At 48.5% G+C, this 70,849-nt stretch overlaps 2 protein-coding genes across 3 annotated transcripts; both read left to right on the top strand.

Annotated features, from left to right (window-relative positions):
• The first annotated feature begins 1,691 nt into the window (after positions 1-1,691).
• Sft2d1 (SFT2 domain containing 1) lies at positions 1,692-21,270 on the top strand. 2 transcript variants are annotated; one of them, XR_013091575.2, is made up of 8 exons: positions 1,692-1,842; positions 10,823-10,909; positions 11,756-11,838; positions 12,782-12,863; positions 14,630-14,665; positions 15,236-15,311; positions 16,768-16,826; positions 18,435-18,450. XR_013091575.2 is itself a non-coding variant. In XM_076858045.2 (8 exons), the coding sequence occupies exons 1-8, from the start codon at positions 1,780-1,782 to the stop codon at positions 20,769-20,771; spliced, it is 480 nt and encodes a 159-aa protein (XP_076714160.1). In that variant the 5' UTR covers positions 1,692-1,779; the 3' UTR covers positions 20,772-21,270. The 2 variants fall into 2 exon arrangements, 1 of the variants encoding a protein (XP_076714160.1); XM_076858045.2 differs by lacking the exon at positions 15,236-15,311 and adding an exon at positions 20,732-21,270 and having other exon boundaries at positions 18,435-18,464.
• A 5,907-nt stretch (positions 21,271-27,177) lies between these two features.
• On the top strand, positions 27,178-28,713 carry Prr18 (proline rich 18). The gene has a single exon (XM_076859375.2). The coding sequence runs from the start codon at positions 27,178-27,180 to the stop codon at positions 28,075-28,077; it is 900 nt and encodes a 299-aa protein (XP_076715490.2). The 3' UTR covers positions 28,078-28,713.
• The last annotated feature ends 42,136 nt before the right edge of the window (positions 28,714-70,849 follow it).

Raw genomic sequence — 70,849 nt, forward strand, 5'->3', positions numbered from 1 at the left:
CATTTAATCCTCATAAAACCGGAAAGGTAGGAAATATGTTGATTTTCACATATCAGAAAAATGAAACAAATTTAGGTTGCCCTGTCCTTAACCCTGCTGTTACAAAAGGGTAGAGTAAGGATTCTAACCCTCAGTTTAATGCCAAAGCCCATTCGTTTTGTTTGTTTTAGCTATACATGACAGTAGAGTATATTTTGACATATATACATGGAGTATAGCTTATTATAATTAGAAGCCCATTCTTGTGGTTACACATGATGTGCCGTTTCACTGGTCATGTATTCACATATGAACATAGGAAAGTTATGACCGATTCATTCTACCATAAACCTTTACGTCATCTCTATAAGGGTCTTGTCTCAGCAAACTTATGGGGTGTTTTTAAGGAAACTATATGCTTTTATATAGGGTGTAAAAGTAAAAAAAAAAAAAAAAAATCCCACAACATCCTTAAAGCTTCAATAATACTTGGGTATAAAAGTTTTTACCCAAGTAGATTGACCATATGATGTTGCCCTTTTTAGTTTCAACTATTTTAGTTGATCATTGGCAATTTCATGTTTCAACCTCATATAATTCTTGGAAAAACACTTTCATTACTTTATTTCATCATTTTCATAAGGGAAACTAGAATCTTTAAAGTACTTATTCATGTATTCTATGCTTCCTTTTTCTTCTTTATTTATCTTGGTGGTACTGGGGATTGAACCCAGGGACACTGGACCACTTAGCTCCATCCAGAGACTTTTATTTTTTTAAATTTTGAGTCTGGGCCTTGCTAAGTTGCTGAGTAGGCATTGAGCTTTCAGGAGAACTTCAAGTTTCTCCTGCCTCAACCTCCTAAATCATAGATATTACAAGCACATACCATTGCCTGCGACTATACTTTCTTAAATAGACGTATAGAGGTTTATTCTCCAAATTACCACCCACTTCCTGATCTTTTAAGAGATAAAAAGATAAACTTCACACTTTACTATAAATAGGACAAATATTTTGTCCCCGGGCTGTTTTGTCACAGGAAGTATAGGACCCCATTCTCTAGGGGTCTTCTGGCTGTTTTTATCAGATACAATCTCTCCTGGAGGCAACAGGATCAACACGAACGTCTTTCGGGGACCCCCTTTTAAGGATCCGATTTCAGCCAAGGGGAAAGTGGGTGAGAAGTTAAACGAGGCTTTTTCAGCCATGTTAACAAATCGACAAGCAATCGGAGGAGCAGAACCTATCGGTGACGGTGGGGAGGTCGATGGAAAGGTCCAACCCTCCCTGGACCTCTGAGATCTTTCTCGGCAAGGTGGAGGGAGGAGGGAGGGAGGGAATGCCACCTCCCCATCCGCTAGGGTCGTCGCCAGGCCGGACGGAGGGCGGCGGACGGTCGCTGCGGGGCCGCAGTGCCACTGCAGCCCGGAGGGCGGGCGGCCTCGCGGAGACCAGCACGGCTCTCGCGGGCGGGGGGAACAGCCGCCTGCTGCGACGTCCCGACAGTGCGAAACCTGCCAGAATCCTGCAGCGCCGGCGTCGGCCTCCGGACCAGCGGGCCGCGCAGCAGCACGGACCTGACCCCCGAAGACTCGTGCCGCTGCTGGGTGCACCCAGCCCTAGCGCGCGGGGTGGGCGGGGCGCCGACGCGCGTGAGCGCACAGCTAGCTACGGTGGCCTCACGGGCGCGCCGGAAGCGCCAAGCCGGACTTCCGGTCGGCGCGACGGTGGAGGGGACTCGGTTCCGAGTTTCCGGGTGGGCGCGAGCGGCAGGCTCTGCGGCCCGCAGACTGGGCCATGGAGAAGTTGCGGCGCGTCCTGAGCGGCCAGGACGATGAGGAGCAGGGCCTGACCGCGCAGGTAGCAAGCGCGCCCGGCCGCGGCGAGGAGGGAGAGGGGGGCGTGGGGCGGCCGTGCTGGCCGGGGCCGCCGGGGCCCGCGCGCTCTGCGCTCCGCGGTCCGGGCCTGCCGGGCTCGGGAGCCTGGAGGAGGACGGGTCCGGACGAGCGGAGTCGTCTGCCGCGGCCTGAGGTCTAGCGAAGGCCTCTTAAAGGACGAGCGGCCCTGTGTCTGCACGGTCCCCGGGAGGCTGGGCGAGCCTGGTAAGCGGCTTCCCCGAGTTGAGAGGTGCGGTGGGGCTGCGCGGAAGCGCTCGGGCGGGCGCGGCCTCGGCCCCGCGAGCGGAACTCCGAGGCCGGCTGCCGCTGGGGCCTTATGCTGTTTGTTCCACACTAGAGGGTGGCCATAGAGAGCCATGCGTGGCCACTTACATTGAAGCTAATTAAAATTTAATAAAATTTATAATTTAGCTCCGTAGTCGCACTGCCCTATATTGAACCTGTATTTCAAGCGTTCATTAGGCACGTGTGGACACTGTATGGGCAGTGCATGTTTACCACATTTCCACTCCAGGAAGGTCTGTTGCACAGTGCTGCTGAGAACCTTGGGGACATGAAATTGATATTGTCCTTTCTCTTGAGGCTACTATCTGGAGTTGAGCAAGATGTGTAGAGATTTGTGTTGAAGAATGTTGTTCATTCAGCAAATCTTCAGGTTCCCAGCTTTGCTTGGCACTGTTCAAGATGCTAGTTAGCAGTGACCACAAAGGCCTTTCCCACACGTTTTAATTGGGGAACATTTAATAAACAAATGCATAATGCATCAGGCAGCACTAAGCGCTGAAGAAATAATCAGCAGGTCCAGGAGTGAGGGATTGCATATTGTATCGGGTCCTGGAGGAGGCTTCCCTGTGGGGGTGGCATGTGAGTGTAGAGCTGCAGGCCTCTGGGAGAGTTATGGAGAAGGGTCCCAGAGAACCTTGTGTGTTCCTCAGATTCTAGGCTAAGATAGGGTGACTGGAGCAGAGGGAAAGAGACAGGCATAGGAGGTAACGGCAGGAATGGGATTGCCAAACTTGTTGTGTCTCCTACACTGTAGAAAACATTTAGCTTTATTAAGTGTGGGATGGATGGCTTTTGGCAGAGTGACAAAGTACCCAGTGGATTTAAAGGATATTTCTCGTTGCTCTATGGAGAACTGACTGTAGAATATAGGTGGAAACCCAGAGGCTGGTCAGGAGACTAATGTAGGAAGTAGTCCCAGTAAGAGATGGCTCACTGGGTTGCTTGAATTCATAATAGAAATGACAGTGGTGAAAATGGGCAGACTCTGTAAACGTGTTGAGTGTAGAGTTACAATATTTAGATTGAATGTGAGAGCAAGAGGAGTCAAGGCTGCCTCTGTGGTTTTGAATTGAGTGACTGGAAAGATGGAGGCAACTTTAACTGGGATGTGGAAGGTGCAGATTCAGGGAAGAAAATCACTTCAGCATAGATGCTGTCTGAAGTGCCAGGAAACGTGAAGTGGAGGTGACAGGAAATCAGTTGAAGGTAAATTTCTGGAGTCATAAGGAGGAAATAAGAGAGATGAACTTGCAAAAGGGTTGGGTGTAAGAAAAAAGTTGAGTCTAAGATTTGAGACATCTCTGGATATCTCTGGTGTGTAAGGTTAGGAGGGTGAGCAGGCGACAACAGGTGAGGAAGGAGAACCAACCTAGAGAGACATCCTAGGAAGGGAGGGAAGAGAGGGTTTCATATGCTACAATGGATCCCTTAAGAGCTGAGATTATCAATCGAGGTCATTGGTTGTGGTGGTTATCTATGGCTCTGGAGGGAAGAAAGAAAGAGATGATGACTATAGTATTTCAGTGATTTTGCTGTAAGGCAAAGAAGTAGATAGTGGTGGGATGATAAAGTAGGGTCATCTTTTTTTGCAGTGCTGGATATAGAACCCAGGGTCTGTTAGACAAATGTTGTTAGACTGCTTACCTATATCCCTAGCCCCAACATTTTATTTAATTTATTTTTTTGGTACTGGTGATTGAACCCAGGGATACCTAACCACTGAGCCCCACCCCTTATTATTTTTTATTTTGAGACAAAGTCTCACTTAAGTTCTGAGGCTAGTTTTGAACTTGCAATCCTCCTCCCCAGCCTCCCAACATTTTATTTTTAAAGCTGGAAAATACTGGATGTTTCTGCAGACTTGCATATGATCCAGGAAAGGAGAAAAATATGATTCAGGCAACACAGTACCTTTGCAGGGTGCCTCCTGGGTGTGCGGCAGTGATTGGGAAGCTGTAGGATTGGATGGGCAGTGGGAAGAGAATTGTGCAAGCTGCTGGAAGCAGATGCAGATGCAGATGCAGACGTGGTAGGTGGAGCAGGTGAGTTCTTCAGTGATTCCTGAGCTGTTCTCACTGAAATAGGAAATAAGGTTCCCAGCCATGAGTCTGGAGGAGGTGGGTCTTAGAAGTCTAAGGAAGAGGTATAAAGTAGTGGTTCAGAAGACTGGGAGTAGTGAGTCCATAGGGAATCACAGTAGACTTGTAGTTCCTCATCCCCACCTGCTGGTAGTGGTCCTAAACTGAAAGTGAGAATTGGCAAGGTGAGCATTTTCTCTCTAGCCACATTTGCAGTGGAAGTGCAGGACAGGGTTCAGATTTGTCTGGTGAATGCACATGGGGACTGACTGGGAGACCAACAGGGCATAGGGAGTTTGGATGGAGGGAAGGTGGTAGACCCTTGGACTGTGGATGTTGGTGGGTGGCTGACTAGAGGTGCTGAAAGGAAGGAGTGATGTCCAGAAAATGGGGTACTTGAACTTGAGGTTAGAGACGACTGTGTTCATGGTGTGCTTGCTAGTAATAGATATGAGATTTGGTGGTAGAAGAATAAGCTCATTGTGTCACCAGGACTGGGGTTCCAAGGAGGTTCCCTAAAAGGAAGTGGACCTCTTCTTAGGCTGTGAGGATCCTTAATATTGTTGCAGTAAAGAATTTAAGTTTGGGACAAAGTGAGGCACAGGTTGATTTTATTGAGAAAAAGAAAACAGCGCCCACCCAGAGGAAGGTGCTGGCTGCAGTTTAGCAAGGCACATTTATGCACATAATATCTATAGTGCAGAGATGTGACTTAAGAGGGCATGTTAGTCCTCATTTGTGTTGGTGACTGGACATGTTGACCATTACCCACTAAGGGCCACTTTCTGTTCTTCTTTGTTTTTGGTGGAAATTGTGAATCATTTCTCCACCAGGGTTCAATGTTCTGCTTTGTGAGCTTAAACAGTACTATGTTGGTGTGACACCAAGAGTTTACTGGAGAGTGTGACATAGATGAAGTAATTAGACCCTAAAAATACAAATCATGAGAATTTGTTGAACAGAGGCATTCTCTGACCTGATTTTCTTTTAGGTCCAGGTGAGGAAAGAAGTTATTTATGGATTTGTGGCTAAGGTCTTATAATTGACTTAATAGTGCTGTTTGTGATCGAAGTTTGGGAAAATGACCTTTAAATCTGGACTTTTAATCCATGTGAAAGTAGGCTTTGAATCATGGCCCACTCTTGTTTTGTCCTACATGTCTGCTTTTTACCTATCCTTATGTCTTGTTGGGGACGTGATGTAAGAGCCCTGGGATGGGGGTGGCCCTCTGCCAGCCGAGAAGCTGGGTGAGGCAGTGGGTGTTGGGAGGTGTTCAGAAGCCTGGGCTGTTTTATCCTGCTGAGGTGGCTTGAGTCCTTGGGAGATGCCAAGTAGCCAGAGTTCTGGGCCTTCCTTATGAGATATCTGGAAGAATTCAAGAAGGGAGAGGCCTGTAAGTCCAGTCTTAAGAGGATCCCATTGTGTGTCCTCACAGTAGAACACCATTGAAGTAAATCCAGACTGTCCCATGGCCTCTCAGAGCTGCCCTGCCTGGCTTCCACCTCCTCCTTTGTGTCCCCAGGGCTCACCGTGTTCCAGCATGTGCCCTCAGGCCAAGCCTCTTTTCTGGCAGTGGCATTTCTTTTCTCTGAAGTGCCCCAGCCTGGCTCTTTTCAAGATTGTATTCCTTGCTCCTGTGTCTTCAGAGAGGCCCTTCCTGGTTGCAGTACTCATTACCCCTGTGCTTCCTCTGTATAACCTGCCTCCTTCTGTCACTACCTTTGATTTGTTGTTGGCTTTTTGTCATTGAACGTAAGGTCTTGTCTGTCCTGTCTACTGTTGTACATCTAGAGCCTATCAAGTACTTGCTACGCAGTATCTGTTCTCAAGACTTGCGGGCCAGACAGGTGAGTGCTGAGAGGTTGGACTTGAACAGCTGCTGGGAGAAGAGCATCTGTTGTTAGTCACATAGGAAGGATCTCACAAGGGAATGTGCTCCACAGGTCTTTTATTCACCCCAACTTTAATAAGTTGCAAGGTATCTCAGTCTCTTCTGGTTGTTCTAACAAGATACTTTAGCTAGGTGGCTTATAGACAATAAAAGTTTATTTCTCACAGTTCTGGAGGCCAGAAGTCTAATACAAAGGTACCAGTAATCCTGTGTTTGGTGAGAGCTGCTTTCTGATTTGTAGATATACTTTCTTGCCGTGTCTTCCTGGTTGAAAGGGGCCAGGGAAGCTCTCTGGGTCTCTGTTCCCATGACCTTATCACCTCTCAAAGATTCTACCTCCTTCCTTTATCACCTTGGTGTTTAGGGTTTTAACACATGGATTTTGGAGGAACACGGGAACTCACAAGTTTTGAGACAAGTCGCTTGTGGATCGACTGTGTTTACAAGTGGAAGTAATTTGTCTTAATGTTTCACTTAAAAGTTCATCACATGGAAGATGGTAATAAGAAAAAAACAACCTATTGTACAAATTAAGCTCTCTTTCCTTTTATCACAGGGTTGGAAGTATAACATCTGCTCTCATATTGTGGAATATGTATTTGGTCTTCCTCCTGCTTCTTGGCATACAACTCCTAAAATCCTTGGAATCTCTGATGCAATAGTGTTTTTCTGTATGCCAGTGAATCGGCCTACAGGTAGCTTCAGGATGGGAGCTGATCCCCTGAAAGACCAAGGCAGGATTAGAGGATTTGGAACTATTAGTCTTGTCCTCCAGCCATCCAGGAGAGTTGAAGGTTGTCAATCACCAGTGGCCAGAGATGTAATCTACCTATGCAGTGAAGGACAGGGCTCTGAACACAGAGAGGCTCCCAGAGGGTGTAAGCCCCAGTTGACCCTGGAGGCTCCGTGCCCCTTACCTCGCCCAGTGCCTTTCTCTCCCCTGAATCCTATATGACATCCTTCATAATGAACCAGCGAAGGTAAGCAAGTGTCTCCCTGAGTTCCAAGAGCTGCTTTAGAGGAATCATGGAACCTGAGGAGGGGGTTTTAGGCAGTCGGTCAGAAGTGCAAGGAAAACAAACAATTGGCATCTGAGAAGCATTCTTGGGGACTGGTCTTTGGGTCTGCATTGCACCCAGGTGGTGGGTGAGTTCCTGCTAGGTCCATGTGCAGTGGATTGCCTGCCTGGTGTGAGCAGGCAAGGCTGAGTTTGAGTTGGTGTGCCCTCTGTATCTTCAGAATTCCCTTTCCTGTTGAACTTGCTGTTCTTGTGGATCTTGCGGAGGTGGTTAGGGGAGAGGAAAGAAGGTGAAGACAGGATCAGGAAGAAGCTCTTCCCTTCTGGGGAGAGGAAGCTGAGACTGCAGAGGGAGGGGACACAGGAACACTGGACATTTGAAGGCAGTGCCTTAGGATGAGCTGTAGAGCCTGGCCCCCAGGCAAGTGTTGAGGGTCTGGTGCTGCTGAAGTGGAGATGAGACCACATAGGTCTAGGCGCTAGTGCCCTTGCCCAGCACTTAGAACAAATAGCAGCACTCAGTATCCATTCTTTAAACCAGTAGGTGAGTGTGCAGAGGGCCGAGGGTGACATCAGGAGAGATTTTGTATGTTTAAGATAGAAAAGGCTTAAGCATGTTTAAAAGTAGATGGTCATGGTCTTAGGATGGTATACTAGAGAAAAACCCCATTAATGTTAATTTTGGAGAGTGTCTGAAGGACTGGGTCCTAAAACAGGTGGGCAGGACCACCAGAGCTAATAGGAGAAGACCTGACCTGGGAACCAGAGCAACATGTAATTTCCACTGAAAAAGGTGAAGTCCAAGGACCTGATAAGGGCTCCCCCAAGGCTGAGGAGCAGCCCAAGTGGTAGCTATTGAGTCAACTTGCTGCTGGGAGAAGTTTTATCATTAAGCTACATACTGGATTTTGGCAGTGCAGTAGGAAGGGATTTCAGGTAGGAAGTGAGCCCTGGGAGTGGGAAGTGTGAGGAGTTGGGGAGGGTGGCGGAGGCCAATATAGGTTAGGGAAACAAAAAGACCAGGCTGTTCACATGGATACATCACAAGGATCAGAACAGGACTGAATGAGATAAGAAGAGCAGAGGTGACCAATTAAGAGGGTGAGGGCGGCTCTTGAGCTTGTGAGCTTGAGTAACTAGTGGGCAGTACTATTTGGAATGGCCTTAAGGAGAGGACCCCAAGGAGGTGTGGTGTGGAGCCCATTCCAAAGGGGTCTTAGACACTTCTGCTCATTTGCTTTCTGATCTTTTTTTTTTTCTTTTGACATCATTATTTTGAAAAAGGATAGGTAGGAATACTGGGTTTGGTGTAGGAATTGAAAGCCACAGCATATTACCTTTCTTCCATGGCAGTAGCTGGGAACCAACCCCAGACCCACTAGCACCCCCAGCCATGTAGTGGCTTAGCTCTGCTGTTGCTGGCTACAAATTAGCATCCTTAGTATGTTTTCCTCTCTTGTTTCCTGACTGGTTTTCTTTTTCTTTTTTTAAGTGCAGTTTGGTTGCAGGCAGTACTTTGTTTACTGCAGCAGGAAGAAGGCCCTGAGAATGGGGAGAGGGGCCTTTACTCTTGAGACCCTTTCTCTTTGCTTCCTCTTCTGTTGGTGACAAGTAAAATAATTGGTGGCAATTGAAGGGGAGGGGGATAGCAGTTTGTATTTTTGTCCTAAGACTAAGTAATCACCAGAGTTGCTGGTTTAGTGGGATAGTTCCTCATCCCATTGTTTCCCAACAAGGTCAAAGAAGAAAATAGCACATAGATCTTATGCAAAACAAAGGAGGGGGTGGCTCTTTCTCTTACTTAGAAATGCAGAGCCAGGTTTTCTTGCATGTTGAAGCATTGTAGAATTTTCTTAAGAGTCGGGAAATCTGTGGTGGTTTTTTTTTTCCTGTACCTGGAACACAAGTCATTTGCTAATGGATTTGATTATTCTGTATTTACAAATGGAAATAATTTATCTTTATTTTCATTTTAAAGATCATCACATAAAAGATGGCAATGATAGGCAAAAGACCTATTGTACAGTTAGCCATGCCATTCCACTACTGCAGGAAAAATAAGTGGAAAAATGAACCGTTGAACATGGAAACAATGGGGTGACTTAAGTTTGCAAAGGAAAGTTAAATGAATGTTTTTTCTTTTCCACTTAAATCCTGACATCATTGTAGTTTTACGTCATTAGTAATCATGATCAGTGTACTATTTCCACTTTTTAATTGACATAAAAGTTGTGTATATTTATGGTGTGCACCATATATGTATGGTATATATGTATATATATATTATGAAATGATAGAATGAAACCATGAATGTTTCTAATTTTTTTAAAATGAAATAGTGTGCAGGCTTTAGGTTGTATTCTGTTCTAGGTAGTTAAAATGTACTTGGTATATGTTTTTTCTGATCAGAATGAAATTTAGATGTTCTCGTAGACAAGTTCATTCTTTATCTAAAACCAGGTAATTTGTTTGGCTATGACACTGCTGAAAATGTTTATGAATTAAAGCAAACTTTAAAAAAAATGTTAAAAGTGATTTGTGTGATATTGACATAGTACTTAGTTTTTGTCTGATTTTCATGCTGCATGTGGATTCTCAGCTTGACTACTGAGGTAAGGCTTTAACCAAAGGTATTGTGAACTGTTGTATATAAACTTCCTGATTTTGTTTCATTATTCTTGAAAATACATTATAAGCATGTGGTCTTATTTTTAAGTGATATAATATGTAAGTTAGAAATTTAAATTTAGGGATTTAATTCAAGACTGTTGACAGTTGTTCAAATTCATTGGAAAGATAAATTTTAATAGTGCCTTGTAGTCTAAATTCACTAGGTCATCACTGTACTGTTCAAAGTATGCTTCTGCTTCTTCCTACATAATTGGGTTAGAATTTGCATGGTATGTAGCTAGTCTTTTCATGGTGGAAGAGGTATTTAAGGCTCTCAAGAGAGCTTTTTGAGAGTGGATGTTGTCCAAAGGTACTGGTGCCTGCCCAGGTGTCCTGCTCAGGCCCTGCAGTGTCCTTTGCTGCTGCCCCCTGTAAGTCTTGCAGTCACCCACTGGGAAGGGGTTGCAGAGTGCCAGCCTGCCTTAGGCAGCCCTTCACTCTTGCCACTCATCACCAGGGCCCAGTCGGACCTCCAGCTGAAACACTGCCTTTTTTGGTACCTTCTGCTTCCCTTGAAGCCTCCCTCATTCCTCTTAAAGGATTCTGCTGAGAACAGTTCTTGTAGGAGCATCCCATCCCAGGCTTTAAGACCTGCAGAAGTTGAGGGAATGTAGGATGAACCCTGTGTGCCACACCCAGCTTCAGTTACCATCTGTTGCCTGCTTTGCCTTATCTTTCCCACTTTACATCCTCAAGTGTGTCACAACATACCTCACACATGATGTCATTTTATCCAGATCAGTATCATCTGTGGCCCTGAACAGCTAAGGGCTGTACTAACTACTACTACCAAACCTGGCAAAATTATGTTATTCCTCAGTGTCACCTGATACAGACCATGTTCATATGTCCTCCACCACCGTGGTAGTGACACTACAATGTACAAAAGAAATCAAAGGTTCAGTGTATTGTTAAGGTAAAACATTGCCATAAGTTAGAATAATCAGTTTAGTGCATGGTGATTTAAGAACATGTTCTCAATTGTCCCTTCTTCCCTTAGGTCCTGGATGCCTCGTCTCTTAGTTTCAACACCAGATTGAAATGGTTTATCATATGCTTTGTGGCTGGCATTTTCTTTTCTATCCTTGTGAGTTAAGGCTTTATATTGCTTAATTATTTTTATTTTGTATTAGATTAATATCCCATTTGATACAAATAAGCAATCTGCTTTATCTGAATTCCCGTTAAGACTGTTTTGATGGAGCATAGTCACCCAAAATAAAGGGATACAGATTAATAAAAAGATGCAGAAATCAGTAGTTCGGGGAGTTCTAAGAATTATTGAAATAATTTTAAGAAAAATCATGCCTCACATGCGAGAGGCCCAGGTTCAATCCCCAGCTCTGATAAGAAAACAAAAGAAAAGTCAACATGAGTTAAGAGAACTGGAAAGTCAAAAATTTAGATATGTTTATTACCCTTTTTTTTTTTTTTTTGGTACCGGAGATTGAACTCAGGGGCACTCAACCACTGAGCCACATCCCCAATCCTTTTTTGTATTTGATTTAGAGACATTATCTCACTGAGTTGCTTAGCACCTCACCAATGCTGAGGCTGGTTTGAACTCGCAATCCTCCTGCCTCAGACTCCTGAGCTATTGGAATTACAGGGGTGAACCACTGCGCCCGACTTTATTACCTTTTTTAACTGGCCATTTAAAATGGATGTTTACTTTAAATAGCATAAGATTTACTGAACAAATACAAAGACAGTTTTCTCCTGGCTTATTTATGTATGTTTAGGAAAATAGGCAGAGGATTCAATTTAATGTATATCATTGAAAATTAACTGTTTTTACTATGTAACTGGACTCATTTCTATTTAAACATTGTCATATAATACAGTGTTGCTACTGTATTACTGTAGTAACACTTACATTTTAAGCCTTTAAGATTATAAAATCATTTTTACCTCATTGTAATGTCTGACTCAGGGAACTGGATTGCTGTGGCTTCCTGGAGGCGTAAAGCTTTTTGCAGTGTTTTATACCCTTGGGAATCTTGCTGCATTAGCCAGGTATGGATATAATTTAGCTTCTCAAAATAGCTTGTTTGCTGTCACTTTCAAATTTGCCTTTCTCATAGCACTTTGCTAATAGGATGTTTCCATAGGTCTACACATGTTGTAAATTCAGCCAGACTTTATTCCATAAATACCTAGTGATTCCAGCCATGTGGCCAGCTACCATAATACAGAGTACTACTATGAGTAGCCAGCATTTGTAGGAGCATGTACTGTGCACCAGGGACTATTCTGAGTGCATGGTGTCAGGATAGCAGGTTTATGGGGCAGGTACCAGTATTGTATTTAGCTGGAGATGGTAGTGCAGAGTGGGCAGGTCACTTGCTCACCATTTGATCCTCATAAGTTGCCTGGGGCAGACACAGGGCTCCAGAGCCCAGGCTTGTTCTTCTCTTGTGGAGCTTGGGTTTTATGAGGGAAAAATCAAACAGTAAGCCAGAAAAAGATCTGAAGTTGTTGGTACAGGGCAGAGAACATAAAATTGGTGCCCCAGCAATGACAGGGTAGCTGTATTAGGTTGGGGTTTGAGATTTCCTAATTTATAAAAGCAGACATTTATTCCTTATAACTTCAAGGGCTAGGAAGCCCAAGAGCTAGGATTCAGTTGTCTGGTAAAGGCCACATCCTGTGGGGGGGTGAATGCCCCCTTCCCCTCCCTCACATGGTAGGAGAATGGAAAAGCAAGCCTCTGGGGACACCTTGTTGCGCCCTACTCTTGCTCCAAGGAGTGACCCAGGCCTCCTCACCTCTCATGATGCAGGCAAGTTGATGGCACAGACTGTAGTTTGTCTGCTGGAAGAATTGGCAAGTGTCCTGTAAAGTCAACGAAAAGCAAAACAGATTGAGGGAGAGAGCTAACAAGGTTTCTTTTTTTAAAAGTCTATTTTTGTTTAGCCAGACAAATGAACGTGATCTCTGTTATTTTTTTTCCAAATAGTACGTGCTTTTTAATGGGACCCGTGAAGCAGCTAAAGAAAATGTTTGAAAAAACTAGAGTACTTGCAACAGTCATTATGCTTGTAAGTAAATATTGGCAGTTTTAAAAAACATATGTTGTAGTGTTTTTCATTATTATGTCCTCAAGGCCGTGTTGTTAAAGAATTTGAATTATAGAGTGTTGTTTAAAGTTATTGGATTGAAGAAGCCTGCTTACTATTTTTGTAGCTCTGTAATTATAATTATAACAAAGACTGGAGCTGGGTATGTTTTCATTTTCCAGCCTATAGATTGTTGGATGGTCTGTGATCTTTGGAGGGTTAGGAGGAGAAGACAGGTGACTTCTGAGTCTACCTCAGGTAGAATTGGCATATTTGTCGTTTGGTTTTTGTCCCTTCCCTATTTACTAGAGGACAAATAATTCTGTCAATATGGCTTCTGTGACCACACCTTTAAGTTGCCCTTCATTGCATTGGGGATTCTGTTCCTATCAGTCATCACTCTTAAATGACATGTTCTCTTTATCTTAAACCAGGGGTGGGGGGGTATGAAAGCCACACTTAGAAAGTTTCCATCATCGTACATTTTGAATTTTACCTGAAAATGAGTGTTTTGTGTGAGATGGGTAGAGGAACCCTTCCTCTACTTCATCATCCTGCCTCTGGTACCAGCTTACCTATTCTGCTTCTCTTATAGATTTTTTTTTTTTTTTTTTACTTAAAACATTTGTGCTATTTAAAGAATTTAAACATAAGCATTAGCCAATAAGTGTTACTTTATTTTTAACTGTTAACATTAGCTTTTCAAATACAACTCATTTTTAGCTTCTTTATTCAACTTTATGCTTTTTATTATCATTTTTATAACTCTTCCAGTTGTTTTGAATTTCCTATATTAGCATTTATATCAACATATGTCTTAGCATTTAACTTTGCCTAAGTTACTAGGAAACTATCTCCTACTGTTAAGACTACAGAATGTTTTTATTCCACTAAGATTTTGCTTGGATTTGTTTTATTTACAATATTCTGGCATTTATGATTAACAGTTTTAGTAGTATACCTTAAACCAACACATGTAGTGAAGAGAATGTTAGATTGCAGCAAGTATCCCCCAAGGGACCATAGCTCTGTGTGACATATTGAGGAACAGCTCAACCTGTCTAACTCACTATTGACATGGAGATTTGTTTCTAACTCAGCCCCCTGTGCCTGCCAGCCCTATGTCAGGTGTGTCACAGAAAATCCTTCTAATATTTTGAGCAGGTGGATAGGTGCACCTCTTTAAAGAGAAGAAAACGTCTAGATGGGCCCACTGTTTAGCAGGGACCCCTAGGTTATAGGTATCAGAACTAGGGTCCCTTATAGGTCTCTAGCTTAGACCTCCAGCCTGCTTGTGAAAACATAGGGTGGCTGAAGTTGCTTTCATAAGGATGTGGAATGATAATGTAATCTTTTGTATGAAAAAAAAATATTAGGGTCACTATGTAAAATTCAGTACAATTGAACTTACTATGTACTGCCAGTTGTGCTAATGCTAACCATTGGCACTGTTATTAAATTTTAACAGGAGCATAAGAATAGCTTTTTGTCATTCTAAATATTCTTAAACCTCAAAAGTTTTTTCAGTTTAATCAAACATTTATTAGGTGCTTTACTTTGCCAAGGAGTATTGTAGTCAGGGATTTCAAGTAAAAGAATAGTCGTGGAAGATATGTGTAAAACTAGTCCGCTGTCTCATTGTTTTAGTTGTAAGGTATATTGCCTATGCAAGTGAATGCAAGGTAGTCAGTGTGTTTTTATTAGACTTTGAAGATCTCACGTTTATTACTTATCTTCCCTTCCTGTAGCTCTGCCTCATATTCACCCTGTGTGCCGCCCTTTGGGTAAGTTGCATCAGCTTGCTAGCTTTCTGCCAACTGTCCCCTCTGCACCTGAGGTGTTCTTACATCATCATCTCAAAATGACTCCCAAGTTCGGTTTCTTAGGACCTACCAAAGATCAGGTGTTCTTAAAACATGACTTGGCAACATCTAGTTGACTGGACATAAAGTAGATACTGCTGCCCGTGAGATAGATAGAGGAGGTTGTTAACAAGTGGGTCCCCTTGTGTGCACTTACACTTAGGCTGTGTTGATGCCTCTGACCACACCTGGATGGGGAGAGGCCCAGGCAGATGCCTGGGTCCTCTGCTGTACGTGGGCTGTGCTTTTCATGCTGGTACAGGAGGAAGCAGCAGTGAGCAAGTGCAGTGATGAATGACAGGTAGGCAGGCCAATAGTAGAGAGGCCTGGAGAACAGAACATTAGCAACAAGGAACAGCAGAGTGTCAGTCACTCCTGTACCACTTGTGAGTAAGCAAGCAGCTCTTCATTAGCTCTTGAAGAAATTATATTATAACAATTCATTTTATTTATTGATGTGCCTGATTCTTCATTATATTTCTTTACTTACAGTCCTTTGCCTCCTTCCCAAGAGGTTTTGAGGCAGTTCTCAAGCGGTCAAGAAAACATCACATTTTAAAAAGAAAGGGTATTGTACAATATATTTTAGAAATATTCTAGCTTGGTGCAGTGGTACACACCTGTAATCCCAATGACTCAGGAGGCCAAAGCAGGAGGATCCCATAAGTTCAAAGCCAGCCTCAGCAACTTAGCAAGGTGTTTTGCAACTCATTGACCCCTGTCTCTAAAAAATACAAAAAAGGGCTGGGGAATGTGCTCAGTGATTAAGCGCCCCTGGATTTAATCCCCGGTACAAAAAAGAAAAAAAGAAATATTCTATAAAGCCAGTCATGGTGGTACATGCCTATTATCCCAGTGTCTTGGGAGGCTGAGGTAGAAGGATCGCAAGTTCAAGGCCAGTCTGGGCAACTTAGTGAGATCTTGTCTCAAAATAAAAAGTGTTGGGAATATGGCTCAGTTGTTAAGCACCCTTGGGTTCAATGCCCAGTTACCCCCCTACCCCCACCCCACCAAAAAAATTCTGATTTTCTTTTTTTATTTTGAGCATTTAAGACTGGCTTTAGTTATATGAGATGCCTTCTAGACTTCATTTTCCAAAAATAAAAGAATATTTGTTTTTCTTTTGGTACCAGAGATTGAACCTGGGATGCTTAACCATTGAACTACATCCCCAGCCCTTTAAAAAAAAAAATTATTTTGAGATACAGGGTCTTGCTAAGTTATCTAGGGCCTTGTTAAGTTGCTGAGGTTGGCTTTGAACTTGCAATGTCTCAGCCTCTCGAGCCAGTGGGATTACAGGCATGTGCCACTGTGCCCAGCTAAGAATGTTCTTAAATAATTTTTGCACATCCCTGGGGAATACTGATTTCCTATTTTGGAATAGTATATCAGCCTGCTTGTAAAAAGATTCGCAATAAGTAAATAAAAATAAAAAATAAATATAAGGATGGAAGTGTAGCTTGGTGATCGAGCATTTGCTTAGCTTACTCAAGGCTCTGGGCTCAACCCCAGTACCACAAAAAAGTAAAAAATAAAAATAACGATAGTCAAGAAATTGTCAAAATAGATTATTTTAACGCACCCATGGAACTATTTATATTCCAGAAGATCATAGTAATATACAGTTCTCCTTCAAAAAAATCATTCAAAAGGAGCAAGGGGAATGAGTAAGTAAATTCCACAAGAAATGTGAATTTAAGTAGGATTTTAAATATTGATTCTGGAAAAGTTGACATTAATGTCAAAGACCTAACCTTTAAAAGTTTTATATTTTCAGCCTGTGCACAATTATTTTAGTGAAGTTTATTTAATGTCATATATTTTGCAGTATTTAAATTAATAGTTAAAGACACTTTTTGAAAGGAAATATACTTTATGGGTATTTAAGTTTGTTAAATCAGATTACAATTTAATAAAGAAAATAAAATGTCTACATTTTTAAAGGGGAAGAAGAATTGAACTTAATTGTACAAAGTATTTTTTAAAAATTTGAACTCACCATTTTCTGTTTTTGCTATCATTAGTGGCATAAGAAGGGACTGGCCTTACTATTCTGCATATTGCAGTTCTTATCAATGACCTGGTAAGTCTTTTATTACACTAGTTAAAAAGCTAAAGTGACTTGAAATGTTATAAACATTTTGTTTGGAACCTGTAACGCCCTAAAAATGGGGGTTAGAAGCACATGCTATGGAACCAGATCTCCTGCAAGACCAGGGGAAAGGAGGTTTGGGGTGAATCCTTTTGCTCTTGACAGCATGCTTCAGTGGTACCTTGGGAGAGCTGTGGAGTTGGTACACTGGTAGCGGGCGGGGAGTGGGAGTGTTCTCACGAAGTTACAGAGCAGTGCGTTCCATGAAAGAAAAATAAGAAATGTAGGGGATGTCACATGGATCCATCAAAAAGGCGAAATGCGGGACACGCCCAGGAGGATCAGTTTACTGGGCGTTCTGCTGCCTGTTGCTGGGTGATCAGTCACAGGAAGAATTTATTCCCGTATGGCCCCGTAAAGGCTGGAGTTTTCCTCTACATGACAGCGATTATGTTACTTGTTAAGAACTGCTTTTGAGCTGTCTCTCTTCTCCCTCTCTGAATGTTGAGGTGCCCTTCTCCTGGTCAGACTCTCCTTGCAACCCTTGTGTGTCTTGCACTGCAGCTCATCTTCCTGCAGGCAGGCAGTGCATGTTGTCTGCTTAAAGGTGTCCCTAGGCTAGCTCCTTGCCTCTTCTGTGTTGGATGGATAGAGTGCTTTTCCTGTTCTTTTAAAGCCCTGTCTTGATTGTCGTAACCCCTTCCTAGTTCAGTTGTTTCAGATCTCCTGTTTGATGTCACCCATCCTGGGATCAGTCATTGTTTTGGCCTAATTCCCATCCTTCCCTGATAGATTTAACATCAGTGAATGTTAAATATAGTTCTCTACATATTTCAAAATAACTATGCTGTTATATATAGTGTTATATTTTACTTTTTCATTAGAATCTGAAGAAATTTAATTGAATCTCTTATTTTCTCTAATATTCTACCTTTTATTATCTATACTCAATAATTGATTTATCCCCAAAGGAAAACATACTTAACATTGTTATTTTACAAGTTCCTATTTTTTAAAAAATAACTTAAGAGAATAACTTTTTTATTATAAGAAGCTCAAACTTCAGTATGCATCAGAATCACCTAGGGAGTTTTTGTTAATGTTGGTCTGGGAGCGTAGGTCAGTAGTAGAGGCTCACCCAGCTTGCTTAAGGCCCTGGGTTTGGTCTTACAGACAAAGAAAGTACAGAATGCTTGATAAAGCAATCTTGTGATTGAGGAGGTCACAGGGGGGCCTCGTGATCCACACCCCACCGCCCCCTCCCCGTACCAGGGATTGAACCCAGGGGGAACTTTGCCACTGACCTACATCCTCAGCCCTTTTTATTCTTTATTTTGAGACAGGCCTCACTAAATTGCTGAGGCTGGCCTTGAACTTGGGATCCTCCTGCCTCAGCCTTTCAAGTCAGCACATCTCCCAGCTAGTGATTTACGCCTTAACAAGCTCTCAGATGGTACTGTTGATGTTCTGAGCTCACATCTTGAGAACCATGATATAGTATTCTGCTGCCATGCTGGTCATGCTGCTAGCCATTGCCACTTGGCATAAAGGAAGCTATGATGTAGAACAAGTGTCAACATACTTGAATTTTTCTTGCAGGTATAGTCTGTCGTACATCCCATATGCAAGGTGAGTTTGTTTGAATTCTGTCTTATTCTTTCTGGTCCTTTAACTATTTTTACACAAATACATAAATTTAAATAATTTTTATATTAAAACATTGTTTAAGAACTTTTTCAGTTGTCTTTGGCTACTTTTTTGTTTAAAGAGATAAAAAGAAGGTTGTCATATAAAGAATCTCTGTTGATGCGTTCAGGCTGGAAATTTACTCCTGTCTTACCACATGAACTTTCTCAGTAAGGGAATTTTTACAAGAGATTCTGGATCCTTCTATAGCTGTTCATGTTCAGTAAGTAGGATGCAGAGACTCTGGTAAAAAATATTCTGCTTTTGAACAACATGGGAAAGTTACTAGAAAATGGTATATGATATGTAGATGTTTTTAGCAGCAGAAACATCTGTAATCTGCATGTCAAAAGATGACAGTTAATTCCTTACATTTTCCAGAGCAGTATATTAGTTTTAGTTGGGGAAGAAAAACAAAACTAATTCCAGCCTTCAACTTGATAGATTTAGAAAAAGGTTCTGGTCACCATTTGACCCAGTTATCCCTCTCCTTGGACTATACCCAAAGGACTTTAAAACAGCATACTACAGGGACACAGCCACATCAATGTTTATGGCAGCACAATTCACAATAGCTAAACTGTGGAGCCAACTTACATGCCCTTCAGTGGATGAATGGATTTAAAAAAATGTGGCATATGTACACAATGGAATTTTACTCAGCAATAAAAGAGAATAAAATCATGGCATTTGCAGGTAAATGGATGGCGTTGAAGATAATGCTAATTGAAGTTAGCCAGTCCCAAAAAACCAAATGCCAAATGTGTTCTCTGATATAAGGAGGCTGACTCATAGGGGAGTAGGGAGGGAGAGCATGGGAGGAATAGATGAATTCTAGATAGAGCAGAGGGGTGAGAGGGAAAGGGAGGGGGCAGGGGATTAGCAAGGATGGTGGAATATGATGATCATTATTATCCAAAGTACATGTATAAAAACACGAATTGAGTGTCAACATACTTTATATTCAAACAGAGATATGAAAAATTGTATACCCGTATTGTGGTATATATGTGTAATAAGAATTGTAATGCATTCTGCTGTCATTTTTTTTTTTAATCAATAAAAAAAAAAAAAAAGAAAAATGTTCTGGTGAGGCATGGCTTTGTTTCTTTGTAAAATTTGGAAACCTATGTATTTTAAAAGCCAGCAAAATTATATACCAAGTATGAACAGTGGAGGGAATTGGTAGAATTTCTATTTTTAAATTTTTATTCCACTTTAAAAAAAGAGAAAAAGCAGAAGAGACACTTACAGATGAGAAGACTGTAGAAAAGGGTCCACGTGGTAATTGTACTTCAGCAACTTGGCTAGGAGCCTCTCCATGTTTTGAGATGTACTGTCCACCCCTGCCTTGCATGAGGCTGCATAGACAGGGGACAGCTTCTGGAAAATGACCCACCCCTTCCCAAGGAGTTAGGATCCTGCACTGGAAAGTAACATGCAAGAGAAGCCTCAGATTTTATCATTGTAAATTTTAACAGTCTAGGCTGGGGCCATGGCTCAGTGGTAGAGCACTTGCCTAGCGTATGTGAGGCACTAGGTTCAATTCTCAGCATTGAATATAAATAAATAATTGTCCAATGACAACTAAAAAAGAGGTAAAAAATTTTTTTATTTTAAAAGAGAGAGAGAGAGAATTTTTAATATTTATTTTTTAGTTTTCGGCAGACACAACATCTGTATTTGTATGTGGTGCTGAGGATCTAACCTGGGCCGCACGCATGCCAGGCGAGCGCACTACCGCTTGAGCCACATCCCCAGCCCTAAAAAAGATTTTTTTTTTAAATTTAACAGTCTAGGTAAAAGGGTTTTTAAAAAATGAATAGACATTTTAAGTAGGAGTTCAAACATACGGTTATAAAAGTGTGAAAGTTTGGGAATTGTTAAGATTCAATAATAAGCATTTTGCTTTTAAAATCCAGTTTCTTTGTTTTTTTTTAAAGTTAATTCTTTTGTCAGTTTTGGTATTTATATTTATTTCTTCGAGTTAAAATCAGCATATGTGCTGGTAAAGATTTTCTAAATAACATTTCAAAAGTTAGCAAAATATTTAAGTCTCAGCTTTTGATTTTAACTGATATTCAAAACCGTGTAGTTGATCAACGTGCTGGAGCCCACCAAGCCCATTGTAGAAAGGCAACTGAAAGTTTGGCAGGGAAACCTGGAGCAGACTGATTACATTCTCTGTGCTTTCCTTCCTCTTGTCACAGGGATGCGGTACTTAAATGCTGCTCTTCTCTTCTAAGTTGAAAATCAGAAACTGCTCCTGGAAAAGCACCTTGGGATGCTGAGAGTCCCTTGCTAGTGAAGCACACTGTTCCTGGTGCAGTGGTCACTCCAGCAACAACCACAGGACAGCGTAAGCCCTTCTGCGTACTGGTCAGACCACACACTCAGTTAAGAAGCTAAATGTGCCTAGCTTTAACTTTGCTGTACCATTAACATGCTCTTCCAAAGATAAAGAGATTTTAATCATTGCCAATTTTAAATAATTTTAGCCAGTTTTTTTAATCTTTTCAAAACAACTTTTAAAATGTGAATATTTAAGGGAGAAATCTGTGCTGTGAGAGATCCTTAGCTTATTTGGCTTTTTAAAAGTGTTTATGTTTTTAAGACATCCTTTTTTTAAAAAAAAAAAACTTTAAAAATGTGAAACTTTTTACTGTAAGCTTAAAATTGCTTATTACATGTAATAAAAATAATATATGTGTATATATCTTTAAAATTTGAAATAAACCCATCCTTGGAAAAAACAATAACATCTTCTGTGTTGAATTTGTAGTATTTTAAGTGATTCAGTTCAACAGTCAACATTATATTCTTTCTTTAGAAAAATAAATACAAAAAAAAGAAAAAAATAAATAAATACAGTCTCTGTCCTGGCTGTGATGGTGGTGGCTGGGTTAGTCCTCTCAGGTGCCAGCAAGGACAGGAGGCTGCCTCCACCCTGTGGGCAGGGGTGGAAATGGGGGGTGGGAGGGGTTGGCTGCCCCAAAGTGCCTGAGGGGGCCTTCAGGGGTAGTGGTGGCCTGGCACTAACTGCTCCCCCTCAGTTGCCCATGGGTTGACCCTTGCCTGCTCAGGGGCCAACAGGAGTGGATTTACAGGGAAAGGCGTGGGCACTGTAAGCATGGTAGTGTAACTACCAAGCTGTGTGTTGAGAGCTAGGAGAAAGGCCTGCAAAGGACCATGGGAGGATTGTTCTTGTGTGGTTGGTGCAGAGAAGGGTGGGGCAGCCAGCCGTCCTACACACCATAGCACCATAGCACAGTGAAGGCGGAGGAAGCGCAGGTGTTGCCAGAGTGAAACAGTGGGTGGTCTTGGGAGTTTGGGGTGAATAGCCAGGTCAGACCCCCAAGGACTGTGGAAGTCACTGGCCAACGCCCACCTTCATTCATGCAGAAGGACATGCTATGGGGCATCATCAGGTCCAGCATCTGGCCTTGGTGCTAGGAGGAGACCCAAGACATCCTAGTTTTTACAATGCGATTGCAGAGGTACCACAGGGGTGCTGCTATGGTGCACAGTGCAGCTCACCAGCTACAGGGTGAGGCAATGACAGCCAGAGGAAGAGCCGGTGCAGAGGAGTCCAGTCCAGTATGTGTGGAGTGCAAGTAGAGGAAAGGCTGCAGGAAACCCTGTCAATGAGAAGAGTTGTTTTAAACAATTACAGATGACAGGAGTCATGAAAATAAGAGAATTTAGTTCTCAGTATACATGGGGAGAAAGCAGCCACATGGTCCCCAGGGACCTGCTTTTCCACACCATGGCCCTGCCACAGCCTTGCAAATGTGGAGCTGCGAGGCCAAGGTCTGCTAGAAATCTGTCTGTCTGTCCACTTCCACTGTGTTCTGCACTACCTTTGAGTCATTGTCTCCATCCCCATCTGCAGGCTTCAGGAACCATGTACTGGGAAGAGAGCCAATTGGGAACCCCACTGGAAAGTGTGTGTGTTTTCATTTCCTGAAAGACTTTAAAATTCAAATGGTGTGTTTGCCTTGTGCATGACCTGTCCCCACCCCTGCTTTTTCTCTTCTGCACCCACAGTGCTTCTCCTTCCTTGTAGCCAGTTCTCCTCTGGCCAACAGCATGAGCAGGAGGGATCAAACCTGGCAAGTGCACAATGTTGATGTTTTCCTGGGTCTGTGTCTGGCTGAGCTCACTCAGTTCACGTGAGAGCAAGGAGCCTTCCTGTGAAAAACTAATGTCTGGGGCTCACAACTGGAATTCACTGATAGATTTTGGGGGTTTCATGGTTCCCTCATTCCTCACATTGTGTGCAAAATTCTGTGTTCTGTGTGTAGCATTTCATTACTTTTCCTAGGTCCTCAAAGGCATCCCCAGGAGGTTAACATCTGCATGAACACCAGAGGCCCATCTCTTGAAGGCCAGCGGCAGCTGAACTCTGAATAGAGCTGGGGCAGTGGCCCTAGAGACCCTGCAGCCACTGGGAGCTGGAGGCCAAGTGTCACAAGGGCCTGGACCAGCACCAGAGTGGAGCAGAGTGAAGGGGCAGCTCCTGTTGGCCTTTACAAACTTCTTTCATCTCCTTTATCCCTAGACTGGTGTGGCCTAAGAAAACATGGACTTTGCTCTCCTCTTTCCTTTAAATGTTGATTAAACCATCAATTGAAATACAGAACTAGGAGCTGGGGCTGGGGCTCAGCAGCAGAGCACTCACCTCGTATGTGTGAGGCACTGGGTTCAATCGTCAGCACCACATATAAATTAAATAAAGTCAAGGTATTGTGTCTACCTATAACTAAAACAAAATTTTAAAAAAGAACTAGGTATGAAAATGTTTTTGAGACACTTACCTGTCCGCTGTGCCTGTGCAGAGCCTCTCGGAACTTCTTGGATTTACAGACGCTCCATTGGTGTCCCCACCAGAGGTGGACAGTGGGGTTGTCCAGAAGCAGCAACAGCCTCGCCAGCTAGTTAATCCCAGCTGATCTACACCCAGTTTAGCTTTCAGGTAAGCTAGTTAGAGAACATAAAACTAGATGCTTCTGTGGAGAGCAAGGGAGCAAGTTGAATTGCTAGTCCCTCATGGAAGAGTGTTCACTGTTTGTATTTAGAGTATGATGGAATTAATTGAAATCACCAGGGAATGGTGCTTTGAATTGCTTTTCCTATGTTAAAATTCAGATTTAATTTTGATTTGACTGAAATGAAATATAGCCTATGGGAAAAGGAGATAATTAGAAAAATAAGGTGTTGAGATATTTTTAGTTTTTCTGAGTCTGCATTTAAATGTTATGCCTTAATAAACCAAGCAGTTGAATTAATGGGGGAAATTGGTTTTTAGAATAATTGTTAATTTCTTGGTATTATGACTGTGTTTACCAGCCCTAATTTTATTCACTGGTAATTGTGTTGGTCACAGACGGAGCAGCCATCTTTTGTGTTTGCAGTGGCCCACGTGTACTGAGGATCATTTCTATGGTCCAGGCAGTGTGTCCAGTGCCTTCCATCCATGGCCTTTGTTGGCAGTGCAGGGTCATCACACCCCTTGGTCTTCCAGAGCCAGTAGTTCACACCTGTGCAAAGGCCTCTCTCTCTGACTTATATGGGCCTGAATATAATCTTTCTGGTATTATATTCTAGTGACCGAAATTTGCTCCATGAATATTAAACTCATTCTGGCAGTGTCTTAAACCTTGTAATTAAAAGTCTTTACTCTGAGAGAATAATTTCCCAATTGTGAATAATTATTGTTATTGTTATATTTGAAATGTGAAAGTAAAAGAAACTTAATTTGAAAATTAAATGACAAAAATATGCACAGATCTAAAGATAAATATTTGGTTTTGTTACCTGATCTTTCCAATCAACCAGCTTATTTGAGATAGTAAATTTAGTAACCTCTGGAGGAACACGATCACATATTTTGGAGATGGGCTCTTGTAACCAAGTGAACAGCGGTGACCTGGAGACTCAGGCTCACCTCAGAATTCTAGTTCTCCAGTTCACTTGGATACTTGTTGCCTTCCTTGTGCTCTGGACACGTTACACAAAATTCCATGTAAATTATAAGTTGACTGGACTTCTTGACACTGATCACTTTTCAGTACATCTGTCCTGAAATCAAGTTTGGTCACCTTTTCAAGTGACCAAACTTAATTTCAGGACAGATGTACTGAAAGTAACTGTCCCTGCTGTAACTGTCACTAGCTGTCCACACTGACCAAATGGAACGCATAACGGATTCTGTAACAGTCGGTGCCGAGCCTGCAGCCAGCGACACACTGTTCTCCCTCCCTGCTCTCCCTCCCTGCCTACAGGCCAACCCACTGTCCTAACCTCAGAGGGCCCAAGGTCTCAAGTAGCAGAGGTAGCTGGGCAAGGGACAAGGGCTACTGTCATTTGAATGGTGCTCAGAGTCAGGTGTTGATGACAAGACACTTGGCATGTCCTTCTCTGCCTCTCAAATGACAGGCACACGGACAGCCTCCCAGGTCCAGCTGCCATCACTGGGGCGAGCTGAGAGGACTGGGGGGAATCCCGGTTCCTGGTCCTGTCCTCGTGGGCATCAGTCCAACACATTTTGTGTCTGGCTTTTGCAGGTCAGGAATGGACTGAGTGAACCCCGCCTACCAGGTTGTGGGGGTCTCAGTCCACAACCTGACTCTGCCTTCTCGTTAGAATGCTAGTTAATCCCGCTCTGGTCTCACATTCCCGGGTGTGAGTCTCTGCCATCCCTCTAGAGCTGGGTGATGTTGGGTGGTGCCTCCCATCTGTAGGCCCCACTTTCTCAGGACAGTGCTTGCTTCATAGACTTCTGTCAGTACACATTAGCTCTTAGGATTAGGAGCCTGCCCGGCCACCCCACCTGCAGCCCTCCTGCCAGACAATCTGCTAAAATCTCTGAGGGTTAGGGACTAACCTGTAGCCCACTGAGAGAGGCAGACTCTGAATTCTGCACACCATCACTGATGCCAGCACAGCTTTTGAACAGCTGGGGTCTGCACATGATGTCCAGACATCAGCCATCGGTAGATTTTTCTCTGTAGTCCCTGCCTTTCTGGCTGTGCCCAAGAGATGGCAGCTGACCTCTTGCCCCCTAGTCTTCTCCTGGCACAAAACTGTCAGCCTGCAGCCACCTAGAAAATAATCTTAAAACCTAAACTATGACCATGTTAGCACTTGGGCACAGGGGCAGAGGCTGGCTGCTCTGAGTGGCATGGGAGTGCCCCTGTGAGCTGGAGGCCTGTCTTGGAGCTGTCTTTCCAGTCCGTGGACTGTGTGTGGTTGTGAGGTTGTTTTGGAAGTGCTGTGTGAAAGTTGTGGGGCCTAAACTCCCACCAGGCTCTGGTGAGAAATGTTTCTTCCACCTATCAAGTTTCCTTGTCTGCCCTGTGTCCACAGCCATCCAGTTCCCCAGTGCAGCCAGTGGGGGGTGGGGGGTGCCACCCTGGTATGACTGTTGGGCATATTGAGTTTACCCATGTTCACATATGCTCTGAGCTAATGTAGGTCTATAACCATCACACAACCTGGTTATGGACCCAGGTTTGCCCAGGAAAGCATGTCTGATGGAAAAGTATTTTTGGGATATGTGAACAATTGAGGTTAAGTACTGCAGGGGCTGCACCTGTGTTTGAAACTTGGATGTGGTGTTTTGTAACTGTAGAATTGTTAGTTTATTCAGCATGCACTTGAATATTGTAGGAATGTTACATCTCCACAACCAGAATTTAAGTTGATGGTAAAGATTTGTCTTACTCATACTGATTAGCTGAAGGGATAAAATACTGTCTTGCTTGCAATAATCATTCATTAAAACAACTTGATGTCTGATATTTCCTATGTCATTATATGACTGAAACTGAACTGTTCTGCCTGTTTGTAGATATCAAGTTACGCTTTTAAATCTAAAACTTTAAGGAGTGGCATTACAGTTAGTGAAACCAAAGTGACTTAGAGGCCAGGGGCGGGGCCCAGTGGCCAGGATGCCTAGACCCCGGGTTCTGTCCCCAGCACCACAAAACAAAAACAAAAACGAGAGTGACTGGCTGGAACCGTCCCTGCCGCCCCGCCCCTGTTCCAGCCAGCCCTCTTTGTGATGCCGGAATGTGGCACTGCCAGATTGACCCGCGATTTCTTTCCCACCATCTTAAAAAGGTTTTCTCTCCCACGTACGCGGGCTCCACCGACCACCTAGGAGCCATCCGCCTCCCCGGGCGCCTGCTTCCCGCTGCGGAGGACTGAGCGCGACCTCGGACCCGGGAGGGCCGCCGGGAGACGCGGGGCGCGGCCGGGCACTTTGTCTCCGGCGCTCAACAGTCGGCGGGGACTCCAGCCCGGCGCCGCGCGGGGCTCGGCGGCCCGCGTCCTCGGCCGGCGCTCCGGCCCCTCCTCCCGGCGCCTCTCGGTGGTGTGGACCGGGCGGCGCCCGCAGGGTCCAGCCCCGGGACGCTGGGTTGGGGGAGCCCCGGCCGCAGGAGGGAAGGGGTGGGAGGCGCCTTCGCTCGAGGTCCCGGGGCTTGGGCGCGGGGATGTGAGGAAGCCGGCGATGCTGCGGCTGGACGCAGGTGGGTGCGGAGGGCGTTCGGGGCCGCCTCGGCCACAGCTGCGGGGGGCGCAGGTCGCTGGACCCCGCGGGGTGCCCGGCTCCGCTCGGTGCTGAGACCCGCCCCCTCCCTCCAGGGCACCGATGATCCGCCCGCTCGGCGGCACCATGCCTTTCCCGCCGGTGCCGCCGCCCCCCGCCCCGGCCCCGCGGGTCCCCGCCGCGCGCCCGCTGCCCGGGAGGCCCTGCGCGCCGCCCTCGTCCTCGCCGCCCGCCGCCGCCGCGGGGGAGAAGAAGAGGAGGCCCCCCGAGAGGCCGGAGGTGCTCCTCTCCAGCTCCTGGCCCTCCGCCACCCTGAAGAGGCCTCCCGCCCGGCGCGGCCCCGGCCCCGGCCCCGGCAGGACGCAGCCGCCGACCCCTGCGCGCGCCCCTCTCCAGGCCTCGCCCGGCCGCGCGGGGACACCGGCCACCGGCGCCACGCCCCGGGTCGTCGGCTCCGGCACCGGCCCGGCGGGGGCCACCTTCACGGGGGCGGTGGCCGGGCCCGACGACGGCATGCGCTTTTCCTTGAGCCTCACCCCCGAGGCCATCCTGGTCATCCAGAGGCGCCACCTGGAGAAGCAGCTGTTGGCTCGGCCCCGCAGACCCTTCCCCTCGCCCTCGGCCGACCCCAGACGCCCCCTCGCCCCGGGCCCCCGGGCCAGGGCCACCGGCCTGCGGAGGGGCGGCGCCACCAGCGGTCCCGACGCTCCCCCAGCCGCCGGCCCTGGGCGCCGCACGCCGCCCCGCGCCCCGCTGCTGCCTGGCGGTCTACAGACCCCGGTGCCCGGCCCTCGACCCGCCGACCTGCGCCCGGTGCTCAAGGTATCGCTGCTCAACGAGCGGCACAAGTATGACGATGTGGAGTACGAGGAGGAGACCGAGGTGGTGGATGAGGGTCTGGTACGCAAATGCACCGAGTGGCTGCGTGGCGTGGAGTCTGCGGCTGCTGCGCGGGACCGCACAGGGCGCCTGGACACGCTGCCGCACCTGAGCACGCTGTGAGCCAGCTGAGCCTGGTGCTGCAGGATGGCCTACCGCCCACCTCCTCCTCCTGAACTCACCGCTCCACCTGGGAACACCAACCAGGTAGGCCTGCGGGGACTGGACGGCCTCCTGAGGCCGACCTCCAGCACACCTGCCCCAAGTGGACGCACTGGTGGGAAAAGCACAGCCTCATGTGACATCCACCGTCCACCTCGTGGGCACCTGTATGCCAAGTAGGCACTCGTGGGACAAACAGACAGCCCTGTCCAGCTCCCACAGCCCACCTCCTGCCCACGCCACTCACCAGCCAGAAGAGTGTTCTCTCCTGCACAATGTGGCCTCTATCTCAGAAGTCCACCCTCTGTACCTCCGGACCTCCTCCTGGCTTCTCAGCTGTCCTTGCAGCTCACCGGGGAGTAGGCAGCTGTAAAGATGCCCCAGAGCCCCACTGCCCGTGCCTTGCCTCCCTCACCCCACCCCCGCATACCCCTCCTCTTTCTGTAGGTCACCACTGTAGGTGGGTGGCCACAGAGGGTGCCTGTCATTGTGGAAGTGGGACATGGTGCTACGTTTATGATTTTGCTCTCTTCCAACGTTGGGAGCTGTAAAGCTGGGGAACAGTGCTCCAGTTTCCAGCCACAGGAGTCCTGTCAATGAGCCGTCTGGGGAAGCACTGCCCCATTGTCACCGCACAGGTGGATTGTCACAGATTTGTGCTCTGCAGGCCAGGTGTGCATCACACTGGCCCCCACACAGGCACACACACATTCATGTACACAATCACACAGTCACACACATGCAGACTCATGCATGCATGCAAAAACCAGCACTTACACACACTCCCATATACATAGGCACACACAGGCACAGGCACTCTCACAGGCACGCTCATCAGTACCTGCACAAATCACACACTTGTGCACACTCCCATAGACACACATGCACACTTGCACACATGCACACACATATATACAATCTCACACCATGCAAGTCACATTTTCACAGTCACACATATGTGTGTGCTCATGCACACACATTCAAATCATTCCCACCCAGGCACACTGCCACATACACACACTTAGTCATGCACGCCTGTTCCCTGAAGCACAGTTTGGGGAATTATTTAATAGCTGGATTGAGGCGGGAGCAGGAGTAAGATGGGCTTTTGTTAAAAATGTGGTCTTTGTTTGAAGGCTTACAAAATGTCTCCTGTGCCTCAGCCGAGAGTGGTGGCACCAGGAGGCAGGGAGGATCAGTTGATGTGGAGGGAAGCAGGAAGTCCCTGGGGGTAAGGGGGAGGTGTGTACATGTTTTGGTGTTTTTTATCACTGTGAGTAAATCAGTGACATGGTGGCTTTGTACCGCTGTAAAGAGTGAGTTTTAAAATTGTATTTATTATTTGAATTAAGGGTGAGACACTGTCTCAGTAGCCCCGCCCTTCCCCACTAACTGGATGCCGAATGCAGGACATTTCTTCCATGCTTCTGAGTGCATTGAACTCTAAGGACAAGAAGGAAACAAGGAGTCATGATCAGATAAGTTGGCTGTAGAAGAGTAATGCACTACCTCAATTTTTTACTTATTTTGTAATACTCAATAACCAGTTTAGTGTTGTTAGATTTTAATGTGTCAAGTCTAAATTATATTTTAAATTGAAGCCTTACATTTTTAGAAACTAATTTTATATTTTTCTTGTGGTGATCTTTGCTCTAATATTTATCTTAGTGTCCCTCTCTCTCTCTCTCTCTCTCTCTCTCTTTCTCTCTCTCTCTCTCTCTGTCAAGTTTGACTTCAGTGGGAGCTAGATCAGCCACCAGATGAGTTACACAAACAAAACCCCACCCACTGAGCAATTCCTCTTTTCTGGACCCCTGTCCAAAAGCAGAGAAATAGATTTTATTTTACCCAAAATAAATAGACTAATACTAAGAAAAGGGAAAAATTAGCAATACTGGCCAAAGTAAATTGGAGACACCCATGTCCCATAAATGTCTTTGTCCTCCAGGAACTTGGATGAAGGTCAACTCAGGAGGGCTTGCTGAGTGGGGGGAAGTGGGGCAGGTGGAGTCGGTAATGCCTGAGCTCAAGTGGCCCACCAGGTTGGCGGCACCAGTAGTTAACATACCCTGCTTGCTGCGCTTGCTCATGGGAACATCTGTGTTTTGAAGACTTTTCTGGTGGCCTCCTAAGGGGACCAGCCTACAAGGCATCTTTCTGCCTCGATGTCCCCACACCCACCTGAAAGACGCTGTCACTCTCTTTGTTTTATTTTCTCTCCCCTCTTTCTTTCTCCAGGCCCCCAGCCCTGTCTCTCTTAACTGGACACATTTTAGCACATCTCTCCAATCTGCATCTGTGCCCTAGGGTTTGTGCGCCTTGCCTTCAATCTAAGGGCAGATGAGGGGAATGTGTGTCGCCCTGGTTGATCAGAGGTGTGTACATGATGTGTAAGGTCTGTTCGTTGCTGTTCCTGACATGTTCCTGGTTGAGAACATTTGCTAAGTCACTGTGCTACAATTTCCTACTGTTTAAATAAAAAAGAAACTCAACGGCTTGTTTGTCTCATGGGGAGGATGTGAACGCGGGACAGAGAGAGATCTCTAGAGTGTGAAGAGTGGTGCTCGCCTCAGGGCCAGGATTCCAGGGGTTGGCTGAGGGCAACTAATTTCACTACCTGAAATCACTTGGATTCAAGGATTCTAACAATGAATATGATCTGAGAAGGCAAAGCCAAATATGCAATGACACTTAAACTTTGAGGACTCACAAATCCTCATGAAGGCAATATTCCAAATATGCTCCGAAAAATGCACCACATAGCAAGAAAATTACATAATCTATATGTATTTCATATAAATTAAAGCTCACAGATCCCAGATGAAGGAGTCCTCCTATATACATTCATTAAAACACTTTGCTTTTGCCTAGGATAGTTTCAAACTGGTTATATCAATCAGAATCTAATAGGTTAATATCAATCAGAAAGTAAATATTCCATTTGAATATCAGCCGAGGCTATTAGATATGACAAAGGGGAAATATTGCTTAATAAGTATGCTTTGTCTTTGTATCTTTGGGTCCACATAGAAAAAAATGATGAAAGAATCTCTAGAAGTGTGATTGGAAAGAATGTCCCCCATCTCTGTGTGTATACATGCCTACCAGTATCACCAAGTTCTCCCGTGACTGGATTGTCCAATAGGAGGAGTGAGGCTGACTTCCAGCCAGGGGACACCGTGCATGTGAGGGAGAGCACTGTGCCTGTATCTATGCGCATGTCAGTTCTGAAGATTGACCATGTAAAACTTCATTCCATGGATTTAGAGAATACCTGGAGCTTTAAGATAGGTATTTGTGTTGCTCTGCTTTTCTTTAGACAAAGTGGATGCCAAAGTGTCAGAAATTTAGTTCTGTGGTTTGTCAGAAATTTAACAGTTCCATAAATTGAGCAATTCAATTTCCAGCGTGCCATCTGTAGGTTCCGGACAGGTTGAACTTCCTCCAAGATCATGATTTTCTACCTTTGTGTTTCAGCATGGTAGTTTCAGCCAAATGTAGTGTATCATTCAAAGAAAATCCTAAAATAGAAATCTCTCTAATGAAAGAAAAGAACAATTTTGCATTAACATCAATGTATATGGATGCCTTTGTCACCTGTGGGAAAAGCCCAGGTTAACATATCTCAGACCAGTGATGCTTCTGGGCAGGTACTGATGGGAAGGCCTGCCATGGTGACCTCATGTGTACCCCCCCACCCAGGGGCTGAGCATCTCCTATAGCACTGGGGAGAAGGCTCCACACCCCGGGAAAGCTGGGCTTTGGAGACCAGAGTTGATGCTGATACTGTCATTCATTCGCCAGCTGTCTCCTTAAACTTCTGTGTCTGCTTCCTCTTCTGTCTAGGAGGGTGATAATGCATCCATGATCCTGGTATGAGGTAAAGGGTACACTTCAGAAAATGCCTGCTGTCTCCACTCAAGGCAACTGTAATTTCTCACTATCTCAAAAAAATCTCCACTGCTCAAAAAATACCACTCTCTGACACTCTTACGTGCACCTTTGGTGGGGCTGCCCTTTCACTTCCCGTAGGAATTAAAGAATAAAAATGTCAGCTGATCTGGGAGAAGAACTCAGCAGCTTGGCATTCTCAAGACCCTGAGTTCAATCCACAGAACTGGGACTGGGGGCAGGGAGGGTATTTTGTTGTTGTTGTTTAATATTTATTTATTTTTTAGATGTAGTTGGACATAGTACCTTTATTTATTTATTTTTATGTGGTGCTGGGGATCGAACCCAGGGCCTCACACATCACAACCCCAGCACTAGGCTATTGTGTTTTACTGCCATATCTCACTTATTTATTTCCCGAAGACAAAATGTGGTTCTGAGTTTCATGGTAGCAGATGCAAAGTTAGAAGTAATGTATTATATAATCTCAACATTTAGTAACAAGAAACATAAGAGTCATTTTAGAAAAAATTATTGTATATGTTTAAACACAAGTTATAGACCTCATGTCCTTAAATGCAGTGTCTCCAAGATGTATGAATGCTTGTGAAGTGGCACCCCTTTCTCCATAGAAAATCCCTCTTCACCATGGCTGATGTTAGGACTGTCAGCAAAAGAGTCCACTGTAGATAAACTTCCTATTTTCATGTTGCCCTGTTTACTTGGTCACTGGCTGAGAAGATACCTGCACTCCAGGTGCTGGACACCCCCTTACTAGTTTTTCACAAATGTATCCAGTATAGTACTTTGAAGAACTGTGCAAACAAGGTCTCTGGCCTTGAGCTGGGCTTCACAGAGATGTCTACATTTTTAAAATAAGTTACAAATGGGCTCATGGTAACAGTTGGCAGGGGGAGGAAAGAAAGGGGAGAAGAAGCTCTCCCCTTCTCAGGTGTTGTCCTTGAAGAGTTAACTTACCCAGAACAGTGAGAGAAAAAGCTGCTTTATGTGAACTTCTGCAGACTGTGAACTTCTGAGCCCCTCCCCTTACATGCTGGGTATAAAACTCTGAAACTCCCTGAACTCCGGTTCAGGGGATTGATTGATAACAGCAAAGGCTGTACCCTCTGAACCTGGCTGCAGCCAAATGATACTGTTTCCTGCTGTCTTCGGCGCCTTGCCTCGACTGTGTCTACAACATTGTTGGTGACCACGAAGGGACAGAGGAAGAAAGGAAGGCTATTCTGCCTCTCTTGTCTCCGGGGACCGGCTTCCCTGTGGCGATGGGGGACAGCAGTCCCCTTGGTGCGCCCAGGCCACTCTTGGCCTGAAGGAAGATTGACTCACCCAGTGCCCTGGAGCTGCTACCCCGGAGCACAACAGAACCCACAGGGTTCTGGAGCACCCTGAGGTCCAGAATTAGGGTTTTGAAGCACCGCCCATCTGAACAGGTAGGACCCGGGTCCATTTGGTTTGCAGCCCACCTGACTCCCCCTTTGAGGCCTAAGCGGGTGGAAGAGAGGCTTGATCATCCTCTGTTGGGTCCCCAAGTACCCTCCAAAGTGTTTGGAGCTGAACCGGACCCGGGGAGTTGCCCAAGTAGTCTCTGTTTGGGGTCAGCGAGAAGAGGGGAAACCGTGACTCCCTTTTCTGTTTGGTTTGGAATTGTTGGAATTTGGGCAGTATAGAAATTCTGTCCTGGCCATGTCAAGTGTGTGAAAGTGTATGAATGAGACAGACAAAGGGAAGGGTTCCGACCCAACCCGAGGGCCAAAGCGAGTGCAGAGTCCTGATCCATGGTTCCGTGGCACCTCATACAGTCTATGGCGGAATTTCACCAACCAACGTCTAGGGGAAAGCTCCAGGTTGGGGGTTGATACCGACCCACAAGGCTAAGAGGGTCCTAAGTCCCCGCGAGGGGAGCGGCCGGAGATGCACGAAGCGAGTCTTGTCCTAAGTGTGTTTTGTTCTAAGTGTGCGACACTGATGCAGGGTGGAACATGGGAGGCACACTAAGGAAACTGAGCCTTCTGAAATGTGTGTCAGAAACCTTTAGGAAGGTTTTCCTGGTAACTGTGGGTGAGACTCACTCCACAAAGGTTGCATACTCTGTGAATTAGAGTGGCTCACCCAAGATGTGGGCTGGCCACCAGAGGGATCTTTAGATGAGGGAGTCGTTGCTGAGGTCCTTTGATTGTTGTTGGAACCATTTCTCTTACATTGATTGCTGTCAAGAGATAGTACAGAAACAGTCCTCTTGGTTGAGAGCCTGTCCAGAAGGACAGTCCGAGCTGAGGTGGGAGCATAGTGGTCTCTAAGACCCAGAGGAAAGCAGCTAAACAGAAATCCTGACTAGGAAAGACAGGAAGGGAACAGTTTTCCCCGTGAGCCAGAAGAGGACCCAGGACCTTATGTGCCACTCAACCAACTTTGCCAAGACCACTGGGACAACAGACTGTCCCCTAGCCCCCCTTGTCCTCAGAGGCAACAAATGATGGCCCCCAATGCTGGCTATTCCTTCCTCTGTGGTGTCCTCAGAGCCAAAGGCTTCCTAGGACCAGAGACTCTTTCACCTCCCAAGATGAAGGTGGGAGATTTGTCCCAAGACCAGAGCCACAACTCAGATGAGAACTCTCCCGAAGCCCCTGCAAGGGACTAAAGGGCCTGCCCATATTGACCAGAGGGAAATGTCTGAGGGAGACAGGCGGCTTTGTGTGCCAGCCTTTCTCCACCATTGAGCTCATAAGCTGGAAAATCATACTCCCTCCTACACGGAGGAACCCTGGGCCATGACTGGTCAGATGCAGCCCATTATCCAGACCTAGGATGGGGCCCCAATGAAGAAGAAGGTCTAAAGATAAAGAGATGTCAAGAAGCCCTCAGAGAAAGTCTAAAAAGGAAAGGAAAAAAAGAGAACAAAACACACTGTCTGTGCCCAAGAGTTAGAAGGAATCGGAGCCAGCCCTGAGCCCTAGCCTAAGCGGAGCGCATCTGCAGACAGACAGAGCCCAGATAAGCCTCCCGCTGCTCCAGCATCTCTCCCTCTCACACCCTCGATAGCCCTGAACATTTCTCTCAGCCCCACATCTGCCTAAGGCCCCTCAGCCCTATGAAACTGGTAGCAATGATCAAAAGAGATGTGCCCAACTGACTCAGAGCTTGATGTCCAGGCCAAGGCTGCTGCCACCCCTTTCCCTGTCCAGAGGTGCCCAGAGGAAGAGGGCACCATACAAACATGCAGCCGCAATGCAAGTTTGTCAGAGAAAAAATGCACAGGTGCAAGCGACAGGTGATCAAAGCAACCTTTGTGGACAGGTTCAGAGAGCCATTTGCCAAAAATTATAATCCTAGAGGACTTTACTGAGAAGTGTGCCAGTGAGCTGATTAAGGTGGCCACCACAGTTTTCATCAATCGAGATCCAGAGTCTGAAAGACAGGCAGATTGGAAAGATGAAGAGGAGGATGGATCTCCTTACAGCAGCCTTCACCACAAACCCAGAGGTCACTCAAAGGGGGGTCTCACTAGAACAAAGCCAATGGTCCAAATGTTTATAAGAAAAAAAAAAGTGTGGCCAGACAAAAGGGGAAGCCTCCAGTGGCCCCAGCAGGCAAGCACCCACTGCCATGCTGCTCAAATGCTAAGCCTTGAACAAAGAAGGAATGAATGTTTTGGCCCCAGCCCCTCTTTTCAGTTTCTTCCCACTTGCTTGGAAGTCAATAATTAATGAATATGGCAGGGGTCCCATAGACACAGAACTGCATCTGATGCACAGGACCCAGCACCTCAGGAGGGCTCAGCTGCTGCAAGCCTCCAAATGCACCAGGAATATGTTCATGTTAACAGCCAGTAGTGGGCCATAGGGTGCTCACTCCAAAAGGTCATGCCTCCCTGGCTCCAAGCCACACGCTGTGAGCCACCAGCAGGAAGGGCCACAGAGCCCCATGCACCCAGGCTTACTGAACAAAACACAAGCAGGGCAGTCACTATAGACAATTAGAACAGGCTCCCACCTGGCAGGAGGAGAAGCCACACAGACAAGGAGCAACACCTAGGTGGGCACCATGTGGCTGCACACTGGGACCTGCACGGAACTGCACTGCTGCCCTCCAACCTTGGCAGACAGCCCACGGCAGGATTGACATAGGTGCCTTTTATACAAATGGTGTCCCAGGTCATCAGTCTCTGCTAAGATTCACGTTAGATTTAAGAGTTGGAGAATCCTAGCAGCCAAGATCCTGCACTGGGAGATAACAAAAAATTCCTGCATCTTAAAGCGCCAGAGGCTCTATGTACGCCTCCCTTCCCTAAGTGACAGTTCCTCCCAGGGGCTCGAGTACACCATCCCTGGGACAGCACTGGACTCTGACTTAAAAGCCCATGTCTGTCAAGAAAGAGGCCAAATACGTTGGTTACCATCTGACTCAGCAACAGACCAGACAATAGCAGCTGGGCCTCAAAAGAAACAGGAGCTCTGCTCAATTCCAGTCCCTTCAACCTGCCATCAGACCAGAGAATTCTTGGGGGCTACTGGGTTCAGACATGTATGGATCCCCAACTTTCAGTTATGACAAAAGCCCTCTATGATGCCACAAAGGGGGGAGAATGGGATCCTCTAATATGGGGGTCATCTAAGCAAATGGCCTTTGAGGACATTAAACAAGCACTCACCAGTGCACCTGGACTAGGGCTCCCTGACCTCACAAAGCCTTTCTTTCTGTATGTCCATGATCGATCTGGAGTGGCTGTAGCAGTTTTGACTCAGATGCTGGGGACATGGCACCGTCCAGTGGCCTATTTGTCCAAACAGCTAGACTCTATAGCCCAGAGCTGGCCACCTTGTTTACGGGCCCTTGCAGCCACAGCTCTTCTGGTGTTGGAACCTGATAAACTGGCCATGGGACAAGAACTGGTTGTCAGAGTTCCTCATTCAATTTTGACATTGTTAAAATATAAAGGACACTATTGGTTGACTAATGAAAGAATGGTTAATATCAGGGCATGTTATGTGAAAACCCACGTATCCGCGTTGAGGTCATCAGAACTCTAAACCCAGCAACTGTGCTGCCCATTGGAAAACCTGATCACAATGTGTTGAGGTCATGGGTGAAGTGTTCTCCAGCTGACCAGACCTAACAGACCAGCCTCTCGAGGACGCTGACGCAGAGTACGTCACAGAGTACGTCACAGATGGAAGCAGTTTTATAAAAGATGAGGTATGTTTGGCTGGATATGCAGTGGTCACTCTGGACTCTACTGTCGATGCAGAACCTCTGCCTCAGGGAACTTCAGCACAAAAAATAAAACTTACTGCTTTGACTTGAGCACCTCAGTTGACAGCAGGAGTCTATGTGGATATTTACAGACTCAAAATATGCATTCGCTACCCTTCATGTTCATATGGCATTATGTAGGCTAATTAACTCAGGGGAGAGAAAAAAAGGGGGCATGATGTATGGGCAAGAAATTCTTAAACTTTTGGATGCACTGTGGGCTCCCAGGAAGGTTGTGATTATATATTGTCAAGGTCATTGAAAGGGAAACACTGTGGTTTCTCAGGGCAACCGGAGAGCTGACAGAGAGGCCAGGTTAGCTGTCTGCAAGAAACGGGAAGAGAATCCAGTCCCAGGTTTAAATGCTGCCCTTCTGCCTGGCCGACTAGCTAACAGAAAGGGAGCCAACATACTCCCAACATGAAAGTAAGTGATTTAAGACTAAAAAAGAAAATTTTCTCCCAGGTGGATGGTGGAAATTTTCTGATGGCTGGAATAGCCATCCCGGAGATTCTAGCCCCAGCCTTTACCAAACAGTTTTTCTGGAAAATATGTTGGACATACAGCACTTGAGACAGTTCTGAGTCAACATTTCTATGTCCCCCAGCTCACAAGCAACACTTGGATGATCTGAAAACAATGTGAGGTTTGTGCTCACAACAATCCAAACTATAGGAGGAGCACCTTTTGAAGACTTGGAAGTAAACTTCACTGAACTACCAAGCTCACGGGGCTATAAATAACTTTTGGTTTTTATGTGTTCAAACTCTGACTGGGTGGAAGCCTTTCCCACCCGCACTGAAGAGGCTAGGGAGATACTAGAATGCTTCTCTGGGAAATTATTCCCAGATTTGGTGTCCCAATAATTATTGGCTCAGACAATGGGCCAGCTTTTGGGCAGAAGTGATATGATTACTGACCAAGAGTTTAAATATCAGATGAAAATCACGTACTGCCTATAGGCTGCAGAGTTCTAGTAAAGTTCAAAGGATGAACAGGACTTTAAGACTCAATTGGGAAAGCTGTGTCAGGAGACTCACTTACATTGTGATGAACTTCTCCCTATTACACTGTTGTGAATTAGATCCACTCCCACTAGGAGGAATGGATTCTTTTCTTTTGAGATAATATATGGGAGGCCCTCTCTTATTAGGGGACTACAAGGAGACTTAAGAAAGATAGGAGAATTAACCCTGAGATGACAGCTTCAGGTCTTAGGGGAAACTTTACAGGTTCTCAACCAATGGGTTAGAGAAAGATTGCCAGTAAGTTTGACCCAGGTGCACACTCCTTCAAGCCTGGAGGTTGAGTCTGGGTCAAAGAATGAAATATTCAACCCCTGAACTTCTTTGGAAGGGCCCTTTCAGTGTTATTTTATCCACCCCAACTGCAGTAAAGTTTGCAGAGACAGGTCCCTGGATTCACTACACCAGACTCACGCCTGCAGCTGCGGACGGGGAGTGCTCTCCAGATGCTGTTACGCCCTTGAAGCTGACCATCTCAAAGAAAAAGGAGCACCAGAGAAGCTTGAGGATCAGCAGGACAACAGCCCTGCCCCAGTCACACCGGAAGCTGACTGGTCTACGCACGGCCGAAGCTTGAGGAGACTACGGCCCTGTTTCAGCCACACAGGAGGGACTGGCTGATCAATGCATGGTGAAAGATAAACTTCCCCCCAGGACTAATGGACTCTTTCAACCTCTGAGATAGTTCCTATACTGTAATGCATTGCCACCCCTTGCTTCTAGATATATACACAGTTCTCTGTTTGGTTTTTGCTACTGGTTTGATAACAGTAACTCCTACTGATTGGACTCTGGGTAACAAAATTTCACTTATATTTTTTTATCTTGCTTATGTAAGCTTTGTTTGGTGTTATTAATTTGGCTTTGTTAATTTATGCTGTTTAACCTATGCAAACCAAAATGTTATTTGGTTTCCTTTGATAACCTTAAGCGGTTCTGTTCTACTCCTATTCCAACCATGGAGATCACGTGAACCATGTGTCAAGGCAATCCACTATATCTAAGAGGTGATAAAACATACATTTAGGACCTGTCCCACCAGAGGAAAGCTATAGATGGATGACTGTTTGGAAAGGAAAAAGAGGTCCATTGGAAAGAAAATTGATTTAGGAGGTCACCAATCTTGGGGTGAAGGTAACTGGTCACCCTAGAGGATTATTGCCACTTATGGTCCTGCTACCTGGACACAAAATGGCAGTTGAAATTATAGAACTCCTATTTACATGTTAAACAGAATTATTCACTTATAAGCTGTACTAGAAATTATTATTAATTAATCATTATTATTATTATTATTAATCAGACTGCCATAACCTTTGACCTCCTAGCCACACAACAGATCAGATGTGAGTGGCTAACTATCAAAACCGCTTGGCATGAGATTACCTACTGGCTGAGGAAAAAGAAATATGTGGAGATTCAACAGCTCAGATTGTGGCATCCAAATGGATGACAACAGACAAGCAGTTAAGAATAGAGCCAACAACACAAGAGAACTAGCACCTGAGTTAGTTCATACCTAAAAGGGCATTAAAGTTTGGGTCCCAATCATGTTTTGGGAGATGGTTTTCAACTCTTGGTAGATTTAACGCTTAACTGGTGTGGTGGGTACTCTGCTGTGAACCTGTTCATTGCTCCCATGTTTGGCTCCACTGTGCACTAAAACTATTGGGTCCACTAAAGAAGTTGCTGTTGAAAGGAGGACAACAACTAAGGTTTTGACATTGTATAAGGCTTTAAGCCAAGATAATGGTAATGATGCTCTTAAATTTAAAGGATTAAATTATGGGAAGCATCATTAAAGCGGGGAATTGAAGTGGCACCCCCTTTCTCCACAGAAAAGCCCTCTTCACCATGGCTGATTTTAGGACTGTCAGCAAAAGAGTCCAATGTAGATAAACTTCCTATTTTCATGTCACCCTGCTTACTTGGCCACTGGCCCAGAAGATACCAGCACTCCAGGTGCTGGACACCCCTTACTAGTTATCACGAGCGCATCCAGTATAGTACGAAGAACTGTGCAAACAAGGCCTCTGCCTTGAGCTGGGCTTCACAGGGATGTCTACATTTTTAAGATAAGTTACAATTGGGCCCATGGTAACAGCTGGCAGGGGAGGAAAGAGAGGGGAGAAGAAGCTCCCCCCTTCTCAGGTGCTGTCCTTGGAGGGTTAACTTACCCAGAACAGTGAGAGAAAAAGCTGATTTTATGTGAACTTCTGCAGACTGTGAACTTCTGAGCCCCTCCCCTTACATGCTGGGAGTCACCAGGGCAGGCACAGCCTGAGGACTGCTGTTCCACACACCATGGAGTCACTTGGGGCAGGCGCAGCCTGAGAACTGCTGTTCTACACACCATGGAGTCACTAGGGCAGGCGCAGCCTGAGGACTGCTGTTCCACACACCATGGAGTCACCCAGGGCAGGCTCAGCCTGAGAGCTGCTACTCTATGCACCATGGAGTGACTTGGAAGGACACAACCTGCTTGCCACACTGATCAAGATAAAAATCCAAGACTGGATGTGGTGGTGCACAACTATTATTCCAGAGGTTCAGGAGGCTGAGACAGGAGGATCATGGGTTCAAAGCCAGCCTCAGCAAAAGCAAGGCCCTAAGCAACTCAGTGAGACCCTGTCTCTAAATAAAATACAAAACAGGGCTGGGGACATGGCTCAGTGGTTGAGTGCCCATGAGTTCAATCCCCAGAACCAAAAAAAAAAAAAGAGAGAGATAGAGAGAGACAAAAACTCAAAATTACAAATTATAAAGATAAGAATTAAAAGAAGGGACACAACTCTGGAACCTAGGGATTTTTAAGGAGCATTTGGACAGCGTCATAGACGGGGGTCAAAGGCCTTCAGCCCATTTAGTGTGCTGCAACAGTGCTATCAGAGCAGGGGCTGACCAGTGTCTTTTGTGTTATTTTAGCAAAGCGTTCCTTCTGTGGTCAACATGTAAGTAGCCAAACATTGAAGGCAGCTGATGCACATGTGACTGAGGCTCTGGTCAGGCTGGAGGAAGGAGAATTTTGCCTTTATTTCCTTCCGCAAAGTAGTAGCTACTCACAGCTCCCTAGTCACATTGTCACAGGAGTGTCCGGAAACTCTCGCCCTTTGCAGACAAAGTCCAGTTCACAGGAGCACAGCAGCCAGCTGTGGAGTGCGCCCTGCACCCTGGGTGTCCACTGCCTGCCCTCCCCTGCATAGGCTGGACCACGCCCAGCCAGCACTGCACTCTGGGGACCCTCTCTGCTCTAGAGTCTGGTGTTGGAGGTCTACTCGCCCACCAACTCCTGTAATGTCATCCAAGGGACCTGCGTTAATTTCTGAGGTCTCACCTTCACCATTGGTTTGGAGGTGACTCTTTGACTCTTTGGTGCACCAGGGGGGCAGTTCTGTGTGACATGGGAGTGGCAGCAGCCAGTCTGTGCCAACCCACAGTCACAGCCTCCCTCTCTGAGGCTCCCTGCTCCGCCCTGCACCGCGCACCCAAAGGACTGTCCCGAGGTGTGCCCTGAGGACAGCGTCTCCCCAAGTCCACTCTTGATGCCCTTCCTGGCCACTCTGTCCCTGCACAGCAGAGGGGCCAGCAGAGCTCCAGCTTCATGGCTGTTCAGGGATTGCAGGAAGAGAGCAGCTTTCTTAAACTATCTCACAAGGGAGGGGGGCTGGGGCAACTTGGTTATGAATGTGAAATCCTCATTCCAGGGTCTTGCTTACAAGGCGCATGGGGGAAACTGACTGGCAAGAGGACAAGGAAGAGATGCCGAGGGATTGGGCAGCTTGAGAAGGAGCCGGGGACCCAGGTGTCCTGCTCATGGTGAGGCAGGCTGGCTGCTGGGGACCCAGGCCCAGCCCTTGCCCAGCGAGCAGCCTCTCAGCCACCTCCCCCCTGGGCTCCTTTCCAGGTGTGGAGGCCTGTGCCAGGCACATGGTGGGACGGCCTTCTCTGTCGTTGGTCACCATTGTGTCTCATCCTTTGGCACAGGACAGGATGCCAGCCTGACTTGACTAGAACGCTGGGCGTCAGGGGCACAATTGAGCCTAAGAGTTGGGAAACAAGAGCCCCAGTCTGAGCCTCTCATCAGCGTGTCAGAGAGCACACATGCCTGAGGCAGGGACAATGGCCTCACTCACCCGGCCAGCGCAGCACAGCAGGACTCCTGTGCCATCCCCGGGTCCCCTGTCCCCACGGTTCCCTGTGGAGTGGAGCGGCCAGCTGAGGGGAGCTCCCGGATGCTTCACGCTTACCATGAACTGCCACGCCCACCCCCAGGGGCTCCAGGGGCAGCCAGGCCACCAGGGAAGCCGCACGCCATTCCTGGGCGTCCGCCCTCACCAGGGCACTGGAAAAATGGGCTCAGCACATTTCACGGGGAGGGAGCTCATGTGGCTCCCGAGAAAGGATGGGCGGATGGCCAGGGGGAGATCTGTCACCATCGCAGCCAGGGGTTGCCACGTGTCCTTCTTAGGTCACTCCTCTGTTGTTCTAGAGCCATCCAGAGATGGGGTTAGGCGGACTAATGTGGAGCTGAGTGGGAGGGCAGGCTTGGGAATTGTGGGGAACGGACTGAGAGTGGTCGGTGGGTGCTTGTGAACACACAGGCTGTCTGGAGGGCTGCTGCTGCCTGGCTCCTCAGTTCTCTGTCACCATGGTCCCCTGTCACCACGGTTCCCTGACCAGGCATCAAGATAGCAGACCAAATCCGTACCATCACATTATCGTCCACCACACTTTGGACCCTGTCACTGGAGGGCACCACATGCCCCTGTGTGGCTTGCCACTTGCTGGTGCCCCCAGGCACTTGGACTTTGTCCCGTGGCCTGGGTGTGTTGATGTGTCCACCGTTGCTCTTTCCTTCCACAGACCAGCATTTCGGGTTCTTGGCTGTCCCGGCTGCAGCCGTTTCTCTGGCCATAACAGAAGCCACGAGCTCCCACAGGGTCAGTCCTTCCCCGAGGCGGAGCGCTGTCCCACACTGAGGGACTCAGCACTCAGCTTCTGACCCTGCCGAATCGCTCAGCAAATCCAGAGGTAGCCAGTGCCGGTCACTGGGTGTTAGTGGCAAGTTATCCATCCCGGGTGGCAGCAGTGCAGGGTCCCAGGAAGAGGTGGGCTGGGGCAGCCAGGAGACACCAACATGTCCCTCCTGAAGCTTAAACAGGACTCCTTCAGATTTGCCTTTGATGTGGTCACAGGGTGGACTGCGCACCTGCTCTGGGTGCTGCCTTGGTATGTCTACCTCTTGCCGTGTCAGAGGACCTGGAGGTGGTCTCACGTGGGCCACCAGCTGTGTCCTCTGTTAGTCCATTTTCTGTTCCTACACTCAGAATCCCGCAAAGAAGCCAAGTTATAAACTGACAGTGTTTTTGGCTGGAAAGTCCAAGGTCAAGGGCCTGCATCTGGGGAGGGTCATGATGCATCATGCTGTGGTGGACAGCGGACGAATCCATGAGAGACAGAGCAAGCAGGGCCAATGGACTGGGGCTACCCGTTCCCTTGAGGACTCCTGTCATCCACCTGAGGATGGCAGAGGTCAACACGAGTCCCAGGGGACACTCAACCACAGCGCCTGCCTGCCAAATACACGGGTATCTGACAAACTGCTGCCAGGCCCCACAGCCAGGCCCCGCGGGGTGGGGCTGTTTCCTGTTAAAGCTTTCTTCTTGTTGGTGGGGTGGGGGGTAGGATGTGGATTGAGCTCAGGGGCACTTGACCACGGAGCCTCATCGTACTTTGGATTTTGTATTTTATTTAGAGACAGGGTCTCACTGAGTTGGTTAGCCCCTTGCTTTTGCTGAGGCTGGCTTTGAACTCAGGATCCTCCTGCCTCAGCCTCCCGAGCTGCTGGGATTATAGGCGTGCCTCCCTGCTCCTGGCTAGAGTCTTCTTTAGTGAATCTTTAAGATTTTCCAATTGTTTGTACTCATTGTGACTGACATAGCAGATGTGCAAACACAGAGTTGGGTGTTCCCAAACCCCCTCCCAGGACTTCCTTCCTAAAGTGGCCACAGTCAGCCTAAGGGCGCATGGTGACCTGGGCAGATGTTGTGGGCCATGAGGGCCTGTGCTGGGAAGCATATGTGTCCAGTGGCAGGAGGGTGGCCATGCTGGGCAAAGGGAAGACCCTGCAGTGTCCACACCTGGTTGTGGGCTGACTTGCTCAGGAGACTCCAAATCCACAACAACTGCAAATCCTGGCCTTCCCGGGGGCATTCTGGTTCACTAAGATTCTTCCCTCCCATCAGTTCTAATTTATTTTGGAAAATTCATGGTTTGGCCGAAGGTAACTGAGGGGGCATCACCCGATCTTCTTGTCCTCTCCTCTGGCAGGTGCAAGGGTCATCTTTCTGTATTCTCTGGAAGTGGCCTCTCAGGTCATCCTGAATCAGCAAGGGACCCTCAGTGCACAGCAAATCCAGAGCGGGAGATGGTTGACTTTATTCAGAATTCTCCATGCTTCATGGTCAGATGATAATTTCTTACAGTGATAAAACCCCTAAAGGAATGAATCCAGGGCAAGATACCAACCTGCTGCCCCCAAGACACACCTGAGCTCTGCAGCCCCATGTCCAACCCAGCCAGCCTGGGGCCTGGGGGGCTGGATGCAGGCAGTTCCGTCTCCCTGACACCCACGTTCCGGAAGCTCCTGCAGAGGTCTTGGGAAAGCTGCTGTTTGTACATCCAATGACCAACTGCAAAACTGATTCACCTGGTTTCTCTGTTCTCAAAAATCTAATATCATTAAGAGTTTGTAATCAAGTACAAATTTTATTTTATAATTTGTGACAAATGGAAATACTAGATCCCTAGGGACATTTAAGGAAACCCTCATGGCTACACCACAGTGAAGTGGAAGCTCAGGCAGGCTCTGCTGTTGACACTGGCCTGGGTCACTGCCCAGGCACCAAAATGTCTGAAATGCCTCGTGAACGCTGAGTGAACCCATGTGTTCTGTACTGACCAACTCACCTCATTTAATTCACCGATCGGGAAGGATGGCTACAGTGCCCGTCAACGGGGGCTCACGTTCTACTTTCTTGGCACCTGGAGAAATCCACAGGCAAGATGCAGAGTGAAGGCCTCCGATGACTCTAGAGGGAAACAAGTGACCGGTGGCCACCGTGGTTTCCCCTACAGTCCAAACTGTCCCTCTCAGCTGTTAGAACTTTAACTGGTTGGGATTCTCCGTGGCCACTGGACTGCAGTCTCCGGTTTACCCTTGGAAAGCTCGCCTTGGTCGCCACTGCATGTCGTTTACATCCATCTTTACCGAAAGAATTAAGTAGCCAAATGAGACTGTGATCTAACAAAGACCTCACAGACCGTGCAGCAGGAAGAAAGTGATCTCCAAGTCTCCTCCGTGGGAGCACCCACAGCATCAAACCAGCCAACGAGCGGAGGTCCTCGTGCTAGTAGGTTCTTGACCTAAGTGCCAGGGGCCCTGGAAAGGATGGGGGATTTTCACATTTTGGGGGGTGCCGTATCCTGTGTGTAATTAGCACTAGGATCACATCCCATGGCTTTTGGCAGGTGTAATCTTCAGCTTTGTTTGTGACTTGAAGCGTCTACTCTCTGCAGAGCATGATAGCACAGTGCAGTTGGCAGAGCTACACACTAACACACACGGGGCTTAGACCCATCATTAATGGAAGACAATGATGGAGTTGGAAATGTAGCTCAGTGGTAGGGCCCTTGCCTGGTGGGCAGGAGGGCCTGGGGTCCACCTCCAGTACTGCCAAAATAAATAATAGATGAACACAAGTGACCCGAAGCCCTGCTCTTCACTGTCTGCAAAAGCATTTAAACAGCAAAGCAGAATGTATTTTTTAGGATTCTTTGGTTTTGAGTGAAGTGGATCAGGATATGCCATTTGAAACACGCCACCTGGGCGCGAGAGCTATTTTGAGCTGATGAAGGTGTTTGCCTGCCGCCCCTTATCTGCCTGAAAGCAGAGATCACGCTAGAATTCACGAGTTAAATTCCTCCCTCCGGGGCACCTGAGCCTGCTCTCTTCAGAGAAAAGCTGTGCCGCCCCAGACAGACTTTGGGACAAGACGGCCCAGCTCCCAACCCTTCTCCTAAGGGCCCATCGATTTCCCCCACACATCTTCTTTCCGTTACTGAGTCGGCTCTGCAGAGCCCCATCCCTGCCCCTCCCTGGGCCTCATGGATGCCTGCCCCCAGTGGCCGGTTCCTGAGCACCAGTCTGCTTTTCTCTTGTTCTTCTGTCTGCTGCTGGTTTAATTCAGAGGTGCCCCCCCCACTCACCCCCTCATTACTAACCCAAGAGGATAGAGGAAGAGTTTTTCTCCCCTGTTAACAGCGGAAGCCCAGCCTGCTTCCACCCACGAGGGAAGCTGGGAGTCGGCCAGGGACGGAGGTGGAATGGGAGCCAGGGTGGGAGAGCTGCCGCCGGGAACCAGGCACAGGGCCGGCCTCTGCCCTGCCCTCACTCCCCTCAGGCTGCAGATTTTGGGGAGGGGGCCGCTGTGGTTTGACAGCCCTCCCAGGACAGTACAGGGAAATGAGGGCTCCTGGCTAGAGGACAGGTGCGTGTTGCCTGCCATGTCCCTCACTAGCATGGGGACCTACTGCATGCTGGGCACCATGTGCAGCAGCTGTCCTCACCCAGTAGCCGGGTCCCGTCGCGAGACAGGCTCTGGCCTGAGAGCTTGGGATGCACTGGGTAACACAGCAGCCTCACAGGCCTCATATTTCAGATGTGGAGAGGATGTGGGAGGCTCTGTGGTGCACAGGTGATTTGTGCAATTGAGGAAAAAAAGCAGATGAAGGTAGATCAAGGGCATGCAGGCAGCAGCAGGCTGCCATCTTGAATCAGGAGGTGGATCTGAGCAAAGCCTTTAGGAAGGTTGGGTCGGGCCACATACTAGAGACGCTGGGCCTTGGTCAGCAGACCAACCTGCCAACATCAGGACTGAGCCGCAACAAAGTCCAAGGAGCTACTCAGGAGAGAGTGGGCGGAGCATATGGGACCTGGGAAGCAAGACAGGGTCCCTGGTCCAGGTCTGTGTGGCCAAGTGGCATCTACACAGAAGGGTTTTTGTGCTCTCAGCCAGCATGCCCTCTGCAGCAGCTGCCAGAGGCCCGGGAAGGTCTCTAAACCTGGGCCATCCCCTCTCTCTGCCAAGGGGGACAAGGTAACCGCGGTGACCAGTTTGTCTACTGTATTGCTACATTGTCTCAGTAGTGGCTTGAGGAAATTTGAAACATCTTTAAACAGGCAATTAAGTATAGAAAGCTACACTCTGTAGCTTGATGCTGGTCACCTCTGTCTTTATCCTCCTCCAGAGAGACCCAGGTGTTCACCAAGCTGCGGGCACAGCCAGCTGGTAGGTCAAGGCCACCTTTCACACATGCCTCGGGATCCTAACCAGAGGAGGATTATTCTTGCTAAGTGTAAGCACCCTGCCCTTGGTTACTGGGTAACAGTATTCAGAGTATTTTCATGACCTTTGTCTCATTGTTCTACTAAGGAAAACACCATGGTGAGAAAGCCAGTCTGGCTCCCCAGGGCGGAGGCTGGGCAAGGGAACAATGCAAAAGAAAAGAAGAGGTGCTCAGGGCAGGAGTCCTGGGGTCTGCGCTGGGGAGGGAGCCATGAGCCCAAGGCACTTGTCTCCTCCAGATCAGGGGACCCTCTGCTCCTGCGGTAGTTGATTTAATAATTTTTCTAAACAAACCTTTGGTTTGCACTCCCTTTTTGGTGGGCATTGTAAATACCTATGGCACAGGGATGCCTGCTCCACTACTACCTGATGTCTGTGCACCTTACGGACATTGGATTCTTCTTGGAACAGCGTCTGGAGAGTCTTCCAAGAGCACAAAGATGCTGGACTATTTCTGTTGACTTCCTCTGGGAAGGTTTCATGGGTGCGCCCTCTGACACGGTACCTGGGAACTCTTTCCCCTGCACCCCAGGACACTGGGCTCAGGGATTTTTAAAGTATTGATTTCATGGACTGCAGCAGCAAGAAGACAGCTTGTTGGATTTCTTTGAGGATTAGAGAAATTGACCTTTTTCTTTATTTTCACGAGGTGATTGTCTTTGTCTCTTCCATGATAAATTGCTCACCATGGCTGCTCTTAAACATTTTCTGTTCAGTAAATGGAAACTGACAATGACAATAATGACAAACATATAAAAAGTATTTAGTGCCTAGAGTAGAGTAGATGGAGGGAACAGGAGAGGGAGAAGGAGGGAATCAGGAAGCCCTGGAGAATGAAATGGAAGATTAAATTTCATGCAGGTATGATCACATCAAAACAAACTCAACTATTATGTGTGTGTATTTAATGCAAGCATAAAAATACAAATTTTGTTCAATAGTATCACGTAAAGTCTATTTCCTAGAAGGAAGTATTATTAAAAAAAATAGTAGTGTCTGCTCAGCTTCACTTCCAAACATTGCACATATATTAACTGATTTAATTTTCTTGACACTTTTGAAGTAAACATCATTTTGCAGACAAGAAGATTTTGAGGCCCAGAAGAACTGGTCAACTTGCCCACCATCACACAGCAAGAAACAGGGGAGCCAACACTCAAACTCAGGGCAGCTTTGCTTCTAACCACTGCCACACGTATAGTCTCCCAGGGACTTGAGGGACAGAGGGCAAGAGTACTTCCTGTTTTACGATGAGTAAAGAAACTCCCTCAGCAGGGTTTTGCTTTCCTCCCCCTGAGATCAGCACCCTGTCCTGGCTGCAGCCCTTGAAGCTGAGAGGGTGGGGCTTGTGTGGCCACAACAGGGGTGGCCATCTCTCATCAGGGGGCCCCGTGACTTCCAGGCTGGGGTAAACTATGAGCAACAGGAAGTAGCTTCAGTGGTGCCACTATGTAGCTGCCCGGCGACTGGGTAGCTGACCACAAAGGCAACCGCATCAGGTGGCATGTCCTCACTGCCCAGGCAGCTGTCCACCCTGCACAGGGCAGCATTCTGTAATGGGAAAGGGCCTTGTGATCTGAAAGAGCTTGGGTCTGGAGCGGCCTGGAGGCCCACAGGGCAAAGGCTTGTTCCCCAGGGGGTGCTATGGAGAGCTGGTGGACACTTCAGAGGGGTGGGCCTAGTGGGAGGTCCTCAGGTCATTAGCGGGTGCTCTTGAAGGGTAATATGGGACCCTGGACCCTTCCTCTCTGCTCCTTTCCCCCTTGGCTCCTGGCCAGGAGGAAGCAGGGTTTTGTTCTGCCGTGTGCTCCTGGCCATCGCACCAAAGGCCTACAGCAATGCGCCCGCCCCATGGGGGACTGCAACCTCTAAACCATGATCCCAAATGAAACTTTATCTTCATGCACTGAGTATCTCGGGCATTTTGTTAGAGTGTGGTAAAGCTGACCGATAAACGAACTTCCAGGATCAACTGTCCAGGTCTGTCAGGAATGCTGAAAAGTCCAGCCATGGAGAGCCATGGCCATACCCTCTCAAGTTTCAGCAGGAAGATTCAAGGAAGAAAAAGGAAATTTGTTACATTCTTAAATACTCTTTGAGATAACTGTTGAGTTTAAAATAACCAGCAAAAGTATGTTTTATGTCAAGTACTTTATATAAATATATATATTTATATGCACAACTCAGTCGTTGTCTTGAATATTTAGAAGAAACATGACCCTAGTAGTTACTTTTTTGAAGCTTATAACTGCTTAATGGGGAACAGCTGTGTTAGTTAAGTAAAGTAGCTGCGGAGTCCCTCCGAATGAATGTCATAGCAATGGCTAATTGAAGGTCACATGCTCACTAGGATACTGGGGTCCTAGGAGACTGAGGTGCAAGGCAAGGGTCTGGGTAAATTCAGACGCTGGTAAAAGCGGCAGCGAGGCTCAGACCTAGGTCTAGGTCCCGCCAAGCCTGCTCTTTGCCTCGGAGGTGCCCCGTGTGGATGGGTGCTGGGAGGCTACTCTCAGTACAACTGAGTATCCAACCGTGCGCTGCTATTCTCTAAGATGTGCTGAAGGCGATCCTGGGTGCCTCCTAATTTTCAGGCAATGGAGAGACAATGGAGAGCAGGAGAGATTCCAAAACCTCGAGGAACTTTCTTGGAGGAAGAAATCTAAACAGCAGAGCATAATGCAGCAAGGAGGAGAGCGCAGACCCTGAGCCACGAACCACGGAGCTACCTACCAGGTGCTGCTGGAGACAGCAGTGAATGACCCCGGTGCCCTGAAGCAAGGGAGTGCCCAGTGCAGGGGCGAAGAGCGCAGGGTGGCAGGGCCGGCTCTGCTGTGACCACCGCTGAAACGCAGAACCCGTGGTGAGTCCCCGCCCAGCGCGCGGGTACTGCCAGGTCCCGAACAGTGTCCTGGGCTCGCTGGCCTGTGCCTGGAGCCACAGAGAGCTAGGGACTGCCCATGGGTGCCGCCTCGAGGGGGCGAGACAGGAGGTGGATGTGGAGGCTGCTTCAGGGTGCGGTGCCAGCGGCCACCGAGCCCTCCCCAGGCCACCTGGATGCCACCTCGAGGCAGCCCTTTACAACAGCCCTGGGAAGGCCACCGGGACACTGTTTGGTACTTTGGGGGTTTTGTTTGTTTTGCAAAAATGAATCCGGGCAGAGAGCAGATTGCTATAGCCCTCCAATTATCTTGAAAATGATTCAAGAAAAAAGAAATTTACCACATTTTGAAATACTCTCCGAGATCATGTGAGAGTCTTTTGTGTTTTTTGTTTTGTTTTTGTCATTAAAGTGACAAAGAGCAGTGCCATTCAGACATTTCTTTTCCGGGTTGTAACACCTGTTGTGTCAGGAGTGGACACCCTGTCCTCAGCCCGGTCCACCCCTCTCAGATGGCCAAGGCGCCCAGGGAGACGGATCTCTGGGGGTGGCCGTGGTGTGCCTGGCTCCCTGGTGACTCTGTGGGAGGCCTGTTAAAGCTTCCCCTGCCACTCCCACCGGGACCTTCATTACAAGCTTTTGAACTAGACACACTTGGCAGTTTCCTCACTGTGGTTCACAGAGGAGACTGGGAAATGCCGATCCAAAGAAAGCTGCATGTTTGAGGAACAGGGGGAAGGGACAGAAAGTTCCAGAGAAGTTTCGGTTCCCAGTAAGTAGACCTGAGGAAGCTCCTGAGACTGTCGGCATTACTGGAACTTCCCGGGCAGCCTGTGGGGTGGGTAGGAACACTCTGGACCCAGCCAGATGGGGCCAGGTAGCTGGGCTGGTTTGGACTTGGAGGGAACAGGCCACCCCTTCCAGCTGTTGCCCAGGGCCCTAAGGCAGGGACTTGAACTCCTGGCTTCGCTTAAGGTCATTCCACCTCTACTGACTGAGGAGCCCGTGGGACTCTGGAAGGCAGAGTGTTCCCAACAGGGGACACACCTGGGAGCAAGCCGTGTTCATCCACGTGTGGCATTGGAGAGTTCAGTGGCCCAAATCCACAGTGAGGGAAGGACAGGGTAGGAGCTGAACCCCAGGCCCCCTGCTCTTGGCAGTGTGGGGTCTGATTTTAGGCCAGTTAATTTCCTTCTGCTCCCAGCCACAGGCCCATCTCCTGGGCCCGCCTCCCCTGGGGGCCTTAGAGGAAGGGTCACGTGCTCTCTACACTCCGCCCATCAGGGTCCACTGTGGCCTCTGGTGGGGAAGGCCATGGGAAGGCAGCTTCCCTTTCAGGAGGCAATGAGTGGAGGCTCCCAGTCTCACATCCGGGAGGGGGTATTCTTCCTAAAGGCTGGTCCTCACATCACCCTCTGTCTTCCAGCAGCTGAAGGTGGCTCTCTCAGAACATGGCCGCTGGCCTTCACCTCCACAGGAAGACCAGCCTTCCTTCCTTCAGCAGCCGCCGGCTGAGCAGCTATCACGAACAGGTGATCTTTTGGACACCAGGTGGCAGAGGAGCTAAGTAACTACATTTCAATAACAGAAACCTGCCCGGTGCCGCCTTTCTCTCCCCCTTCTTTTGCTGGGAACTGTGTTGCTACCACAGATCTTGAATCAGGTTAGATTTGAAGAGGAGGGAAGCGTGTGGAAGTCTAGGGAAAATCCGATATCTGGAGGACAGACCCTGCCCTCTGGTCACGGGGGGTCGGCCGTAGTGACATGGCAGGTGGGTTACATGAAATCCCTTCAAAAGCCTGATGGTCTCCCTGCTCAATGTCAGTGTTTATTTCAGTACAATCGCAGCTTGTTACAGGAATGGGTACAAAATGTGAGACCCTCCCCTTCCAGGTGATGCACTGTGAGGGGCCAGTGGAGCTCACGTGGGAAGCAAGAGAAGGAAAGGGAGGGCCCACAGAGCAGGGCAGGAGAAGAGAGGCTTCCTTTAAATTTGGTTTGCCATTGTGAGTCCGGGAAGTAACTGTAGTCAGCGGTGTGCTCCGAGGGCCAGGTGACACTAGCAGGGAACTCAGGCTGGCCAGCTCCGTCATCTGGAGAAGACCGATCCCAGGGGCTCCCGGAGTTCTCCGCCTCTAGGCCCTCCTTCCTGCTGCTGCCCCTGTTCCCACCCTGTCCTGGGCTTGCCACCCTAAAGGAAGGATGTGGCTCCTGGGCACTGGGGCCAAGATCACCTGTCCTTCAGTCAGATGGCCTCTAAGAGCATACAGACTCACAGACTGGGGCGGCTGGTCACGTGGAGTGGAAGTCTTGCGTTTCGGAGGCATATTCTGGTCTCTGCCGTCTGGTTCCCAAGAGCTGCATGTTGCTTGGTCCCCTGCAGAAGCCACCAGGCTCCCGTCCTCAAGCCTCCTGCTGTCTTGTACTGCGTAGGTGTTAAAGAGAGGAACCTTCTAGCTGGAAGGCTGCGTGGTGGCAGGCCCCATGTACCCAGGGGGGTGACATTCCCCATCTTGCCTTCCCCTCCCCCACTCACGTCCCTGTCCTTCTGGGCTCCTCTGTGCCAGCCCTCTGCCTGGGCTCCCTCCATCCTTCCTTCCATACTGGGTGCACGGGTGCTATTCCTGCCAGAAGAGCTCTTCCCTTTCTCCTGTGCCCACAGACATCCTGCAGGGTCCAGGTCAAGAAGGACTGTGCCCGAACAACCTTCTTGATCCTCTGGTTCCTTTGACTGCTACCTCTGGGGACGCCAAGATGACAACACCCACCCGTTTCTTACTTCCTGCTCTTGTCCTACCCACCATATAAATGTGATGTTTTACCAGTTGGGGTGGTTCACCTACTCTTACGTTATAAGACCCTTGCAACCCGCAATCAATGCCAAATACTTCTCTTACGTTCTCCACCATGGCAGGGACACAGAACTAATGTATGGAGGTCCCATGTGCACCAGACACTGAACTGGGGACGGGACGATCGGAACTGAATAGACATGTCCTTGTCCTCTGGGAATTTATGCTTGGGTGGAGGAGACAGATGCATGGTTTCGCCACTGGAAGGTCAAGATCAAGGAGAGAATTAAGCCAGTGTGCTCTGGGATCACAGAGCTGAGGGATTCCTGGGGACCCATGTTTGGAGGGCCAGGGATGTGAAGCTTCCAGAGGTGGTGGAGCAGACTCACTTTCACCCCACACTGCCCCACCTTCTTCAGCCACAGCCTCGTGAGGCTCTGAGTGCCGACTGCCGGGAGTCCTCCCGGTCAGCACCTTCATGCCCTGCCCCTGTCACCTGACACACCGCTCCCAGGCACCTGCCAGATTCACCTTCTCATTCCACTGCTCATGTCAGCCTCGCCCAGAGTTCACCTCATCTCTGTCACGTCTCCATGTTTCCTCTTCTCCACTCCAGCCGTGCACCAGGGTCCCTTGGAGAGTATTCTGGAGAGGTCTACAGCAGGGGCCTGCCCCAACCCGAACGTCCAGGGTCGGTGCCTCTGACTTAGTGCTGTCCATCAAGCTCCCGGGTGGTTCTCTGTGCAGCCCGGGTTGATAACCTGGTTCTACCCAACTCTGGTGGTCTAGCCAGCAGCAGCCCCCAGCAGCTGGCTGGATAAGCAGGTCTTCAGGTGCCACCTGCACCTGCCGAGTGGCTGGGCGGGGCCCAGGGTCCTGTGTTTCCACAGGCTTTCCAGGGGTCCCGAGCCTCACTACGGCGTCTTAGCTGGCAGAACTTTCCATGTGATTCTCTCTGTTTCCTTCAGTGGCCCCCCAGGCCTGAGGCCCTTGGAGACCTCCCTCACCCCAGTCTCACTGCAGCTGTGGCGGACCACATTAGAACGCACATTTGTTCATAGGGATCTTGGAGGCAGCCTCACGTCCCCCAGTCTGAGGAGGTCACAGTGGCTTCCCGTGTCCTCCTTGCTCACCAAGGAGACTGAGCCAGGAGGAGAGTTTGGTACTGGATACTCAGCCAGATTCACTGCCCAGCTGAATGACGGCCCTGGGCACCCGCCCCCAGCCACACTCACCTGCGGACTCTGGAGGCTGGCCCTAGACCCATGTCTAACAGGCCTGTGGGTTTCCCTCAATGACCAGGCCTTTGAAAACCCAGTTCTGATGGCCAACTGCCCACTGCTCACAGGGCCTGGGAGGGCCATCATCTAGGCCTTGATGTCCATCGGTCCCTCGCCCTCCTCCTTCCCCAGGCTGCTGTCCTCTAGTTCCCAGTGCTGAGAGGTGTCTCCCCCGGCAGCCCAGCCCAGCTGCCTCCTCACTGTCAGAACATTGTGACCAGACTCGTTAGATCGTTGGGGTGTTAAATGACATGTCGTGGGTCCTCTGACAGTGGGACCTCTGACGCGGCTGTGCTCAGGGCATGCTGACCCCTTGTCTCCAGGAAAGGGTCCCTGCTCTGTATGTGTGGCCTCACTCCCGGGCTAACCCAGGGTCCTGTCACAGACTGAGTGGGAAGGCCTGGTTGCCCCTGCCCCATCCTTCCCACCTGCGTGTGTTGGGGCAGTGGGCCATGGAGAGACATCTGACCTGCCAAGCCGTGCTGGGCCATCCGCCAGGGCAGTGTCACGTGGTCCTGCTGCTGGCTGGCATCCGGGCACGCCAGCACATGCCTGGGCCACGGTGCAGGAGTCTGTGGTCTTGCCCACACCTGCCCCAAGTCCTGCACCCGACCCTCCTGATCTTTCTTCTGCACGTGGCCTTTCCCTGGCCACCCCAAGCACACCCATGCCTGCCTGTGACCTCCCCCTCCCGACCACCCAGCTCAGGCGTCAGCTCATCCTGCCAGGTTGCGCCACGCTCCCCTCCCTCGGGCAGCTGTGGGTCTCTTCTCCTCTCTGGGTTCCTCCCATGCCCTCCCCGCTTCTTCCCACACTCTCAGAGTCTTTGCCACCTGGAGTGCTGCCCTGGCTTTGATGAGGTTCAGTGTGAATGCTCTCCTCTGCTCTGTCAGCCTCGCCCAGAGTTCTCCTCTTGGCTGTCCGTCGCCCTGTTCCCTCTTCTCCACTCACACTGACCTCCTGCTCCACTGAGCAGACAGCACCCACCAATCAGGAGCTCCATTTCCTTCCTGTGGCTTGCTGTGGCTCAGTGTCGCTGTGGCAAGAAGCACCCCCAACCTCAGGGCTTGCACCCCACGTCACGCAGGCCAGCCAGGCCTCTTCCTCCTGTCCTGGGCAGGCCCAGAGGCAGGCTCCTGGGCAGCGCTCCTCCAGACACGATCTCAGGCAGGGGAAGAACCCCAGTGAAAAGGCTCGGCTGCTCTTGGCAGCTCTGGATGCAGAGCGCTGTTGCAGGCTGCAGGGAGCAGGCGCAGTTTGGCGGGCCGGTGTTTCTCTTCTTTCCATACACACAATGACCCCCCCCCCACACACACACACACAAGGGACAATCCCAAAGATCTCATCGGCTCAGTGTTTAGGACGCTGAGCTGATCTCCACATCATGGCTACAGTTGGTACCTCTTGATCCAGAGGCCTAGGAATTGAGCCAGACAGTTAATCAGTTACTAAAAAATAAATGAGCTGGGCTCAGTGGCACATGCCTGTAATCCTGGTAGCTTGGGAGACAGAGGCAGGAGGATTGTAAGTTCAAAGCCAACCTCAGCAAAAGTGAGGCCCTAAGCAACTCAGTGAGACCCTGTCTCTAAATAAAATATAAAATAGGGCCGGGGAAGTGGCTCAGGGGTCCAGTGCCCCTGGGTTCGATCCCTAGTACCAAAATAAATAAATAAAGCAAGCCATCTTCAGGCCACATTCTCAAAAGACGGTGTCCGTGGACCTTGTTGGTAGCAGAAGCAGGCAGCCACCCAGGGCTGCTCTGGAGGGGAGTTCTCTGACCATCTCCTCCTCCCTGGAAGAAGGTTCCCAGGCCATAGTTCCCCGGGCTTTTGGCTCAACCTTCTGGGAGGTTCTTCATTTTCCCTGTGGAGTGGCCAAGTGGGGAGGAGTGAGAATGTCAAAGTGAAGAATGGACACCACCAGGGGCTTTCAACCCAGCCCCAGACGCCTTCCCTGGGGTCCTGGTCAGAAGCCAAATGCCCGCTGACCCATTTTCCGCAAGTGGATCGACCAAGCCTTGGCAGGCAATTGCTCTACTGAGCTGAATCCCCAGTCTGATTAATTATTTTATATGTTCTGCTTTCCAAACTATCTGTGAAGGATCAGGTTTTGTTATTTTTATCACATTTTTAATTTCAGTGAAATAAAAAATATCCTACAAAATACAAACCAACTTTCTCTGATAAGATGTAACAGACTAAAGTTCTCTGTTCCATTTGCTATAAAGTTTCAGAACCCTTCCTGCCGATGTCTGCAGTTTCTTCTTGGAGCCCTCACCTTAGTAGCATGGGTTCTAGAAGCACCGTTGGTCCTTCACAGCGTGTCTGTGGATCTGGGCATGCGCATGGCCCTGATGTTCCTGATCTTGCACACCTGGCCATTCGTGGTTAGGAGACTCAGCTTTTAAAAAACCAAAATAAAGAATCGATCCAGATTAGTGGGTGCCGTGGTTTGAAGTTTCCCCCTGAAGTCCACATACTGCCAGTGGATGGTGGGGAGGGGCTGGGGGAGCTGCTGGCCTCCTCTGTGTGAATGGAACCCGGCTCTGTCAAAGCCTCACGGGTGGCGTGGGGCTCCTTCCTCCCTTGCCTCCCCTGCCTTCTGCCATGCAGGACCAGCAAGAAGGCCCTCACCAGACTCCAAGTGCTGGCCTTGGTCTTGGGCCTCAGATGATGGAGCTGCTGAGATGGAGCTCTGCTCTCTGCCTGCCCAGCCTGTGCCTGCCATGGCCACCAAGCAGACCAAGACGGCTGGTGGCACACCTGGGCCAACCTCCCCTTGGGCTTCTTTTTGTTTCTGTCATTGAGCCCCATCTTACTTTTCTCTGTGATTTTCCGTTAAAAGCATTAGTTTTCCATGGTGCTCGCTCACTCTCTATGGGTCAGGAGCAGGGGTCTTGGTAGGTGCATGGATGGGCTGGTCTGCTTGGGCGTGGGGTGTGCCCCCCAGCATTCCTGCACAGGGGGCTCCCAGCCTCAGTCTTTGTTTCTCTTTTGGGAACCTATTTCCTCAGCTTAGGGGAGAGCCCAGGTCTGGTTCATCCTCTTTCCTCCCCACAGCATGCTGGTTCTGGGGCAGGGAAGAGTGTCTGCCCATGAACTTGTTCTCCCGGGCACGATGCTAAAGCACCCTCTGAAAGCAGGAGCTGTCTTGTGTTCTACCTGTTCTACCTCAGCTCTGCCTGGTTTTGTGTGCAGATGAGTCCTCTTTGTCCTCTTTGTTTTCCTTCTTAATAATAACATCGACTCCACAGACATGGGTTCTTTCTAGTGCCAAACACACCAAGAATAAAAGCTCTACCACTTTGACTTGTTGACTGCAGACAGTATTGATTAATAATCAAAAACAAAATGATAATGAAAACAGTTAATTGGAAGACTATTAACAGCTCATGGAGTCTGGAGAGCAGGAGCCAAGGGACCAGGGACTTGGAAGGCCTTGCACACTGTGGGAAGGGGTCCTGCCGCCTGCGTGGGCGGGCAGGGAGAGGGGCAGCTGACACCTTTGAGATGGGGGCTGCGCAGGTCAGGAGTGGAGTGGAGATGAGTTCACCACGTGGACAATGGGAGAGAGGCCTTCCTGCCCCAAGGACAGCACTCACAGAGGTGGTGTGGATTTGCAGGGCACAGGGCGGGTGTCATACCTTCTCTCGGGGACATCACACTGGGCTTCAGGAAGGGCCACAGCAGGTAGCAGTAGCAGGCCGAGGAGTCAGGCCTCATCCTCCCGGCCCGGCTGCTCAGTCGCCTCACTGCTAGCAGGTGAGGCTGGGTAGCCTCCCGGTCTGGATGCCTCTATTCACTAGATGCCAGCAGCAATGCCCACCCCGCCAAAGCCTGGTGATGACACCAAAAGTAAATATCTCCAGGGCTCTCAAAAGACCACCTCCCACTTCCAGGGCTGGGGATGTGGCTCAAGCGGTAGCGCGCTCGTCTAGAATGCGTGCGGCCCGGGTTCGATCCTCAGCACCACATACAAAACAAAGATGTTGTGCCCGCCGATAACTAAAAAATAAATATTAAAATTCTCTCTCTCTTTAAAAAAAAAAAAAAAAAAAAAAGACCACCTCCCACTTCCACGCATCAAATCTGTGGATTTGTTCAAGAGTTGAGTCCTGAGCCACCGCGGAGCTGCGGAAGAAGAGGCTCTGAGGTGTGAGGTGGGGCTTGTCTTTTATTTATTTATTTTTCTAGTTGTATGTGGGCACAAGATCTTTATTTTTATTTCTTTATTTTTATGTGGTGTTGCGAATTGAAACCAGGGCCTCACGCATGCAAGCAGGCGCTCCACCACTGAGCCCCAGCCCCAGGCCGTGGACTTGTCTTTTAAACACACAATCCACATGATTCATACACAGTAGTGTTTGCCGTGGAAACGGGGACACCCTGAAGGGTCTGGAAGAGGCGCCAGGAAGAAGTCCGTTAGACTGCATTTGGGAACAGGCAGGCGAATGGGCCAGTGAAGGAGGGGGAGGTCATGGAGACCAGAGGGAAATCAGAGGCCTGTGAGCGAAGAAGCTTCCAGACCAGGGAGTGGGCAAGGGTGTCAGATGCCACAGCAGGTCCAGAGGAGGGGCCAGTGTCCTTGATGCCTGGGAACAGTCAGTGGCCACTGCAGGAGCAGGGGCGGCAGAGTTATGGGGGTAGAAAGGAAGTCCCAGTGGTGATAGGTAAGAAGTGAGGATGGAGCAGGTCTCTGTAGAGGGAACCTGCCGTGGACAGTGGCCAGGGCCTGCAGCAGCACAGGTCAGCCTCGCGTGTGTGGCCTTTCTGGGGTGTCACTGACACGCACTGAACCCCCCATGCACCTGAGCCCTGTGCACTAATGCGTCCGGACATATGTGCAGGTCCACGAAGCCCTCCCCATGCTCCAGACAGCGAACCCACCCAGCACCCCGAGTTCCCTGCACCCCTGTGAGATTCCTCCCTCCCGCTCCTTTCTGGTTCTCATTGTCCCAGAACAGTCTCAGATCGGCTTTTTGTCACATAGATGAGTTTGCATTTTCCAGCACTCTCCACCCGGACTCTTCCAGTGGGCCCTCGGCGGCATCTGGCCTTCCTTCTCTCAGGGAGTCGGTCTCCTTGGAGTGTCTGGTGCACGTCTGGAGTCCACCCTGTTTCCCTCTTGACGGAGGTCTGGCCTTTTCTGGCTTGGGGCTGTGACCTTGCCGTTGCTCTATGGTGGCGCACAGGCTTGGTCTTGGGCAGAACCGGGGGTGGAAGGGGAATCTAGTGGTGAGTGCGTGTTTGCCTTTGAAAGACGCTGGGCTGCTGGTGTCTCAGAGGCCAGCGGTGTGGCCTTCCCAAGGCGGAGCAGGAGCGCTGGGGTCATCACGGGTCCTGGCCAACTCCTGGCACATGGCATTTCCATTGCTGTCCTCGGGGGTCTGTGGTGGAACCCTGGGGCTCTGGACCACCATCTTTATTTGCCTCCTACATCCTCTTTGGTGAAGCATCTGCTCGTGTATTTTGCCCACCTTAAAACCCTTTCTGACTGCCAGCTTCACTCCACTGACAGGGTTCCTTGTGCTCACTGAAAAGGGACTCGACAGCCCATGAAAAGGACACATGATAGATTTAGAAACCACGCTTTCCACAGACACCGGATCTGGTTATTTTAAACAATTTCTTTTCCCTTTGGTATTTTTTTGTTGTTGTTTTAAGAACCTCAGTTTTTCCCCCTGGTTCTGGAAGTTCAAAACACAAATACTGCATATGAAGACGGAGCAGGGCCTGGGCAGAAACCCTGACTCTGCATCACAGATCAGTCCCTGTCCCGATGGCCGTCCACTGGTGCTGGTGTCCTCTGTCCCAGGAGGGACTGCACATGCCCTGGGGTCAGCAGTGGCCTGCTTGCTCTACCTCACTTCACCATCGCCCAGGTGCTGGCTGGTCCTGGGTCTGCTGCCAGTCCTGATCCAGGGTCCCCTCGTCACCAGGGGAATGGGACTGCTTTCTGCTCCACCCCTTCCCAGTCCCCTCAAGGAGTCTCCTGTGACAGGAGACAAGACTGCGATTTGCCTGCTGATCAGAACAGTCTCTCAGCCGGTGGGTCCCCAGTTTCCGCTCAGCCAGGGGCTTCCATCCCACATGCTCCAGGCCCCAGCAGGTGACTCCCAAGGACAGGGAGGGTGACGAGTTAACACACAGGGCTACAGCGCTGTGGGGGCTGCCATGGCAACCCAGCAGGGCCACCCCAGCGCAGGGGTCCTCAAGTGCACCTTCATCCCTGACCAGATGGTCACCAGAGACACTTCCTTCAGCCTTAGGGGGTCCCTTGCCGCCCCTTCCCCAGCGCCCCCTCCCGCAGCCCCTGCTGGGTGTGCGGCTCACTCAGGCCCCTCCCGTCCTGGCTTGGCATCCTGGGGGTGTCCAGGCTGCACCGCTGTGGGCCAAGGCCCACTTCCTCTCCCTGGCCTGGACACCTGCTTCCCCACTCCTCTTCTTCCACAGGAGGAGCGAGTTGGCTTTTCCCAACTCCCCAACGGGGTGGCCTTCAGGCCTTGGCTGTGACCCCCAGTGAGACATGTGTGCTACACTGTGAAGCATGTGTATCTGAAACAAAGATCCAGAGACACGGCACCTGCCTTCCTATTCAACACGAGTCTCTTCTACACTTTTTACCATGTGTGCCGCATTTTCTATTACAGAAAGAATATCGATGGCTGTACCCACTCAATTGATTATCTGAACAGAAGTGTGTCCACACTTGAGTTTGAAAACACTGTCCTAATTAACCAAGCAGGGCTTGGTCCCCTGCTTCCTCCCTCCCAGCTCCAAGGCTATGTAGCAGGGAGTCAGCTCAGAGATGGAGGAGCTCAGTGTGGTCATTCCAAACCACGCTGCACGGGTATGCTCTCAGGGAGTGTACCAGATACGGCAAGAGGCATGGTGTCTTTCTTCATTATTCAGCTATGCAGATTTGCAATCTATATTTTGTATTCCTTCACCAGCCATCAAAAGAGAAACATTTTGCAAAGGGTACTCATACCTAGAAATAAAATAATTCTTGGGGGAAAAAAGAAACAACGTCCAGTTTATTTCCATAGGTCTCAGTGGACAGCATGATACTCTTGAAAGAAAGAAAGAATTTGGAGGGTGGGAAAGGAACAAGGGTGCAGCCCCATCTGCTCAAGTTAAATTGTGTTTGGGGCCAGGTTATTTCATTATTTCATTATGATATTCAACGTTGTCATCAAGATGCCCCGAAACAGCAAATTGAAGGATAAGCTTGAAATCTGAATATTTGAAAATGCCAATTAGAGAGTTTGGGAAAGTCAGGGAAACCAGAACTTAAAGAGGCAAAACGAAAGTGTTGCCATTCACTCCGAGCGACTAACTGCACAGTGAGAACAACCGCAGCCCCGGCCTCGTGAAAAAGGGGGCTGAGAGGGACGTGCCCAGGCGCTGCTGGAGGCTCCAGGTGGGGTGCTGAAACGTGCGGGGGGCTTTTCATTCTTCATCTTATTAAAAAAAGTAATAATAAAGAAATGAAAAAAATACATATTTTCAAGGATCAGGGTTAATGTGCTCAGGATTTCAAAATCTCCTAGAGCGGTTCATCTCCAGGTTCAGAAAATATTCTGGGGGGAATTCCTCCAGTTTGGAGAATTTACATAATTTGTTAAACAAGTTTCTCTAGAGTTACATTCCAGTTTATCTTTATTTTTGTTTTCAAAATTGAGTTTATACAATGAAAACTTTTTTTTTTTTTTTTAAGAATTTAGGGCTACAAACCTTGGGGCTGGGGGTGATTAGCAGCATGATGAATCAGGGGAAACCATGGTTGTTGATCACATCAATACAATCAATGTAATTAATGATGTTATTGATATAAGCCATATAATCACTCACTGAAATATAAAACTCCACCCAGAAACCTACACAATCACGGGTTCACAAAGGACCACAGGATCCGCCTCAGGTGTCAGAATCTGGCTCTGTGTCTTCTCAGCCTCTTCTTCCTTCGGATTCCCCTGGCCCCTTTCCTTCTCTTGGACCGAGACGCACAGAGAAGTAGCATTGTGCACAAAGATCTTCTCTAAGACGAAGACCTACCCAGTTGGGAGGTTCAACTAGGGAGCCTTGAATGTGGATGAAAACCAATTGCATAAGGAGGCCCGGGCTCTCTGGGAGAGGAAGCCCTGGGTGTGAGCAGCAGCTGCAGGCCTGGGGAGGCGGGAACAGCATGGCCAGACCTGAAGTCCATCTACCAGGGACGCTTTCTTGCTGCCTCACTGTCCACAGCACCACCAGGAAATTAAAACAAGCCCCTGCCTAAAATGAAGCCCAGAAGTTCCAACACCAAGTCTTTAGCTTTTAATTTAGAACCCAAAGAGCTACAACTGAAGGCCAGCTTGCAGCAGACCTCGAGGAGAGACTAAGGTGCCCATGTGGGCAACTGGTTGGGAACGAAAGAACACGTGTCCCTTGGGTCCTCGCCCCACCCATCTTTCTCACAGAACCCACTGCCATTTTCTCTAGGGTTCCAGGGTGGTCATGCCAGGCAGAGGCTGGGAGGATCTGCAGGTCCTCCTGCTGTCCCTGGCCCAGTGGTTCTGCGTACAACTAACAAGAAATTAGCTGGGAACAGTGGCACACACCTGTAATCCCAGCTACTTGGGAGGCTGAGACAAGAGGATTGCAAGTTTGGGGTCAGCCTTGGCAACTCAGCAAGACCCTGAGTGAAATGAGGCTGCAGATGTATCTCGGTGATAGAGTGCTTATCTAGCATGTGCAAGGCCTTGGTTACCTCAGAAAAAAAGATGAAATGCAAAACAAATGAGTTTTGCACAAGTGTTGGGAAGTGAGACCTTTCAGAACTGAAGTTCAGTTGCCTAGTCATGCCCTCCCCGGGGGTGGAGCTGGCTGGGGCTCCGCCTCATGTGATCCTGGAAACCTCCTTGGAATTTGCCAGAAGGTAGCTGTCCATCGGTTCTGTGTGCACCACACTGAGGAGCAGAAGCAAAGCCCCGAGACAGTGCAGCTTCGGAGACCCACGGGTGTCCAAATCATTAGAATCTTAAAAGGTGATGACGCTATTTCAGGAACTTAGTTCCTATGCCTTAAAATTCACAAATACACATTCAGATAGATAAACATGTTTTCTTCTAAAAAGTAAGGTCTAAGAAAACAAAGTATTCAGTACTCATTTCATAGAGGAATTGCCTAATGCCTTGATGATTTGATAGGAATCTCTTCATCCCAGAGCCTTTCCTTCTGGCCAATGCAGTGGACATGAAAAGCCGAAAGTCAGGAACAGAACCAAAGCCATTTCCTCAGTTGCTCAGCAGTGAAATGGAGCTGAGCTGGGGCAGGGAGCCCTTCTGCCTGGCGGCTGCAGCTTCCGCTAGGTTTGCACTGCCCTTCTGTACCGTCAGGAGCTGCAGCAGCCTGGCTGGGCCGCTAGATGGGCCAGAGACCTGAGGGTGGAGGGTCGAAGTGGGAGGGGACTGCATCCATGACAGGGCAGAGTGGACACTCTGGCTGGGTCTAGCTTGGCATGGCTGGCTGGTTTGCTGGGACAGGAGCCTGGGGTGCAGTGGTGGGCTGGTGGCAGCCTAAAGGTGGAGGGGTGGGGCTGCAGGCTGCACAGGGATGGAGCTGGTGGTTTAATTTGCCGGCACCTTCCTTTCCACCATGTGCGCTCTCGTCCTGGCCCAGGTCCCACACCCTGTGACGCTGGCTGGGTCTTGGATCACCCTTGGACCAGGGCATGGGCCTGCATCCTCCAGGAGGTGAAGCCCAGGGAACACAGTAGAGCCGTGTGGTCTAGACCAACCCCACCCCCACCCCAGGAGGCTCCCCAGCAGGGCAGCAGTGTGTCCAGCTGGTTCACAGAGCAGCTGGCCAGGTGGGCCTGGCCAGGACGTCCTCTGTCCCTGCTGGAGCAGGAGGAATTCCCCGGCCTGTTGACTTCAGGTTGGAAGCTTGGAAGCCCCAGGGTGACAGCATTTACACTACCGAAGTCTGCAACTCAACCCGCCTGATCCAGGGCAGCCCGGGGCGAACAAGCCCAGAACAGGACTCTGCATCTTGCTGTGCTCCCGAGGTGGGTCTTGCCCTGACCAAGGAACGCTGGAGGACGAAGCCTTCATTTAGACTCAGCAGTGTCATAAACCGTGCTTGTCAGAGGCCTGGCTGTCACCCTCGTTCAGCCCAGAGACGGAGTGAAGGTCCAGTGCTGTTTGGACCGGCATGGTGGCAGGAGATCTACTGCACAGAGCCCCACACACTCCAGGTGCAGCAGAAGGTCCCTCTCCTGACAGGTGGCTCAGGAGCTCGCTGTCTCCCCAGACCACCGCTGGGCATTTCACCTCTTCCCGAATGACCCTGCCACTGAGGCCAGGCACCCAGCACAGCAGACCAGGCTCCCAGGATGGAGTACCAGCGATGATCCTCCCCACCCAGGAAGGTCACTTTCAGGGCGTAACCCACGTTCTACAAACAGGTCTGAGTTAGAATCTCGTGGGAGGAAAGCACAAGCACAGTCCTCCACTGTGGTGCTGGGGACCGACCCAGGACCTCACACATGCTGGGCAAGCGCTCTGCCACTGAGACGCCCCAGCCAGGGCTCCCACTGCAGTTTACTTCCCACAGTCCCAGGGGCTGGAAGTCCAAGGTCAAGGTGTCCTCAGGGCTGACTTCTCCCTGGGTTTCAGATGACACCTCTACACGGTGACCTCACTGGTCTTCCCTCCGAGCACACATCTCTGTGTCCCATGTGACTAATTTCCTCTTCTTACAAGGACACCGCTCAGGTTAGATTGGGACTTATCAAACAGCCTCGTTCTCATTTCCTCACTCCAAGGCTCCATCAGTGGGAGTACTGGGTTGGGCTTAATGTGCAGATTTTGGGGATATGTCCAGCCATGACATATTCAGGGCCAGCGGGCAGACTGGAGGTGGCCAGGCCCCAGAAGAGGGGACTCGGGGCCGACTGCTGATGAGCACTGGCTTCCTTGAGGGTGACGCAAATTCAGAAACCGATTGTGGTGATGGTCGTCCAGTTCTGCAAAAATCACTCAGCACCTGTGACTCGAGTTTCAAAGGGTGCATTTTGTGTATGTGAACTAGGTATCTCAATTTTTAAAAAGGAATCTTTTGGTCACATCAGGAAGAGATTTGTACAGTAGAGAAAGGGAGAAGGGCAAAACCACGAGGAAACTGCCTTTCTGTGGCCCTGTGATGTTTGGCTCTCTTCTTCACAAGTCCCAGCTCAGCCCTCTGGCTCCACCCCGGAGCCTTTGACAAACTTTCTCACCCAGGACCACTCAGTCCCGTTGCCAGGCACTGGTCAGGGAAGAAAGCCAAGTAGCAGAACAAGAGTGCTGGGAGTGAGCCCAGGGGACTTGGCTCAGGGAGGAAAAGAATCCTGTGGGGGGGGGGGGGGACCTGGCAGGCTTCTGATGCATGGAGCCTCCTTTGCTGCGGGCAGGGTCTCTCTGCTGGGAAAGACAATTTCCTTCCCAGGACATCGGGATACACTTTGGATGATCTTGCCCCGTTCTTCATTTCTCTTGTCTCAGGAAGTCTTTCTCTTTTGTAAGGCAATTGCTCCTGTTCTGTGGCTACCCGTGCTCTAGGGGAGCGGGGTAGGAGTGGTCAACCCGGCTTGTAGCTCATAGAAGCTTGTACTTTGCTGCAGGAAGGTCTTGCTGTGGGGCAAACGGTGCCTGAGGGGCAGGAGTCTCTCCTGGCCCTCCCACCTGGCTTACCCTGGGCCTGCCCTGGGGGCAGGAGTCCCTCCTGACCCTCTGACTGCACTTTCCTGGCGCCCACGCTTTGCTTTGAGCGTGTGCACAGCTCAGACAAACCGAGCTCTGACTTCACTCCCAGCATGGGGCATGGGGCATGGGGCATAGGGCATGGGGCATGGGGGCGCTCTTAAAAGCAGGGAGCCTCATGGCACAAAGTCTAACTCATAAGAATTATCCTGGCCCAAGTTTTGACGCACAATTTTCTCTTGTGTGTGTACCTTTAGGGGGTCCTGGATCTTGAAAGATCATCCCACAAGACCAACGGGCCGCAGCTCAGCGGCCCCTGCTCCCCGCGCGGTGAGGAGGGACAGGAGGCGAGGCGCCGGATGTCCTCCGAGCAGGTAGCCCCAACCGTCGTGCTGTGCGCAGGGGACTGGAGGGTCTTCTCGCTTCTCTGTGGGTGGGCTCCGTCCACACTCCAGCAGCACAGCCCGAGGCGCGGTGGACACCTCGGTCCGCTGTCCTGGAGGTCACAGGTCTGGCAGAATTAACACGGTCTTGGAGAGAGAAAACTTCTAATGATTTTTTTAGCAAGTCAGTTTTCCATTACATAATTGTCTGTGAAAAATTCGACGTGGCTTTTGGCCGAGGTCCCCGAGAGCGGGGGACGAAGTGAAACCCCCCAGAGTCCCAAAGCCATGGCCACGGTCCCTCCCTGCCCGGCTCCTGGCGCCGCCGCGCCCCCTGGCGGAGGAGCGAGGGAGCGCGCTGGAGGGAGGGACGCGCTTGCCCTGGGCCCAGAGGCTGGGACCTGCTCAGACCACCCCCTGGGGTCAGAGGGCTCTTGCTGTGCCATGGTGCCTCAGGGGTCCTGCAGACCCTCCGTTGAGTTTGAAAATCAAGAACCTTGAGCTCTGGAGAGGCCGGGTCCTCCTTTGAACGCCCTTTATAGGCCAGGACCTGGGGAGAACGCCATCCCTCCACCACCCTCAGCTCGCGGACCCTAAGGAAGATCCCCCAACCAGATCTCCAGTTAAGCAAGATAAAGAAGACACTTCCATTCATCATTGTTAGCAGATAAAATAGACAAAGGATAGATCTACAAATTTCTGGAAAAAAATGAAAAGACCCACATTGTCAATACTAGAAAAGTGTAGACCCCTGCCACATCTCTGCAAAACGTATTTGCCCACCATTCTTGAAACTTAGCAACACACACACACACACACACACACACACGAGAGAGAGAGAGAGAGAGAGAGAGAGAGAGAGAGGAGAGAGAAAGGGCGCGTCAAGAACAAACAACCAGATGTGAGAGAACATCCGGTGGTATAGGGTAGGGGTGCATCTGAGGCTTCAGAATAAGTAGAACGATAAGCCCAATTTACTTTTTGACCCAGAGGTAATACTAAAGGCCGAATCCATGGTTGTAAACAGGTGTGAAAGACTGTTCTTTCTCACATCAGAGAGCCCTCAGACTGGTAAAGATTGCTTTTAGATCAGAGACACCATTTCATTTGTAAAAGCAATAGAAACAAAATTACAGCTGCTCTGTCCACAGGCACAAAATAACCCCCACACAATGTTTTTAATTGCAGTGTTAATTATGATAGCCCAAGACTGGAGGTCAGCAAGGCTCCATGCACAGTTGGCTGGGCCATGGGGCTACAGGAGGAAGGGGAGAAGCTCTGTGCATGATAGGGAGATGGCTAGGATGGCACCTGAGGAGAAGAGGGCAGAGCAGGATGCCCGAGGCAGTGTCTGCGCCACACGCTGTGCAGATGCAAGAGCACACCTGTATTTGCAAAAAGAAAACATAAACCAGAGAGTAACAGAGATGAAAGTTCCCGGTAATAAAAACGCTGGTAAATGTGGCAGATTTCTCTTCTTGAATTTCCTAAATAGTGTTTGGTGGTTGGAACCAAAAGCATGACCCCATCTGAGATGATTCTAAATATATGCAGAGGAAATGTTTATGACAATCATTTTATAACTCCCCAGGGTGGGTACAGAACTTTAAGCAAGTTAAAGTTTCCTTTTCTTTTTTAAAATTTATTACAATTTGTTATATATGTCATAAGAATGCATTTCAATTCCTATTACACAAATAGAGCACAATTTTTCATATCTCTGGTTGTACACAAAGTAGAGTCACACCAGTCGTGTCTTCATACATGTGCTCAGGGTAATGATGTCCATCTCATTCCCCTTTTGGGGGAAGAAGTTTCAATACCTCAAACAGGCAAACAGAGAACATGATAAGACTGTCTACATTGTGCAACAGCGATAGTACCACTAGAAAGACTGTGTATATTGATCCACTGAGAAGATAGTCGGCAAAATCCATGTGGGTGTCTAAGAAAGGTTCAGGTAATGCACATGAAGATGGAGGGAAGAAGCAGAAACAAGAAACAGAGAGCCGACAGGACATAAAAAATAAAGTGGTAGACTTAGGGCCCAGTATGTCAGGAATCACCACTACATGTAAGTGGTCTAAAGAGAGCAATGAAAAGAGGTGGTTGGGGTGGACTGAAAACATGACCCGACTGTTGTTTATAAGAAGTTAACTTCCAATGCTCTGATATTGGCCGCTTGAACATGAAAGGATGGCAAAACATACACCTTGCAGACCTTGCAGAGATGAATCAAAGGAAAGCAGGACTAGTTCTCTAAAGGGCAAATAAAATGGCCAGGCAGAGAAGGATGTCACATAACATTAACAGAGCCAGTTCACCAAGGAGACCCGGCAATCCTAGGTCATGTGCCTGTGTGCTGTGGACCTCGAGACTTTATTGATCTTTTTGAAGAATCAACTCTTTTTTCAGAGATCTTCCCTGTTTGTTTTGTTTTCGAATTCATTAATTTCTGCTTTTTTCTTCATAATTCTCTTCATTCTGTTTTAAAATATATGAAGCAAAAATGAACAGAATTGAAAGAAACAGATAGATCCACAATTACACTGGAGACTTCAACACACCTTTCTCAAAAACTGCCAGCAGAAGTAGATAAAAATCACAGCGATGCAGAAGAGCTCAGCAGCATCCTCCACCAACAGGGCATAGCTGACATTCAGGGAATGCCACCTAACAGCAGCAGGACACCGTGCCTTCAAGTGCCCACAGAGGTACCACAGGCTAGACCCTGTCCTGGCCCAAGATAGTAAACCTCAGAAAGCTTAAAAGAATTGAATTATGTATGTTCTGCATTCTGACCACCACAGAACCAACTAGAAATCAGTAACAGAAGGATAACAGGAAAACCTCCAAACCCAGAAATTAAATCATGTGATCCTAAGGCCCCCAGGCCAAGAAGACAGAATTTCTCAGCTAAAGCAGTGTCATGTGGGAACTGCAGAGCCATAAATTACCTATTAGGAAAAAAAAACCCTCAAATCAATAATCTAAGTGCCCACCTCCACAAATTAAAAAGAAGATTGCAAAAAAACTCAAAGCGTGCAGAAAAAAGGAAATGACAAGGACAAGAGCAAACACCAGTGGACCTGAGAACAGAAAAACAAGGAGCTGGTGCTTTGAAGAGGTTCACTAAATTGGTAAACTGCTAGGAAAACAGAAAATGAGTTAGAATACCAGAAATGAAATGAAAGATGCCACTACTGAGCCTGCAGACATTGAAAGGGTAATATTATCCACAACTCCACACATGTAGATCTGAGAACTTAACTGAAATGGACCAATTTCTCAAAGTCCCCAAATACCAGAATTCACCATGAAGGAGATAATTGAAAAAAAAGTTACATTTGTAATTTTACTCCCCCCCCAAAAAAAACCCATTCTCGGTGTATATGACTTTGCTGGAAAATTCTATCAAATATTGGAAGACTAATTAACATAATTTAACAGTTTTTTTTTCAAAAGGTAGAAATGGAACAAACATCCCCCAACTCATTTCATGAATTTAGGATTAGCCTGATATCAAAATCAGATGACAGAGGAAAAGAAAACCACATCTCCCCATGAAAATACACAGAGACCCTTAATAAAATATTATCCAATTAAATTTATTGTTACATAAAAAGAATGTCATACCACAACCAAGCAAGAGTTATTTCCAGGTATACAATCTTAGTTTGGTACTTAAAAATTGTCTATTTAATCCACCAGGTGAATAGGCTTAAAGGTCACATGATCATATAAATCAATGCAGAAAATTGGACAAAATTTAACACCTATTCAAGACAGAAAAGCTTCCTGAAAATTAAAGTACTGGGGAATTTTCTTGATAAGAATCTCAATAAAACCCACATGCTAATGTTATGCTTATGGTGAAAGATTGAATGCCTCTAAGATTGGGAACAAGACAGTATGTCTACTTTCCCCACTCTTTTCAACATGTAGCTAATCAATAAATCAAGAAAATGGAGGTAAAAGTCACATAAACTGGAAAGGAATAAATTAAAATACCCATGTAAAAATTTGCAAGTGCTTCAAAAAATGAAATGCGTAGTTATAAATCTACCCAAATATGTCCTCA

The sequence above is a fragment of the Callospermophilus lateralis genome, chromosome 6 (assembly GCF_048772815.1).
Source record: "Callospermophilus lateralis isolate mCalLat2 chromosome 6, mCalLat2.hap1, whole genome shotgun sequence".
In the NCBI taxonomy this organism is placed as follows: domain Eukaryota; kingdom Metazoa; phylum Chordata; class Mammalia; order Rodentia; family Sciuridae; genus Callospermophilus; species Callospermophilus lateralis.

Coding starts and splice junctions, on each gene's coding strand:
- Prr18 (XM_076859375.2), top strand. CDS start 27,178: ATGATCCGCCCGCTCGGCGGCACCATGCCTTTCCCGCCGGTGCCGCCG.
- Sft2d1 (XM_076858045.2), top strand. CDS start 1,780: ATGGAGAAGTTGCGGCGCGTCCTGAGCGGCCAGGACGATGAGGAGCAG. Junction 14,666..16,767: donor CCCTGTGTGCCGCCCTTTGG/GTAAGTTGCATC, acceptor TGCTATCATTAG/TGGCATAAGAAGGGACTGGC. Junction 18,465..20,731: donor TCGTACATCCCATATGCAAG/GTGAGTTTGTTT, acceptor CTCTTGTCACAG/GGATGCGGTACTTAAATGCT.